Consider the following 72,089-nt stretch of genomic DNA (forward strand, 5'->3'; position numbering starts at 1 on the left):
TCTTCTCCTCCTCATCTACCTTCTTCCTCCAATCGTCTATTTCGTGCAGTGCACGATCCAGATGTTATTCAAACGATTGTGGGACTACATTGGGGTATCCATATTGCGGAGGTGGGTCGCGGTAACCCAGGGTCAATTCATAAACTTTAATTTACTCAAAGGTGAGACGGTTGAAGAAATGACAACGAGATTCAATCACTTGATTGCCGAGATTGACAAGATTGATACTATTAAGAGTGCACTACCAAGTTCGTACTCTACTTTTCTAATGGTATTAAAAGAAAACAGTTATTTCAATGAAGACTTGACTGCAAGTGAGTTTTTACAAAAGATTGAAGCTCGTGAATATGATCTCAAGTGTCAAAAATCTTCCAAGGAAAGTCAAGATCCTGCTTTCTATGGTGGTAGCATGCCTTTAAGTTCAACCATTTCACCGATTACTGCTTTTCTGACACAGAATGCTAAAGAAAATGAAACAACTATCTATAGTGATCCTAGAGCATGTTTTTATACTACTAGTAACTCTGGATCACCAAATGTTTCTGCTGGTTCAGGAAGTTCATTCACTGCAAATCAGTATGCTTCACCTCCAAGTGTCAACATGAAAGAAGCTGAACAAAATTTGCCTTTTTATCAGCTTTCTTGACATCTTAAGAAAATCTGGTGAGTAGCAAAATTGCCACTAGTGATCTAACTGATGAAGACTATGATCAGATTGATCCAGATGACTTAGAAATCATGGATTTGAAGTGGAACATGGCAATGATTGTTCGTAAAGTGAAAAGATTTATGCAAAGAACTAGAAAAGATCTTCCTGCCTTGAACAAGAAATTGGGTTTTGACAAGTTAAAGGTGAAATGCTACAATTGTCAAGAATTCGGACATTTTGCAAAATAATGTGACAAACTGAAAAAGGAGTATACCGGTCCTCGTGGTCAAAATCAAAATTCTTCAACACCACGAGGTAATGATGCTGAAAAGAAACCATCAAGTTCTGGGTCACAAGCAATGTTAGCTAATGGAGATGATTGGTCACAACGACTACTGTGTAATGTTACTCAAGCTAATTTGGCTTTGTTTGGGCTGACTCAAGAGTTTCCTGATGCAAGTGAAAGTGAGTTGTCTTCTGATAATAATTCTGGATCTGATTCTGATGACTCCTGTGACAAGCCTACAACTGTCTTTGCGTGCATGGCTGAGATCAATGAGGTTAGTCATTCTATTTCTGCTACATCTTCTCCGTTAAAGTAAATTGTGTTGATTGTGAATCTAACAAACCTAAGTTAGAATCTTTAAAGAATCACAATGATAATTTAGTCAGAGAAATTGCTTCGTTGAAAGATACTTATCGACAATCTCTCGAATCTCAAATGAGATCTCGTGAAAAGATTGAAGCATTGTCGACAAGTAACCATGATCTCAAAGCTGAGTTATATGTGAAAATGATTATTAATGACCAAAAGTTTCAAGAAATCTTTAAACATCGTTCGAAAATAACCGAACTTGAGAATGAGGTTCTTGAGTTGAAGAACAAATTGGGTAAATTTCGAAATTCTTCATTTTTGTTGAATGAAATTATTGAAGTTTCTGGAAAACAAAAAGATTCAAAGAAAGGTATAGGTTTTGTTGAAATTCCTCCACCGTTTCACAATGATTATAAAATTAACCCTTTTGCTCCAACTGAGGAAGATGTTATTCTCAAAGAACCTGTGATTTCAGAAAAAGCAAAACCGGTTACTACTAAAGCTGTTAAAACCCAATCTTCAATTCAGAAACCTCATGTTCAAAGCAACAAAGTTTTTGTTGAAAATGTTGACAAAGTTATCATTGAGGATGTGTTCGAACCTGAAATTATACACAAAAATAAGAACATTCCAAGTTCTAATCACATACTTTGTGAACCTCATGAATTTGAGGAGGTTGTGTATGGTTCACACACAACCAAGGTGAAACAAGATGCTCATGTGAATGTCAAACCCGTGAGGGCTAAGAAACTAGAAAAACCCAAAATTTCCGATGAAGATTTCTTGCGTTTCATAAATCCTAATGTCTCTAAGCCATCATCTTCTCGTGTGTTTAAGTTAAAGGGGATGGACACGATGTTCACTGAGAATGACATTCCAATAAGTATCATTAAACCCGAACTTATTGAGAGTGTGTTTCACAATGAAACCTCCAAGATTCGTGAAATTGAACGTTTGTATGCCCAAGCGAAAACATCAACTTCATCTGATCCATTGACTAAAGCAAAGCAAGTTTTAAAACACGCTAAGCAAATTCAATTTGTGAAGTCAACTGGGACAGATACGTTGAAAAGTTTTTCAAACTGTTCTAATTTAGATTTCTACTTGAAAAAGAAATCTGAGTTATCTGATGATTTTGCTAAAAGCATGACCAAAAATGTGAGTCATCATTCATCATCTGTGTCACATATTCCAAATAACTCTCAACATCATCATGTTGACATGCGAAGTTGTTTCCTTTGCGGCCAACAAGGTCATGTAGTGAGAAATTGTAGCCAAAAGACCAATCAGAATCTTCAACCTTTTATCAAGGATCATTTTAAACCGGTTCCTTTGGTAAAGGAGATTCTGAAACGACATGTGTTGTACGCTGATGGTACTCATATTATGTTCTCTAATGTACATCCTCGAAAAGTTGTTCATGTGAATGAAACTCATGGTTCTATTAAACCTAAGTTTATTCCGACCGAACCGTTATGCAAAAATGTTAATTCAAATGTATTTCAAGCTGTGTATTTAAGACGGAAGTTTAAGAAACCTGTAACTTATTCTCAAGTTGTTGAACAACAATTGAATGGAACTAAGTTTAACTTTTGTCAAGAAAACCAAAAGGTGCCCAAGACTAAGGCCTGGGCTGCCTTTTTGAACTAATCATTTTCATTTGTGTGTAGGGTACATCCAAGACCATTTCTGGTGAAAACTGGATCATGGATAGTGGATGTTCTCGTCATATTACTGGGAATCTCGTCCTCTTAACAAATGTAAGAAATATTCAAGGGGGTTATGTGGCATTTGCTGGGAATTCTGGGGGTATGATTACACAAGAAGGTGATGTTTCGAATGGGCATATTACTTTTGAGAAGGTTAATTATTGTGATAAAGTGGACCATAATTTATTGAGTGTGTCGCAAATCTGTGATAAGCAATACACTACAGTATTTACAGATAAAGAGTGTCTGATTTTAAAACCGGGTTATGTAATTCCCGAGGACATGGTTGTCATGCGATCCCCTCGATCAAATGATATTTATGTCTTGAATATTTGTTCTAAAGTATCAACTTCAATTGAAACATGTTTTGTCTCGAAAGCACCGAGAAAGACTCTGTTCTATGGCATCGTAGAATGGGTCACATACATGTTCGAAAGATGAACTATCTCATGGCTAATGAACTGGTAGAGGGTGTGTCATTAAAGAATTTTAAATTATCCAATCACTGTGTTGCTTGCAAGAAGGGCAAACAGAAGAAGAAACCGCACCCATCTAAGTTATTAAATTCCATTGATACTTCTCTTGAATGACTTCATATGGATTTATTCGGTCCAGTGAATCGTGCGAGTATTTATGGAGACTGGTATTATCTAGTAGTTACAGATGATTATTCACGATATTCATGGGTCTTGTTTATGAGCTAAAAATATCAAACACCGGGTCTCATTCAAAACTAAATCACTAAGATCGAATCATTATACAAACAGAAAGTGAGGAGAATTCGAAGTGACAATGGTACTGAATTTAAAAATACTGTATTGGATTTCTTTTGTGTACAAAAAGGAATTCATCGAGAATACAGTGCCCATATGTACCACAACAGAACTGTGTAGCTAAAAGAAAGAATAGAATGTTGATTGAAGTTGCTAGAACGATGCTTGCTGATTCAAAGCTTCCTGTCCAGTTTTGGAATGAGGCGGTGAATACTGCTTGTTATACACTCAATCGAGTTCTAACTGTTAAGAGACTCAAGAAGACCAGTTATGAATTATTGAATAATCGTAAACCTAATTTAAAGTACTTGGAACCATTTGGGTGTCCTTGTACTATGTTAAAGAAGGATGTGGGAAAGTTTGATGAAAAAGCCATTGAAGGTTATTTCTTGGGGTATGCGTCACCTAAGAAATGGGTATTTAATTTTACATCTGGTTGTGTTGAAGAATGGTACCATGTGTACTGTCAAAAGTACACTACTCCTTCTCAAGGAAAAGGTCACGACTGGATGTTTGACTATGATGGCTTATTTAATTCATATACTCCGACAACCGATCATCCAGATGAAGATTTAGTTCGTGCTTATTTTGAAGAACATTTGGAATTTCCAAGGTTTGCAAGTTCAAATGATGTTGAAGCTCCAATTTTTTCTCCAACTGAAGAAACTGATAATGAGTCTCATGTTCATTATGATAATGCTTCTACTTCATCTGATGATAATGCAGTTGTGGATCAAGTTATTGAACTCGATTGTGATGTTTCATCTCCTGAATTGGGAGAACATTACACTGATTTATTTGAAAATGTTACTGTTTCTGAGAATCTTACTCTTAGGATTCATAATTACCTTCCACAAGAAAACATTATTAGAGACCTTGATGTGGGAGTTCAAACACGACATCAAGTTTCTTCATCAAGTGAGAATAATGTATTATGTGCTTATGCTAACTTACACTCATATGAGATTGTAAATCTTGCTAAATTCACTTGCTTTCTATCTCAAGTTGAGCCAACGACTCCTCGTGTGGCACTTCAAGATCCTTCTTGGGTAGAAGCCATGCATGAAGAATTACAGCAATTTGCACGATTAGGTGTTTGGGATCTTATCGATAAACCTGCTAGAGTCAAGAAGGCGATTCCGACTAAGTGGGTATATAAGTGTAAGAAAGACGATCATGGGGTAATTGTGAGAAACAAGGCACGATTAGTTGTGCAAGGTTTTCATCAGCAAGAGGGTATTGACTACACTGAAGTATATGCTCCAGTTGCAAGATCAGAGTCAATTCGATTCTTTCTGGCATATGCTACTTACAAGAATATTAAAGTTTATCAAATGGATGTCAAGAGTGCTTTTTGTTGGAATTACGTATGCCCGAGACACATACTTATACTAATGTGGCTAACTGTGTTTGATCCAAGTCGGGTCATACCCAATAACAAGCTAGACAACACCAAATGTATTCTTTAATGATTTGATCATTTAAACGAATACCGAACACTACGCGTTTAGAAAATTGGTTTTCTAAACAAACACACTTGAGGATTTAAATAAATTATCTGGATAATTTGTTTATATAAATTAATTATTTAATTGGTTAAATAATTATGTAAATGCATGTACATTTTATAAAATGGTTTTATAAAATGAAAGGAGATAGTTTTAATTGTTAAAACAAAACAACAAAAAAATAATAATAATAACAATAACAAAACCGGCCACCCCATGTGGGTGGTGGTTTTTGGTCCAATCAAAACTTCCTTGGTTGGTTGACCACTTTATTATTTACTCCATCCTCCAAGACATGCATTCATGCTTTGATTTTGAATTTCCAAGTGCAAAAATATCAAACTCTCTCTCTCTTTTCCCTCTCCAAACTCACGGCCAAATAGGGGCTGTTTTGGGAGTGAATTTTGAGCTTGACCAAGTGTTCATAAATCCTAGCAATCACTTGGTGTTGTTGCAAAAGCTTGGGGTATCAAAAGCTTGAGGTTTTCTTCTTTGGAGGCTAGCCATTCAAAGACATCATCATCTTCATCCACTTACTTGTTCTTCTAAAGGTAGAAGAAGGTATATTTTATATTTGTGAGCATTTTAGTTCTTGTAATATTGATCCTTGGCTTTGGGTTTTAGTTTTAACATAATGGTATGTTCATTAACAAGTTTTAAGATATAAGCTTCCGTTGCGTTTTTCATGTTAAATGGTTAACTTGAACTTTGATAAACTTGTATAAAACCCAACAATGGCATCAAGAGCCGGTTACAAGGACTTATGCTCCTTGCATGTTCATAAATTTCGGGTTTTTTCATGGGTGAAAAAGGGGTCCGAAATTTTGGTGGATTTAACCCCCATGGTTTTGTAAGATCTTGACATGCATGGAAAGATCTTAGGAAACCATTATTAACATTTGCATGTTGAAAATTGTAAAATTTTGGGGGGGGGGTTTGGGCCGTAGCCTCTTGGGGGGGGGGGGGGGGGCCGATTCCTTTGATGTTTTTGGGCAATGGTTGCTTAGGTTGCATGCTTAGAACATTTGGTATGTTTGGATGTGTCATAACCGAAACCGAGACCTTGGATGTGTTGATTGTTGTTATGTGTATGTTGGTTATATTTATTATTCAATATGGTTGTAATAATTCATATTTTAGGCTTGTGTAATTTATTTATTCATAAGTTGGTATGTAATAAATAGATTAGTTGCATTTTCTTTGTTTTAGAAAAATATGTATTAGGATACATTTTGTAAAAATTGAAGATGCAAGAATTGGTGGATTTGGGACTTGGACCAAATTTTGGGCTTGTTGGGCCTCACCGGCCCATCATGGGATTCAAGCCCATTAGGCCCATAAATTTCACTCTTGGGCCCAAGAAGACTTTTGGAAGTTTGGAGCCCATTTACAAGCCCAACAAGAACACAACAACTTGGAAAGGATACTTGAAGCATTTGGATGCAAGATCAAGTGGGAGTCAACATTCCATCCTTGTGTCATGTTTTGTCCCTTAGGTGAGACTTATGACCTATACTTGTTTCGGCTAACAAGTATGGTCAAACTTAGCGGTTCTCGGTTATGACTATATTTTGCATGTATGCTTGGTTGTTTGTTTTACTTTATGTAATGTGTGGTTGATAGATATTAGGATATCCAAACCGTCACATAGGAACGACAACTAGCATAAAACGGGTTCTATATATATTTGGTAATATCGCGTCAATTAGTTAATAAAATGGGTTTATTAAAACTAAGCGATTACTCACATATAATAAAATTGGTTTTATTATAACTTGAACCTTGAAAATTGGTTTTCAAAATCGCCATATTACTAAATGCATGTTAGGATATGGCATAATGTTTTTCAAACTAGAATATTGGAAAACTTAAAATCCCTTTTTCATAATAACCAAGGAAACAAGTCTAACACCATCCTTTTGTATAAACACTTAACGTATTAGGAAACTTTTAATGGGATATAGGTCACCTAACCATTTTAAGCAACTAATATACTTAGGGTAATATTAACATATTTGTGGGATAAAGGTCACCTAACCACTTATATGTTAATCTTACATGTTTTTACAAGTAGGACGACTTGAATTGGAAACCATGTGATAAAGATCACCTAAGCATGGGGTCCAATGGTGTTGATGGGATAAACATGCCAACACGAAATAAGGATTTCGAATGGTCCCATACCTCTAGAAGTTGCAAAAGGTTGCAATCGTCAAGGTTGACTACCTTGTTAAATCAAATAACGGGATAAAGGTCACCTAACCGAAATTTGATTTATCGTTGGATTCTAGAATTTAATTATTATTTTAAAATTTGTAATAAAAGGGTATTAATAATTAAATTGTTTATAATACTAAAATAGAACTTTGTTAAATTTTGTAGATGGCCGCTAACAATGCAAACACCTCTACCCATAACACCCGTAACCTATCCTTAAGAACCATCCTTGAAAAGGATCGTCTAAACCATAATAACTTTATGGATTGGTATCGCAACTTGAGAATAGTTCTCAAGCAAGAAGAGATATCATATGTCTTAGACGATCCCATTCCCGACGAGCCTAACGTGGAAGATGAGGAGGCTTATAATGATTGGGTTAACTACACCAAAGATTCGGTACAAGCCTCTTGCCTCATGTTAGCAACTATGATTCCCGAAATCCAAAAGGATTTCGAGCATCATGGGGCATACGACATGATAACTCAATTGAAGGAAATGTTCCTTCAACAAGCTAGAGCGGAACGTTTCGAAACGGTTCGAGCGTTTCATGCATGTCGTATGGAGGAAACCCAAAGCGTCTCATCTTATGTCCTAAAGATGAAAAGCTACATTGAAAAGCTTAATAGGTTGAATTGTCCCGTGTCTAATGAGTTGGCTACGGATTTGATCCTCAACTCATTGACCAAAAGGTTTGAAACTTTTGTCATGAATTATAACATGAATGGATGGGACAAAAGCATTGGTGAGCTTCACGCAATGCTAAGAACGGCCGAAGCAGGAATGGGTAAAAAAGTTTTACCCGTTCTAACTATCAATGAAGGCAAAAGGGGACATAACTCCAACCCCAAAGCAAATGTTGCTAAGGGCAAGGGCCACGTTCAAGGAAAGGGAAAGAGGAAAGCCATCACGCCCTACAAACCGAAGGAAAAGAAGCAAAAGGTTGCGACGCAAGATCCATGCTTTGAGTGTGGAGAGATAGGTCATTGGAAAAGAAATTGTCCGACCTATCTCAAAGCGTTAAAAGATAAGAGGGATGCGGAGCATACCTCAGGTATTATCTTTACTATATATGTTGAACTAAATGTTATTTCTTCAAATACATGGGTACTTGATACCGGATGTGGAACTCACATTTGCAATTTGTTGCAGGGGTTCAAAAGAAGTAAGCAACTCAACAAAGGGGACATTAGTCTCTTTATGGGCAATGGAGCAAGAGTTGAAGTCCAAGCTCAAGGAGACTACATGTTAAAGCTTCCAAGTGGTTTGGAAGTAATTTTGAAAAATGTTTTGTATGCTCCTAAGTTAAGGAGAAACATTATTTCCGTGTCCCTTTTAAAACAATGTGGCTTTGATTTTAAATTTATGGATTATGATATTCATGTTTTGATGAATGGCATATTTTATTTTAAAGCTATACCCATGAATGGTATATATGAAATAGATCAAAGTGGTATGTCACATAGTAGTTCAATATATAATGTCAACACCAAGAAACTCAAGAAGGACTTGGGTGATCCCTATCTTTGGCATTGTCGCCTTGGACATATAAACAAGAATCGCATGCAAACTCTTCGCAAGAGTGGTATTCTAGAAACCAATGAGTTTGATTCATTTGATGTATGTGAATCTTGTTTACAAGGCAAAATGACAAAGCAACCCTTTAATAAAACTTTTGAAAGGTCAAAAGAATTATTGGGTATCATACATTCGGATGTATGTGGTCCTTTTAGACCAATGACTAGGAATGGTGAAAGATACTTCATTACCTTTATTGACGATTATAGTCGATATGGTTATGTGTACTTAATGAAACACAAAGATGAAGCTTTTGAAATGTTCAAAGACTTCAAAGCTGAAGTAGAAAGACAACTCAAAACCACAATCAAAGTACTTCGTAGTGATAGAGGAGGTGAATACCTAAGTGGTATTTTTCAAGATCATCTTAAGAGTTGTGGAATTATTTCACAACTTACTCCACCTGGAACACCACAACATAATGGTGTGTCTGAAAGGAGAAATCGTACCCTATTAGATATGGTTCGATCAATGATGGCTAGAAGCACTTTACCTCTATCATTTTGGGGCTATGCTTTACTTTCCGCTGTTCGCATATTGAATATGGCTCCAACCAAGAAAGTGGAGAAGACACCTTTCGAAATATGGCATGGAAAGGCTCCATCGCTATCTTTCTTAAAAGTTTGGGGTTGTGAAACTTATGTAAAGCAATACACCCCAAACAAGTTAGAAGTCCGATCCACTAAGTGTATCTTTATTGGTTACCCTAAAGATGATATAGGATATTACTTTTACGATCCTAGTGAGCAAAATGTTATTATTGCACGAAAGGGTAAGTTCTTGGAAACTAAGTTCCTTAAGGAAGGAACTAATAGTAGAACAGTGAAATTTGATGAGGATCAAGAATCACAAGATGATACACAATTGGTTGATACTAGCACTCAACAAGAGGTTGTTGAAAGTGATCAAGTGGTTGATCAAAACACACAAAACGTTCGCAGATTTGGTAGAGTTAGCAATCCACCCGAAAGATATGGATTTTTTGTAGAAGGTTGCTACGTGGTAGATTCGGATGAACCAACCACATACCGTGATGCAATGTCCAAGAATGATTGTGACAAATGGCTTGAAGCCATGAACGTTGAGATGCAATCCATGTATGACAACCAAGTTTGGGAATTGGTTGAACCACCACTCAACTCCAAAGCTGTTGGAAGTAAGTGGGTTTTCAAAAGAAAAACGGATATGCATGGAAACTTGGATACTTATAAAGCAAGACTTGTAGCTAAAGGTTTCACTCAAACTCAAGGGGTTGATTATGATGAAACTTTTTCGCCTGTGGCAATGCTAAAGTCTATTAGGATATTATTTGCCATAGCCGCACATTATGATTATGAAATTTGGCAAATGGATGTCAAGACCGCTTTCCTAAATGGATATCTTGAGGAAGATGTCTATATGGTTCAGCCTGAGGGTTTTGTCGATCCGAAACATCCTAAAAAGGTATGCAAGTTAAAGAAATCAATCTATGGATTGAAACAAGCATCTAGAACTTGGAATCATCGTTTTGATGAAGAAATCAAAAATTTTGGATTCATCAAGAACGCTGATGAGGCTTGTGTGTATAAGAAAGCTAGTGGGAGTGTAATTACCTTCTTAGTATTGTATGTCGATGACATTCTACTATTTGGAAATGACATTCCAACCATGGAAAGCGTTAAAGCTTGGCTTGGAAGTAAATTTTCCATCAAGGATCTTGGTGAAGCAGCCTATATTTTGGGAATAAAGGTCTATAGGGATAGGTCAAGGCGCTTGATAGGTTTGAACCAAAGTACATACATTGATAAAATCTTGAAAAGGTTCAAGATGGAAAACTCCAAGAAAGGTTTTGTACCTATTCAAAGAGGGACCATATTGAGTTCAGCTCAATGTCCAAGCTCAAAGGATGAGCAAGACATGATGAAACAAATCCCATATGCTTCTGCTATAGGATCCATCATGTATGCGATGATATGTACTAGACCGGATGTGTCATGCGCTTTGAGCATAACAAGCAGATACCAACAGAATCCAGGAGACAGTCATTGGATGGCTGTTAAGAACATATTGAAATACCTTAGGAGGACTAAGGATATGTTTCTGATATATGGATCTGGTGAGGAGGAACTCGCTATAAAAGGTTACACGGATGCGAGCTTCCAAACTGATCGAGATGATTCTCGATCACAATCTGGGTATGTGTTCACTCTTAATGGAGGAGCTGTCTCTTGGAAGAGCTCAAAACAGGAAGTGGTAGCATTGTCCACTACAGAATCAGAATACATCGCCGCTTCATTGGCAGCTCAAGAAGCTGCATGGTTGAAGAAATTCATTACCGATCTAGGGGTGGTCTCTACCATTCAAGACCCCCTAGAAATCTTTTGTGACAACGAGGGTGCGATTGCTCAAATCAAGGAACCTCGTTCGCACCAAAAGACAAGGCACATAGAGCGGAGATTCAACTACATAAGGGATGAAGTTGAAAAGGGAAAGATATGTATTCGCAAAGTTGGAACTGATCAAAATCTTGCGGACCCATTCACGAAGCTCCTAGAAAGACCGAAACATGAGCGTCATGCGAGTGGCTTAGGACTTCGATATTCTAGTAATTGGATTTGATCTATTTTGTATTAAAGTTTAAAAGACTTTTGTAATTTAACTCTTTTATATGATTATGGAATCTTGAGTTAAATTCTAATTTTGCATGTTTAATCCATGAATAAGTTATCTTATTCTAAAAGTCCGTAGTCGATCACATTTGTGGGAACAAATATGAAGCAAGACTATTATGAACTAGGATTGGTGGATATTCATAAAGGGTGAATATGGAGCATAGGTTTGCTGCCAAAGTTCATAGATATTTGTGGGATACAAATATTGGACTGACCCGCTCTCAATATTACTACATGGAGTCGATTGACCTGATCATTAGTAATTTTGAGTAAAGGAGAATTTCATATTATCCTTAGACCTGAGATGTATATTGGGTCTTGATTTTCACCGAGTATTACACTTTGACTCTCCCCTTCGCTATTCGTAAAAGATGGTACATAAGGATGAGCTCAGGTGGAGTATAAAGTGATAGTGAGAGGCGTATACAGTCAAGATGGAATTTGTTCCTCTTATGTGTTGAGAGTTTAGATGTCTAAGGCCTGATAAAGTTGAATTGAAAAGAGAATGATCACCTATGTCTCTTAGATTCAACATGACATCTAGTAACAAAGGGATATAATGATAGATTCACCTAAATCATATCAAGTAAGGGACTTGAAGGCATGATGTTATTGAATGGCACTTCGTCAAACACATTAGGGGTGGTGAACTGTTGTTAGGCGGTATTCACCACTTGCATTAATTTTCTATGTATCTCGTGCAAGTGGGAGATTGTTGGAATTACGTATGCCCGAGACACATACTTATACTAATGTGGCTAACTGTGTTTGATCCAAGTCGGGTCATACCCAATAACAAGCTAGACAACACCAAATGTATTCTTTAATGATTTGATCATTTAAACGAATACCGAACACTACGCGTTTAGAAAATTGGTTTTCTAAACAAACACACTTGAGGATTTAAATAAATTATCTGGATAATTTGTTTATATAAATTAATTATTTAATTGGTTAAATAATTATGTAAATGCATGTACATTTTATAAAATGGTTTTATAAAATGAAAGGAGATAGTTTTAATTGTTAAAACAAAACAACAAAAAAATAATAATAATAACAATAACAAAACCGGCCACCCCATGTGGGTGGTGGTTTTTGGTCCAATCAAAACTTCCTTGGTTGGTTGACCACTTTATTATTTACTCCATCCTCCAAGACATGCATTCATGCTTTGATTTTGAATTTCCAAGTGCAAAAATATCAAACTCTCTCTCTCTTTTCCCTCTCCAAACTCACGGCCAAATAGGGGCTGTTTTGGGAGTGAATTTTGAGCTTGACCAAGTGTTCATAAATCCTAGCAATCACTTGGTGTTGTTGCAAAAGCTTGGGGTATCAAAAGCTTGAGGTTTTCTTCTTTGGAGGCTAGCCATTCAAAGACATCATCATCTTCATCCACTTACTTGTTCTTCTAAAGGTAGAAGAAGGTATATTTTATATTTGTGAGCATTTTAGTTCTTGTAATATTGATCCTTGGCTTTGGGTTTTAGTTTTAACATAATGGTATGTTCATTAACAAGTTTTAAGATATAAGCTTCCGTTGCGTTTTTCATGTTAAATGGTTAACTTGAACTTTGATAAACTTGTATAAAACCCAACACTTTTCTCAATGGTGAACTTCATGAGGAAGTGTTTGTTTTACAGCCTCCAGGTTTTGAATATCCTGATTATCCTGACCGTGTTTACCGATTAAGCAAGGCATTGTATGGTCTACATCAAGCCCCGAGATCTTGGTATGGCACGCTCTCCGACCATCTGACGGATAATGGTTTCAAACGTGGAACTGTCGACTGCACTTTGTTTTATAAGAATATTGGTGATGATCTTCTCCTCGTTCAGATTTATGTTGATGACATAATCTTTGGGTCAACAAATGACAAGTTGTGTAAGGAATTCGAGAAATCTATGCAAACCAAGTTCGAGATGAGTTTGATGGGAGAGATGAATTTTTTTTAGGGTTGCAGGTTCATCAGTCTGACAAAGGAATTTTCATTCATCAGACAAAATATGTGAACGACGTCTTGAGCCGATTCAAGATTTCTGTCGGAAAAATCCCTTCTACTCCTCTTCCGGTGGGTCACAATTTATCATCGGATGAATTGGAGGATACCGTTGATCCGACCCTCTATCGTGCTATGATTGGTTCTTTAATGTATCTAACTGCTTCTCGACCCGACATAATGTTTGATGTTTGTTTATGTGCTAGGTACCAAGCTAGTCCCCTAGTGACTCACCTGGAAGCGGTTAAGCGCATTCTGCAATATCTAAGGGGAAATCCTGACATCAGGTTATGGTACCCCAAAGACGATAATTTCGATCTTACCGCTTACTCAGATTCAGACTATGGAGGATGCAAGATTAATTTCAAGTCTACCACAGCGGGTTGTCAGTTCTTAGGAAACCGGCTTGTTTCCTGGAAGTGTAAGAAGCAGACAACGGTCTCCACTTCAACCGCCGAAGCTGAGTATGTTGCAACCTCGAGTTGCTGTTCATAGGTTTTGTGGATACAATAACATCTTCGCGACTACGGTTTGAAGTTTCTTACTACTCCCATTTTGATTGATAATTTTGCTGCTATTACTATCACTAAGAATCCCGTACAACATTCTAAAACGAAACATATTGAAATTCGATATCATTTCATACGGGATTGTTATGAAAAGAAATTAATTGACCTTGAGAAAGTACATACTAATTTTCAGAAGGCCGATCTATTTACCAAAGCCTTTGATAAGACACGTTTACAATTTTTGATTGGTTTAAATGATTGAAGACCCTCGCTGATATCCTGAAACAAGGATGCTTATCTGTCTTTTCTGTTAATTTTGGTTTATTACTTTATTTTGTTTTTAGGTTTTAGGGGGTGAAAATACATTATAAAATACCAAAATATTGTGCTTTTTGTTTGTATAGATAAAACCCAAAAAAATTATAAAATTCTGAAAAATCAAAAACATCTTAAAAATTTGAAAAATCAAAAAGATTGTGTTTTCAGTTTGTACAGAAAAATTTGAAAAGACAAAAAGATTGTATTTTCTGTTTGTACAGAAAACTTTGAAAAAGTCAAAAAGAATGTGAATTTCCTGTTTATGAAGAAAAATCCGAAAAGACAAAAATATTGTGTTTTTAGTTTGTAAAGAGAAAAACCAAAAAGAATTTTTTTTCTTACGTTCACTGAAAATTATGTCATTTACTTCTATTTGAAAGACATATACTTGTATATGTTTGGTCCTGATAATTTCTTGAAAATCTTCGGGATAGCAATTTACCTGATAATGGAAAGTACTTGGGGTGTTCGTTAAGTTTTCAATTTTATTTTTAGCTGAAAATTATGTCAGTTATTTAAGTTTGTGAAGCATGCTTGCATGTATTGGTCCTATTATCTACTTGTAGATGGATAGGATAGCCATTAACTTATGAACTTAAATTAACTGGGCTATTAAATTGTTTTTTATTATGCTCCTCAAAATTTTGAGTTTTTGAAGCAACAAGAGAAAATGATAATACATTGATTATTTGACCCCAAATCCAGTAAGAAATAAGCTTAAAAGACTGAGTGCTTAATCATTGGTGCATTGATAGGTCTTAAACAAGCTGTTAGAGTAAAGTAAGTGATATAAACCTAAAGAAAAGCCAAATTGAAAGAGGTGTTAGTCTCTAGCATAAGTCTCGGTGAGGATGGCAGAAATGTAATAAACGGTCATACTGAAGCCTTATAGTTGTTGATCTCCCAAAAATATAATAAAGAAAATAACAAGCGTTAGGATCCTGGACATTGTGAGTCTTTATACGGCTTAATCATCTGGGTATTCATATGCATGAATATTTCATTTGCTTTTAGAGCAATCCCAAAGTCATTAAACTTGATCACTGCTGTACTTCGTACAATCCAAATTACTGACTTGATCAAAATCCGCTGCTAGTCATACAACTGTTCCTCCCTTGCGTGCGTCTCAATACCAATAAGAAACGGACCCCAGGGGATACAATGTATGTAAGCCGACAGATGGACTCGTGCATACTCACTCACAATAAAGGAAATTTAATGCATTGCTCAAAATTTCACAATTGGTATTCAAAAATTTTGATCAACACTATAATGGTTTAAGTCAAGTTGGGGTGATTTGGTAAAAATCAAATTAAGCTTGAACCAAGATTAGGGGCTGATAATTTCTGATATTCTGTGCGCTAATTGAACATTAAAATCATTTCACAAAAATGCTCGAAGTTTGTTATAAGATTTAAGTGGAAAACAATATCAATGACCGACTTAACGCTAGTCATAATATCGCTGAAATATAAAACTGTGATGGAAGGGCATTTTGGTCAATATGATTCTCTCCTCAAACTCAACAAAAATACAAAAATATGTATTGCTTTTGAAAAACATAAAAAAACACAAAAAGATTGTCTATTTTTAGTTCGGACATTTTCGTAAATACATTCTTTATTTTTTACAAAATACCAAAAATATTTTAGTTTTTCTTTTTATATATTATTTAAGTTGAATGTACGTAACACGTTTTTAAGTTATTTGGTTATCGAGATAACGGGCCTCGGTAATTTTAATAAGTTATTCTTATTTAATTCATTTATTTATTTAATTATTTAAGTTAAAATTAAATAAATTATGATTCGTTAATTTTGAATAACGAATTAAGTGTTGTTTTAACGAACTACAATCTAGTTCGTTCACCAAATTCGCTTCCGCATTCTGTAACAAAACGCATCTTGTTAGTTATACATTCTTAACGAATCAAAACAAGATTCATGTCTTGTTCGCTACTCTGGAATAAAGAATTGCAATAACGAATTGCCTGATTCATTAGTTTAAAATTCAAACGAATCACTTAATTCGTACATAGAGTACATTGGGTAGCATGTAACAGTATAAAAGACATGTTACACGAACCGTCATTCACTATTCACCATCTTCCTTATACCTAAAGCAACCCTGTTCAAATTTTTCTCTGATTTTTTGACCTTCAAAATTCAACCTTTTGAGTATATCATTGTGTTGCTAAGGTATAGATGATCACTTCTATGTGATTTTCGTCAAAAATGACGTTGTGTTGATAGACTAATTATGTAATTTTTGTACTAAGGGTTTTACGAGCTTTAAACTCTGTGTAATCGATGCTATACTGTATTAATCTAGCTTATTTTGTTATTATTTTGATTGGAATGTGATTCCGAGACTCTTGGTGGACTTTAATCAAGATTTGATAATTGTTTGCCAGGCCGATTAAGTGTTAATGTTTTCGGGGGTTTAGGCTCTGTTAAAACTCCGATTATAGCTAATTTATTTCATGGTATTGAACATCAATTTCAACTCCGTGTGCTTCGTATTGGGTTTCCGAGATCGCTACGCCTGTCGATTTGGTTATCCAACGATGATTATGGATTAATTGTGACTGGATTCATATTGTTGACTTTCAGTGTTCTTAATTTAATTTTGACTTTGACTATGAGAGTCAAAGATCAAGTCTTTATTGACCATTTGTTATTCTTAGCGAATTGGAACTGCTTCGTGTCCAATTCGTTAAGGAAGCACACGAATTAGCTCAGCGAATCACTTTCTCAACGAATCAAGTGTGGATTCGTCAAATTCGGAACGAACTGGAATTTAGTTAGTTAATATTTATACTTAATTCGTTGCGTCTATTTCGTTAATATATTTACCTGATAGCGAATCAATTGATTCGTTACATGTTTGTAACGAATCAGATTGATAATCAGACGAATGACATTTCATTTTAAATTATTTATTTAAATTTACAATTTACTGTAATTAGTAAATTATTTCTAACATCTAAACGCATCGATTTATCAATTACACACGATATATAAAATTAAATACACCATCTATTAAATACACACGACATAAGTGCTAAATATATATTACACGTACACATTACCTACACTCGTTTAAATTTTCATTCAGTTTAAATGGCCGATCAAATGGATCAAGATCCACCCGTTGCTCCTCAAGATCAAGAACAACCTCAGGAATAAGAAGAGGTTCAATTGCTATCATATGATAAGAAGCATAACATATGTGCTTATGTTGATTCGGATGTTGCTGACGTAGCTACGTTTGGGGATATGTTGGCATTTTTACGACGTTCAGTAATACATTATGCCATCACTACCAGACCTACGGTTTATCTGAGTATTATCAGGCAGTTCTGGAATACTGCTGAGTTCATTGATACCGAGAACCACATTTAAGCAACAATCAATCGAACTCCCATTACAGTGGATGTGGATGTGATTAGGAAAGTGCTTCGGTTTGGGGACAACGATAATAACCCGAGTGAGTTTGAAAAGAGATTGATCAAGGGTTTATTTACGCGTGTTCGTTATGCTAGAGATGTCGAAGAGTCCATGCTTAACAAGAATGGCCTGTGCCCGCCTTACAAGTATCTTTTACACATACTGATTCATTGCATGGGTGGTCGTAAAGGAGGATTTGATGAATGCCACATTAGTCTACAATCGGCATTTGTTGCACTCATTCTCAACAAACCATTCAATTTCTCGGAAATGGTGTTTGATCATTTGAAAGAGCAAGTCCAGCAAACGACTCAGACGAAGAAGTTTTTAATGTATCCTCGATTCTTGCAGTTGATAATTCAAGATTTGATACCAAACTTGGTTATTGATCAAACTTCGGTGGATAATGTGCTTCCTTTGGAACACATGACGGCTGACACTGTACGTCGAATGAATATTTGCCCTATGCATATGCCACGGGATAAACGTATGATTGGTCATATCATTAACCCTAATTATGTATGTCCTCCCAATATGCTGGATCTTCGATGACTCGGATTCCAAGCGTGAGGGGGGGGGGGGGGGAGGTGGGAACAATGATAATGATGATGGTAATGATAGTGGTGATGGTGGACATGGTGTTGCTAGTGATGCTGCTTTTCAAGAGCAACAAGATGCAGTAAATGCTGCGTTAGCTGCTACCATTGCAGCTCAACGTGAACGAAAACGGAAGGGTAAAGCACCAGCTTCTGAAGTTCCAGCTAAAATACGAGTATTAGCTAGAGCTGGTGTGATTATTGGTGTGCCACCACCTCGTCAAACAATGCCTCAACGCTCGGTAGTGCCGTCTACTACTAGCACTCCGGCGCTTACATTAACAACAACGATGGTCCATCATGAGCAGCCGGGTTTGATTCCACAAATGGCACTAGCTGAAATACCATTACCCTTTGCTACATCTTCCACTGTTCCTCCAACACCGTTAATGAGGCCTCCTCCACCTAGTGATGTCTCATTCATGAGAATTACAAGGCCTCAGGGACCAATTCAACCTGTCCATCCATCCTTGTACAACATGCCACAACATCGTCAGACAGACATGTTATTGAACTTGCTACACTTATATGAGAATCAGATGTCTGCTGACCGACTGAATCAGGAACGTCTCATGGAAAACCAATAGAGACTAATGGGATATGTCTCCTTCTGCCAAAAACAAACAAAGGCCCTACGTGAGATTGTTACGTCTCAGGGGGTGAAATTAAAAGAACAGGAGGAACTTGTTCTACAACTGACTTGTAAGGATGATGCACTGAGAAGACTTAAGAATGACGATGAGGATCCAGATGAGTCTGGTGCTGGTGGTGAGACAAAACAAGCTCATGATTCATCTACAGGTGCAAGTGCAAGTACTAGTGGTAGTGGTGACTCAGATAAGCAGATTGTTGTTCATAAAGACTATATAGCTGCCAACGCTATTGAGATGATTAAAGTTGATACAGTCATATTTATTGATGGATCGGGAATGGTTAGGAGTGTGGTAAATAGGGATGAAATCGAGGTTGGTGAGTTTGTTGAAAGGTCTCTAACACGAGAGCCGATTTCCATACTGCTTGGGTTGAATGATGAACAGTTAACCGTGTTAGAGAAAAGCCTGACGTTGAGGTGGTGAATGAGGAAGGTATAACAGATGATCCGTCTATTCAAATGAATACGTATTATATTTATGAAGACGAAGAGGTTGAGATGGAAGACGTCACTGCTGAGGAGTATCCTGACCTGTTTCAACACAAAAATGTTGATCAAGATGCTCCAGTATTCGATGATCAAACGTTTAAAGCTGCTGAGGATGATTTGGTAAAGGCGTCCAAGGGTAAACAGGTAGCTGATGCAGTATGTAAATCACTTGAAGTCATAACTGATGCCGATATTGCTAAGTGGTTTAGCTATAAAAAGGTGTGGAAGATTATCAAGGTCTATCGGTATGTTGTTCAAGATCAAAAAGACGTAGTTGTAGCTTGGGTCAAACCAAACCAAGTGACTTCCTTCAAGACTGTATCCAAGGTTCATGGTGATATTGTCTCTTGGCTATATGATTCCGAGCTTAAGGTATGTATAGTTAAATGGGAGAAAGGAGTCCAGTACTACGAAACGATAATGGACGTTCTTACACTACCGCGGTGGGATGTCCGTACCCTCGCGTGTCGTCCATTTATCAATCGTGGTGGTGATCAGACAGCTGAGTGGTTTCATCAACACTTGCTGTTCGAGGTCAATCATGGGTTCAAGTTCTTCAAGCCCCAGGTCCCGAGACGTAAACGTATTGACGAAATTGATCCAAGGACTGGCTGGAGGAAACTTGTTCTTAAGGTAAAGCCGCCGAAGACGATGAAGCGGGTGCCAGTGAAGACGATGCACCAACACATGCATCTTTTGTTTGACCGCTGGTACTACGACAATCGTACTGGCGAGGCTGTCATAGCCAGATTATCGACCCGATGTGGTTGGTTAATTTATCTGAGACAGATAATGACGTGCTTCACAAGAACAAGATTCTGATCGAGCGCAATGAAGACTACGATCTGGCTATGCAATTCCAACGCGTCATGCGTGTTTGTTATGAAAACGGAATTCATAGTTGCAGAGACTGGCAGTCCAAGCGTTTCAAGTAAAGGCCAAAGACAAAGAGCTCAAGACGAGGGGGTGTCTGTTAGTGCACGATTTTGCGTCTTGAGTCTTTGTATTTATCGTTAACGTATTTGTCGTTTTGTCTAATGTAATAAACAATTAATTTATCTTGTTAGTTCGTTAATGTAATGTCTAGTTCGCTAAGGATGTTTAGCGAACTAAGACTTAAGTTATTATCCCTCCTGGTTTGTTAAGGATGTTTAATGAATCAGGGGGTGATTCGTTAAGTTTGTTACTTCGTAATTTATGTAACGAAGTGGGCTTTAGTTCGTTAGGGGATGTTAACGAACTAAGCCCATCTTCTATTTATAGGTGAACACTGTTCACGTTTAATTTAAGTTTTTTGAGTTAATTAACGAGGTGCTGCTCAAACTCTCTCTCAATTCTTCATACTGATAATATTAATATACAATCAATACATAGAAATATATATAACGTATTAATGATAGATCTATAGCAATCATGAACTAGATCCTAATATAGGTTAACTTATATACGATTCAGATCTACGATCTGTATTAAGTTAGGATAATCAACGAGTTTAAACATCATTGAATCCACTCGTGTTAGATTTCGCCTAACAACGAGTTAAGGTGATATCACATTAAAATATCTGTTCACAAGACTTACAATTGGTATAAGAGCCTATTGACCTATTCTAGGCTCGGTTGTGATATCATAGATTCAAGGATTGTGGTCTGTTGATCATCGTGGTGTTTGTGTTTCCGGTGAGCTATTCATCAGAGAAGGAAAATAACTTTTGGGTTAAAGATTGGCTTATTTTTGTTTCAAATTCAAATCCCTTTGATTTCGGGATTTAGTTTGTTACCAAAGTTTTTTGGTCAAAGCTTCCTTGGTCCCGTTGGACGTTTTCGGGCAACATAGATTGATTTCAGCCATAACTTAATCGTTCTCGGGATCATCTAAGAGTATTCGGTCATATTTTTGGGTTTTTGGTGTATTTTGCTAGTTCTCAGTCAGATTCTAAGTGGTTTTCTATTGACTTTCAAGGTTCTCGGTCAACTAAAGGAGTTCTCTGTTGACTTTCTGAGTTCTCGATCAACTTTGATCATTCTCGATTGACTTTCTGGGTTCTCGGTCAAAGCTTACTGTTCTCGGCTGTGACTGTGCATCTGGGCCTGTTCTGTTGGGCCTTAGGATAACTGAATTTAATTGGACTTTTAAGTTGGACCGGTACATTAGCTTTTCATTTAAAATGTACCAAGTAACAAATAATTCATCAAATGTTGCCCTACATCAAGAATTGGACTATATCATAGCCGACAGACCTCCTAAGACAAAAATTCAATATGTTCAATCATGTTCTGGGAGAGTCTTTGGAAAGACAACTGCAGAGATTTATATCTCTGGTGACTGAAATGCGATATGCAAAAATGAACCTGACCGCTCCTAAGACAAATAATAAACTGGTCAATTCTCTGCCACAGAACTGGGATATGAATGTTGCTGTGATTAAGAAGACAAAGGATCTCTCCAGGCTAACTTTGTCAGAAGTGATGGAAATCATTAAAGCTCGTGACATGGATGACAAGCAGCGTGCCATAAATCATGCAAATTTCTACAATGCGGTCGGCTACAGTGTAGCTTCTAACAATGCTCTCATCTCGCAAAACAATTTTTCAATGTTTAAATCTTCTCAGGGGCAGTACACTCTGCCTCAAAAGTCTCATAATAATATCTCCTTGTTTAAGTCTGATCAAGGTCAATTCACTCAGGCACCACCACAACTAACTTCCGTGTTCTTTCCTCAACCTCTTCAACAATCTGCTTATGCTACTAAGCCCCAACAATCTGCTGCATCTTCCAGTCAGTCTCCCAAACAGATTCCTTATATCTCAAAGGAAACTCAAGAAAACATCGCCTTGATGGCAGGGTTCATGAATTGCTACAATGCCTTTCTTGCTGGAGATCTGGTTCAACCAGTTGTAGCTGCTGAGTCAGACCAAATCCATCCTGATGATGTGGAGGAAATGGATATATCTTGGCAAAAAGCCATGGTAGTTTTTCGTGCGAAGAAATTTACAAAGAGAACAGGCAGAAACAACAAGAATGTGCCAGCTATCCAGAAGGTGGGATTTAACAAAGACACTCTGAGGTTCTACAACTGTCATGAGCCGGGTCATTTCGCTCGTAAAAGCACTAATCTAACTAAGGAAGGAAACAGAGAAACGACACTAGTTCCAGTGGGCAATGCAAGAGGATAAAATGCAGTTAGTTTAGGTGAAGGTGAGCGGGGTTTGGTAGTTCAACAGTTCTCTTGGAATAATCAAATGGCAGCTCTCAACATCAGCAATCAGACTGCCAACTTTGCCAGGATTGATGCTGCCGAAGAAGAGAATGATGCTGAGGAACAAGTCAAAGATCTTCAATTTGCCTTCATGGCTTTCACTTCTTCCAGCTCATCCGAGGTAAGTTCCGAATTATGTTCTCAATCTTGTTTTAATAAGGTAGATTTATATAAATCTCACAATAGTAACTTGATTAGAGAAATGGAAGGAATAAAACATGAGAACCTTACATTTTAAAAAATTGGAAAAAGCTTTAAAAGAAAAACTAGAGGCACAACAAAAGGATTTTTCTAAACTTCAATCCGATTTTAGCATAAAATGTTGTCACCACTTAGATGCTAAACAGAAAATTGTTGATTTGACAGCTGAATTAGAAGCTTCTAAGTTGGAGATTGCCAAGTTGACTAATAAATTTGAAAATGCTGAATTTAATTTTAAGAAATTCGATGTCTCTAGTGCCGTTATCGAATCTATGATCGAAAAACAATTAAAATGTAAAGAAACCAAGGGTGAGGGCATTGGGTGCAATGTGGTTCCTCCTACCTATAATGATAACTATACTGGTCTTCCTCTAACAAAAGAAGAGGAAGAAATGGAAAAGTTTATGCAGTATGGTAAGCCAACTGAAAATGGCAAATGTGCAACTGACTCAGTAAAGTTACTGAATCAACCCTAGGGGTGAATGATACTAATGTGTTTACTTCACGTGAAGATGAAGTAAATGTTAAGGATTAGACTGATGAGGATAATGATTTACCTGTTTTAAATAATAAAGATATTAATTTTAATGCTCCTTTAAATTTGTCTGTTTTGAATTCTACGACTTCAAATGTTTGTGTGGGCTCTGTTTTTAAAAGCAAATACAATTGCCTGGTTGATTCTTCTAAAACTTTGAAATCTGGTGGTGTGTTTTTGAAGAAGTTTGATAAAATAAGAGTTCTCATAAATATTCATCACCTAAGTTTCTTAAAGAAGGAAGTTCAAATGTTCAAGATTGTGATAAATCAAGTAATAAGTCAGGTAGGAAATACCTAGCAAAGCATACTAGCTCACACAACAGAAAAAGACCAGGAATAGACCCCAATGAATTTTACGTTAAACATCAAACATATTTTAGATGTGGTATTCCTGGTCATGTTGCTAGAAATTGTCCTCACCGTCCATATGTTCCTTATTATGGATATCATCAGAGGAATGTGCCTCGAAATACCTTCTAAGTACACTTTGAATAAATCAAGGTATTATGAGGCAAATCTCTCTGATGGTGATTGGAAAAGAAACAAGGCTGATAGGTCAAACTCTCATCAGACCAAGCTTAATACGTTTCAGAAGCATAATGGAAACATGGTTTCGGTCTCGAGAACCAAATCGGCTTCAGGTCCTAAACAAATTTGCAAGTCAAAGTCAAACATGGTTTCCACTCGCAAACCGGAGAAAAAATCAACCACTCATACAAATAACAAAATTTTAAAATCAAGATATGAAAGGCTGCCTAAATCTCCAGTGATCAAGCAATCCCGTTTGATCCTAGATAATCGGGAAGACATGTCATGGCAACCTATGACACGCTTTTTTAAGTCAGGGATACCCAGAACTACTATGGACTGGGTACCAAAAACTAACTAATCTCGCACATTGTTGAGGAACAGCTATGAAGGAATATCAACAGACCTTGGTATGTTGATAGTGTTGTTACAGGCACATGACATGAGACATCTCCCAACTGCATGACATTCAAATCTTTATCGGTGGATATGTTCTTTTGTGGGAGGAGAGAAGGGGAAGATTACTTAGAAGGGTACTGTATGTAATGGTGTTTTAAAATTTGAAAATGTCAATTTTGTTCCTGAATTAAAACACAGTATGCTCAGCGTCTCGTAGATGTGTGATAAAGGCTTTTCAACTCATTTTACTAATAAATAGTGTTTGATTTTAAAACCTGGTATCATTATACCAGAAGACTGGGTTCTTGTTTGACTACAAATAAAAGATAATGCTTACGTGATCGACATGAACAAAAATGTTCCTGATGAAATCACCTGTCTATTTTCAAAAGTGTCGGAACATAATGCCATGCTTTGGCATCGTCGTCTTGGTCATGCGAATATTAAAAATCTAAACCGTCTTGCTAAAATGACTTGGTATGTGGTTTACCTGTCAAGGATTTTGTAACAATTGAGAAATGTGTGGCTTGTGCTTTGGGCAAACATAATCGTAAATCTCACAAACCAAAACTGGTTAATACCATTTCATCAGATTTACAATTACTGCATATGGACCTGTTGGGTCCAGTTCATGTTTTGAGTCTTTCTCGCAGCTCTTATTGTCTAGTTATTACTGATGACTACTCACGTTTCACTTGGGTGTTTTTCTTGTCAAATAAGAGTGAGACTGCAGAATTGATAAAACGCTTTGTGTTGCTATGGAGAATAAACTCAATCTAAGGCTGAAGGGTATTTGCTGTGACAACGACACGGAATCCAAGAACTCAACACTGGATTAATTTTGTGCCGAAAATAGGATGCTTCGACAATACAGCTCAGCTCGCGCACCGCAACAAAATAGAGTTGCTGAGAGAAGGAACATAACTCTTATCGAGGCGGCAAGAACTATATTGTGTGATTCAAATCTACCTTTGTTCTTCTGGGCTGAAGCTGTTAACACGGCCTGTTATGTTCAAAATCGAGTGCTGATCAACAATTCTCAGATGAAGACTCCTTATGAGATCGTTTATGGTCACAAGCCCATACTTGCGCACTTTTGAGCTTTCGGATGTCCGTGTACTCTACTAAATCTCAAAACGACTCCAAATTTTGGAGCCAAAGCCGATGATTTTACTAATAAGTCAGGTGGGAAATACCTAGCAAAGCATACTAGCTCACACAACGAAACAAGACCAGGAGTAGACCCCAATGAATTTTACGTTAAACGTCAAACATATTTTAGATGTGGTATTCCTGGTCATGTTGCTAGAAATTGTCCACACCGTCCATATGTTCCTTATTATGGATATCATCAGAGGAATGTGCCTCGAAATACCTTCTAAGTACACTTTGAATAAATCAAGGTATTATGAGGCAAATCTCTCTGATGGTGATTGGAAAAGAAACAAGGCTGATAGGTCAAACTCTCATCAGACCAAGCTTAATACGTTTCAGAAGCATAATGGAAACCTGGTTTCGGTCCCGAGAACCAAATCGGCTTCAGGTCCTAAACAAATTTGCAAGTCAAAGTCAAACATGGTTTCCACTCGCAAACCGGAGAAAAAATCAACCACTCATACAAATAACAAAATTTTAAAATCAAGATATGAAAGGCTGCCTAAATCTCCAGTGATCAAGCAATCCCGTTCGATCCTAGATAATCGGGAAGACATGTCATGGCAACCTATGACACGCTTTTTTAAGTCAGGGATACCCAGAACTACTATGGACTGGGTACCAAAAACTAACTAATCTCGCACATTGTTGAGGAACAGCTATGAAGGAATATCAACAGACCTTGGTATGTTGATAGTGTTGTTACAGGCACATGACATGAGACATCTCCCAACTGCATGACATTCAAATCTTTATCGGTGGATATGTTCTTTTGTGGGAGGAGAGAAGGGGAAGATTACTTAGAAGGGTACTGTATGTAATGGTGTTTTAAAATTTGAAAATGTCAATTTTGTTCCTGAATTAAAACACAGTATGCTCAGCGTCTCGTAGATGTGTGATAAAGGCTTTTCAACTCATTTTACTAATAAATAGTGTTTGATTTTAAAACCTGGTATCATTATACCAGAAGACTGGGTTCTTGTTTGACTACAAATAAAAGATAATGCTTACGTGATCGACATGAACAAAAATGTTCCTGATGAAATCACCTTTCTATTTTCAAAAGTGTCGGAACATAATGCCATGCTTTGGCATCGTCGTCTTGGTCATGCGAATATTAAAAATCTAAACCGTCTTGCTAAAATGACTTGGTATGTGGTTTACCTGTCAAGGATTTTGTAACAATTGAGAAATGTGTGGCTTGTGCTTTGGGCAAACATAATCGTAAATCTCACAAACCAAAACTGGTTAATACCATTTCATCAGATTTACAATTACTGCATATGGACCTGTTGGGTCCAGTTCATGTTTTGAGTCTTTCTCGCAGCTCTTATTGTCTAGTTATTACTGATGACTACTCACGTTTCACTTGGGTGTTTTTCTTGTCAAATAAGAGTGAGACTGCAGAATTGATAAAACGCTTTGTGTTGCTATGGAGAATAAACTCAATCTAAGGCTGAAGGGTATTTGCTGTGACAACGACACGGAATCCAAGAACTCAACACTGGATTAATTTTGTGCCGAAAATAGGATGCTTCGACAATACAGCTCAGCTCGCGCACCGCAACAAAATAGAGTTGCTGAGAGAAGGAACATAACTCTTATCGAGGCGGCAAGAACTATATTGTGTGATTCAAATCTACCTTTGTTCTTCTGGGCTGAAGCTGTTAACACGGCCTGTTATGTTCAAAATCGAGTGCTGATCAACAATTCTCAGATGAAGACTCCTTATGAGATCGTTTATGGTCACAAGCCCATACTTGCGCACTTTTGAGCTTTCGGATGTCCGTGTACTCTACTAAATCTCAAAACGACTCCAAATTTTGGAGCCAAAGCCGATGATTTTACTAATAAGTCAGGTGGGAAATACCTAGCAAAGCATACTAGCTCACACAACGAAACAAGACCAGGAGTAGACCCCAATGAATTTTACGTTAAACGTCAAACATATTTTAGATGTGGTATTCCTGGTCATGTTGCTAGAAATTGTCCACACCGTCCATATGTTCCTTATTATGGATATCATCAGAGGAATGTGCCTCGAAATACCTTCTAAGTACACTTTGAATAAATCAAGGTATTATGAGGCAAATCTCTCTGATGGTGATTGGAAAAGAAACAAGGCTGATAGGTCAAACTCTCATCAGACCAAGCTTAATACGTTTCAGAAGCATAATGGAAACCTGGTTTCGGTCCCGAGAACCAAATCGGCTTCAGGTCCTAAACAAATTTGCAAGTCAAAGTCAAACATGGTTTCCACTCGCAAACCGGAGAAAAAATCAACCACTCATACAAATAACAAAATTTTAAAATCAAGATATGAAAGGCTGCCTCAATCTCCAGTGATCAAGCAATCCCGTTCGATCCTAGATAATCGGGAAGACATGTCATGGCAACCTATGACACGCTTTTTTAAGTCAGGGATACCCAGAACTACTATGGACTGGGTACCAAAAACTAACTAATCTCGCACATTGTTGAGGAACAGCTATGAAGGAATATCAACAGACCTTGGTATGTTGATAGTGTTGTTACAGGCACATGACATGAGATATCTCCCAACTGCATGACATTCAAATCTTTATCGGTGGATATGTTCTTTTGTGGGAGGAGAGAAGGGGAAGATTACTTAGAAGGGTACTGTATGTAATGGTGTTTTAAAATTTGAAAATGTCAATTTTGTTCCTGAATTAAAACACAGTATGCTCAGCGTCTCGTAGATGTGTGATAAAGGCTTTTCAACTCATTTTACTAATAAATAGTGTTTGATTTTAAAACCTGGTATCATTATACCAGAAGACTGGGTTCTTGTTTGACTACAAATAAAAGATAATGCTTACGTGATCGACATGAACAAAAATGTTCCTGATGAAATCACCTGTCTATTTTCAAAAGTGTCGGAACATAATGCCATGCTTTGGCATCGTCGTCTTGGTCATGCGAATATTAAAAATCTAAACCGTCTTGCTAAAATGACTTGGTATGTGGTTTACCTGTCAAGGATTTTGTAACAATTGAGAAATGTGTGGCTTGTGCTTTGGGCAAACATAATCGTAAATCTCACAAACCAAAACTGGTTAATACCATTTCATCAGATTTACAATTACTGCATATGGACCTGTTGGGTCCAGTTCATGTTTTGAGTCTTTCTCGCAGCTCTTATTGTCTAGTTATTACTGATGACTACTCACGTTTCACTTGGGTGTTTTTCTTGTCAAATAAGAGTGAGACTGCAGAATTGATAAAACGCTTTGTGTTGCTATGGAGAATAAACTCAATCTAAGGCTGAAGGGTATTTGCTGTGACAACGACACGGAATCCAAGAACTCAACACTGGATTAATTTTGTGCCGAAAATAGGATGCTTCGACAATACAGCTCAGCTCGCGCACCGCAACAAAATAGAGTTGCTGAGAGAAGGAACATAACTCTTATCGAGGCGGCAAGAACTATATTGTGTGATTCAAATCTACCTTTGTTCTTCTGGGCTGAAGCTGTTAACACGGCCTGTTATGTTCAAAATCGAGTGCTGATCAACAATTCTCAGATGAAGACTCCTTATGAGATCGTTTATGGTCACAAGCCCATACTTGCGCACTTTTGAGCTTTCGGATGTCCGTGTACTCTACTAAATCTCAAAACGACTCCAAATTTTGGAGCCAAAGCCGATGATTTTACTAATAAGTCAGGTGGGAAATACCTAGCAAAGCATACTAGCTCACACAACGAAACAAGACCAGGAGTAGACCCCAATGAATTTTACGTTAAACGTCAAACATATTTTAGATGTGGTATTCCTGGTCATGTTGCTAGAAATTGTCCACACCGTCCATATGTTCCTTATTATGGATATCATCAGAGGAATGTGCCTCGAAATACCTTCTAAGTACACTTTGAATAAATCAAGGTATTATGAGGCAAATCTCTCTGATGGTGATTGGAAAAGAAACAAGGCTGATAGGTCAAACTCTCATCAGACCAAGCTTAATACGTTTCAGAAGCATAATGGAAACCTGGTTTCGGTCCCGAGAACCAAATCGGCTTCAGGTCCTAAACAAATTTGCAAGTCAAAGTCAAACATGGTTTCCACTCGCAAACCGGAGAAAAAATCAACCACTCATACAAATAACAAAATTTTAAAATCAAGATATGAAAGGCTGCCTCAATCTCCAGTGATCAAGCAATCCCGTTCGATCCTAGATAATCGGGAAGACATGTCATGGCAACCTATGACACGCTTTTTTAAGTCAGGGATACCCAGAACTACTATGGACTGGGTACCAAAAACTAACTAATCTCGCACATTGTTGAGGAACAGCTATGAAGGAATATCAACAGACCTTGGTATGTTGATAGTGTTGTTACAGGCACATGACATGAGACATCTCCCAACTGCACGACATTCAAATCTTTATCGGTGGATATGTTCCTTTGTGGGAGGAGAGAAGGGGAAGATTACTTAGAAGGGTACTGTATGTAATGGTGTTTTAAAATTTGAAAATGTCAATTTTGTTCCTGAATTAAAACACAGTATGCTCAGCGTCTCGTAGATGTGTGATAAAGGCTTTGCAACTCATTTTACTAATAAATAGTGTTTGATTTTAAAACCTGTTATCATTATACCAGAAGACTGGTTCTTGTTTGACTACAAATAAAAGATAATGCTTACGTGATCGACATGAACAAAAATGTTCCTGATGAAATCACCTGTCTATTTTCAAAAGTGTCGGAACATAATGCCATGCTTTGGCATCGTCGTCTTGGTCATGCGAATATTAAAAATCTAAACCGTCTTGCTAAAATGACTTGGTATGTGGTTTACCTGTCAAGGATTTTGTAACAATTGAGAAATGTGTGGCTTGTGCTTTGGGCAAACATAATCGTAAATCTCACAAACCAAAACTGGTTAATACCATTTCATCAGATTTACAATTACTGCATATGGACCTGTTGGGTCCAGTTCATGTTTTGAGTCTTTCTCGCAGCTCTTATTGTCTAGTTATTACTGATGACTACTCACGTTTCACTTGGGTGTTTTTCTTGTCAAATAAGAGTGAGACTGCAGAATTGATAAAACGCTTTGTGTTGCTATGGAGAATAAACTCAATCTAAGGCTGAAGGGTATTTGCTGTGACAACGACACGGAATCCAAGAACTCAACACTGGATTAATTTTGTGCCGAAAATAGGATGCTTCGACAATACAGCTCAGCTCGCGCACCGCAACAAAATAGAGTTGCTGAGAGAAGGAACATAACTCTTATCGAGGCGGCAAGAACTATATTGTGTGATTCAAATCTACCTTTGTTCTTCTGGGCTGAAGCTGTTAACACGGCCTGTTATGTTCAAAATCGAGTGCTGATCAACAATTCTCAGATGAAGATTCCTTATGAGATCGTTTATGGTTACAAGCCCATACTTGCGCACTTTTGAGCTTTCGGATGTCCGTGTACTCTACTAAATCTCAAAACGACTCCAAATTTTGGAGCCAAAGCCGATGATTGTTACTTTGTTGGATATGTTGGTCGTACTACCTACAGGGTTTACAACAAGTCAACAAAGCAGATAGTGGAATTTTATGACGTGCGCTGGCAAGAAGAAATTGAGACTGATGCCCGTGTCGGTCCTGACTGGTTATTTGACTATAATGAACTGTTTAAGCCATTTAATATGTTTCCATATGTGGATACAGAAAGTTTGGGTGCCGGTGCTGCAAATTCCTATGATGAAGAAGAAGACATTCCTACTGATTCTCACATGTCTCAAGTGTTGAGTATTGATCCGTCGGAATCATTGGACACTACTCAGCTATTGTCAGCTAGCCAACAAGAAAGTGTTACTGAGACTGTGTCTTCACCAGAGCCTACATCCGATGCCTCATCAGTTGAGGTGGAGAGTGCTATTTGTCAAATATTTGGAAGCACTCTATTCCCAGATGCCATATGAAATGAATACATTGCCGGTACTTCATACTCACATAGTACGACGACATCTGGATGGAAGAACCCTCTTTCTGAAATCATTGAAGATCCAACAAATTTACCTTCTACCAGCCCTGTTCCCGGTCATTCAGTTCCAACAAGAATTCAACGAGATCATCCTATCGAGAATTTCATAGGTCCTCTTGAAACAGGCGTGTCAACTAGAAGTCAGACTGGACACATCAACAATTGTTTATTCTCATGTTTCATCTCTCATATTGAAACTAAGTCAGTTGAAATGACCTTACAAGAGGCAAGTTGGGTCAACGCCATGCTTGAGGAATTGAATCAGTTTGAAAAACTCAAGGTTTGGAGACTGGTTGAGTTGCCCGTTGGAAAGAAAGCTTTAGATACAAGATGGGTCTTTCGTAACAAGCACGATGATACTGGAGTTATTGTTTGAAACAAAGCACGGCTCGTGGTTTGTGGTTTTCGTCAGGTTAGAAGGTTTAGATTACACTGAAGTGTATGCTTCTGTGGCTCGTCTTGAGGCCATTCAGATTTTCTTAACATATTGTTTGAACACCAGATCTAATACATTTACTATAAACAGATCTCAGATCTGTATGAATACTATTAATCCTATATCACGGATCTAGCACATAATTACGTTTGATTTTATATGTTATATCTATTGTATGTAAGTATGAATAATATTAAGATGAAGATCGAGAGCAATTTGAACAGAGTTTCGTTAATTATCTCTCAAAGCTTAAATTAAGCGTGAACAGTGTTCACGTATAAATAGAAGACGGACCTAGTTCGTTAACATCCCCTAACGAACTAGAGTCCGCTTCGTTACATACATTATAAACGAAATAGATTAACGAATCACCCCCTGATTCGTTAAACATCCTTAACGAATCAGAGGAGACTTAACTTAAGATCTAGTTCGCTAAACATCCTTAGCGAACTAGATACATACATATCGAACTAACTAAATACTTGTTTATTACATTAAACAAAAACGACAAATACATTACTGATAATTACAAAGACTCAAGACGCAAAACCGTGCACTAACAGACACCCCCTCGTCTTGAGCTCTTTGTCTTTGTCTTCACTTGAAACGCTTGGACTGCCAGTCTCTGCAACTATGAATTCCATTTTCATAACAAACACGCACAACGCGTTGGAATTGCATAGCCAGGTCGTAGTCTTCATTGCGCTCGATCAGAATCTGGTTCTTGTGTAGCACGTCATTGTCTATTTCAGATAAATTAACCAACCACATAAGGTCGATTATCTTGATAAGCTCAGTCTTGAGTCCTTTACCAAGCACAATGACGGCCTCGCCAGTACGATTGTCGTAGTACCAGCGGTCAAACGAGAGATGCATGTGTTGGGGCATCGTCTTCACAGGTACCCGCTTCATCATCTTTGGCGGCTTTACTTTATGAACAAGTTTCCTCCAGCCAGTCCTTGGATCAATTTCGTCAATACGTTTACGTCTCGGGACCTAGGGCTTGAAGAACTTGAAGCCATGATTGACCTCGAACAGTAAGTGTTGATGAAACCACTCAGCTGTCCGGTAGCCACCACGATTGATAATGGACGACGCGCGAGGGTACGAACATCCCAACGCGGTAATGTCAGAACGTCCATTGTCGTTTCGTAATAATGGATCCCCTTCTCCCATTTAATTATACATACCTTTAAGCTCGGAATCATATAGCCACGAGACGATATCACCATGTACCTTGGATACAGTCTTGAAGGAGGTCACTTGGTTTGCTTTGACCCAAGTTTCAGCTATGTCTTTCCGTTCTTGATCAACATACCGATACGCCTTTATAATCTTACCCGCCGCTTTGTAGCTGAACCACTTAGCAATATCGGCATCGGTTGGATTTTCAATCGAGTTAACCCGAGTGTCCACAACCTTCTTACCCTTTGACATCTTTTTCAACTCATCTTCAGCTGCTTTAACCATTTGTTCATCAAACACTGGAGCACCTTGATCAACATTTGTGTGTTGAAACAAGTCCGGATACTCCTCAGCAGTGATGTCTTCCATCTCAACATCCTCGTCTTCATAAATAAAATCCGTATTCATTTGAATAGACGGATCCTCTGATATACCTTCCTCATTCACCACCTCAATGTCTGGCTCAGTCACGGTCAATTGTTCATCATTCAACCCAAGCAGTATAGAAATCTGCTCTCGTGTCAGAGACCTATCAACGAACTCACCAACCTCTATCTCATCCTTGTTCACCACACTTCTAACCACCCCCGATCCATCCACAAATATCACAGTGTTTGCATCAATCATTTTAATTGGCTTAGCAGAAGTTGGATCCTGATACACAACAACCTGTTTACCCGAGTCCTCACCGCCACTTGTACCAACATCGGAAGATGAGCCGTGCGTTTGTTTAGGCTCACCTCCTGCACCAGACTCGTCAGGATCTTAATCATCATTTTTGAGTTTCTTTAAGGCATCCTCTTTGCAAGTCAGCTGCAAGATTAAATCCTCTTGTTCCTTCATTTTCACTCCCTGAGACTCAACAATCGCACATAGTGCTTTAGTCTCCTTTTGACAAAAAGAAATATAACTCATCATCCGTCTTTGATTCTCCATAAGTCGTTCTTGATTCTGAAGGTCAGCAGACATTTGGTTTTCATAAAGATGAAGAAGATTCAACAACATATCAGTCTGACGGTTCGGTGACAAGCTGTACAGGGATGGATGAACAGGTTGGATCGGTCCTTGAGGCCGAGTGATTCTCATAAAAGAGACATCACTGAGAGGAGGAGTAAGGGGAGGCCTCATGGATGGTGTTGGAGGGGTAGTAGACGATGTAGCAGGAGGCCTTGGAATTTCAGATAAAGCCATCTATGGAATCAAACCAAGCCTCTCATGAGACACCATCGTCGTTGTTAATGTGAGCATCGGAGTGCAAGTAGTGGACGGAACTACCGGGCATTGAGGCGTTGTTTGACGAGGTGGTGGCACACCGATAATTACCCCAGCCCCAGCTAACACACGTCTTTTCTTTGATGGCTCTCTAGTTGCCACTTCTTTCCCTTTTCTCTTTCTTTCTTGTTGAGTTGCAATGGTGGCAGCTAACGCAGCATTTACTGCATCTTGTTGTTCTTGAAAAGCAACATCACCAGCTCCATCATTACCACCATCTCCATCATCATTATCATCATCATCGTTCCCACCTTCTCCCCATTCACGCTCAGAATCCGAGTCGTCATGGATCCAGCGTTCATTAGGAGGACATACACAATTCAGATTAATTATATGACCAATCATTCGTTTATCCTTTGGCCTCTCCCTTCTATAAATCAACATTCGATGCACGGTATCAGCCTTCATGTGTTCCATAGGAAGCACATCATTCACTAGAGTTTGATCAATAACCAAATTAGGAATTAAGTCTTGAATGATTAGTTGTTGAAATCGAGGATACATTAAAAATTTCTTCTTTTGAAGTGTTTGCTGAACTTGTTCTTTCAAATGATCATAAACAAGCTCGGAGTAGTTAAATGGCTTGTTGAGGATAAGTGCAACAAAAGCTGATTGTATACTGCTTCTGCATTGGTCAAATCCACCACGACGACCACTCATACAATGAATCAAGACATGGAAAAGATACTTGTATGGTGGACATAACCCATTCTTGTTCAACATAGATTCATCAATACCACCACCGTAACGTAGACGAGTAAATAAGCCCTTGATCAACTGCTTGTCAAATTCACTTGGGTTGTCATCATTGTCATTAAAACGAAGTACACGGCGAACCACTTCCACATTAATTGTAATAATAGTTTGATTGATCGTGGCTCGAGTGTGATTCTCCACCTCAACAACCTCCGTAGTATCCCAAAACTGCCTAATAATACTCAGATAAACTTTAGGTCGAGCAGTGATTGCATAATGTATCACTGAGCGTCTTAAGAATGTTAACATGTCTCCAAACACAGCAACATCAGCAATATCTTGATCAACATAAGCACAGATGTTGTGTTTTGTGTCATAAGGTAATAAAATAACTTCTTCTTGCTGTGCTTGAGGTGGTTGTTCTTGTGGTGGTTGTTCTTGATGTCCTTGATCAGCAATCGGTGGATCTTGATTCAATTGAGTAGCCATGCTACTGAATAAATTAAAACGAGTGTAAGTAATGTTAAGATATAATACAATTAACATTTATATATCTATTTATCTATATATGGTGTATTTAATTTTATACGTCATGTGTAATTAGTATATTTACGCGTTTAGACGATTGGAAGAAATTATTAATTACAAAGATTAATTAATTTCCATATTTAAAAGAAAAATGTCATTCGTTAGATTATCACTCTGATTCGTTACAAACTTGTAACGAATCAATTGATTCGCTATCAGGTAAATAAGTTAACGAATTAAAATTAGCGAAATACTATAAAAGGAACGAACTAGAACCTCGTTCGTTATGACTTGACGAATCCACATCTGATTCGTTAGAGAATTTATTCGCTAATCTAATTCGTTTGAATCTTTAACGAATTGGACACGAAAAAGTTCCAATTCGCTAAAGTTAACGAATGGCCATAAAAGCTTAATCTTTGACTGTCCTGGTAAAAGTCAAAATTGAATAAGAACACCGACGGTCAACATGATAAACCTAGGTTCGATTATCCCATACTTATCGTTGAATAACCTAATTGTCATATGAAACAATCTCGTAAACACACTGTGACTCAAATGGTGTTGATTCGAGGTTCACCCATATGGAATAAGTTAAGTATACTCGAAGTTTGAATAGAGCCTAAAACCCCGAACATATGAACATTTAATCGACCTGGAAAACCAAAATCAAACATTGATTAAAGTCTACCAAAGGTTTCGGAATCACATTCCGACCAACATGGAACCAAAATAAACTACACTAACACAGTATGACGATGATTAATCAGGGTTCATCAAACCGCAAAACCCTTAGAACAAAATCGCATAAATAGACTATCAAGCCAGTGTCATTTTTGACGTAAAGCATAAAGATGTGATAATCTATACCTTAGCAACACAATGGAATACTCGAAAGTTCGAAATTCGAAGATAAAAAATTCGCAGAAAAATTTTGAAAAGGGTTACTTTGGGTATAAGGAAGAAATAGGAACAGTGAAAGGACGATTCGCATTGCTCTTGTCCTTTATACATAGTCCTTGCACAATTTTCAAGACACGAATAAGACCGATTCGCTATGAATTTGAACTGAACGAATTAGCTAATTCGATCCTTAACTTATCCACGAAGTGTAGCGAATCAGTTTTGATTCGTTGTCTGATTCGTTAAATATGTATAACGAATTATGAGTGGTTCGTTACAGAGTGCGGAAGCGAATTAGGTGAGCGAACTAGAAAGTAGTTCGGTAGAGAGCCACCTAATTCGTTATCCATACTTAACGAATTAAAGTTTATTTAATTTCAACTTAAGATAATTAATTAAATAAAAATTATCCAATTAAAAAATAAGTTAATCTAAATTAAAAGAATTACCGAGGACCTTTATCCCGATAATCAAATACATTAAAAACATTTCACTTTTTCGAAACATAACTTAAAAACATTAAATAATATGTAAAGTAAAAAAGATAAAATATTTTTGGTATTTTGTAAAAAATTAAAGAATGTATTTACAGAAATATCCGAACATTAAATGAAATAGACAATCTTTTTGTGTTTTTCTATGATTTTTCAAAAGCAGTACATATTTTTGTGTTTTTGTTGAGTTTGAGCAGAGAATCATATTGAATAAAATGCTCTTCCATCACAGTTTTATATTTCAGCGATATTATGACTGGCGTTAAGTCGGTCATTGATATGTGATAAGATTTATGGTTCAATTAGCGCACATAATATCAGAAACTATCAGCCCCTAATCTCGGTTCAAGCTTAATTTGCTTTTTGCCAAATCACCCCAACTTGACTTAAACCATTATAGTGTTGGTCAAAATTTTAATACCAGTTGAGAAATTTTGAGCAATGCATCAACTTTCCTTTACCGTGAGTGAGTATGCACGAGTCCATCTGTTGGCTTACATACATTGTATCCCCTGGGGTCCGTTTCTTATTGGTATTGAGATGCACTCAAGGGAGGAACAGTTGTATGACTAACAACGGATTTTGATCAAGTCAGTAATTTGGATTGTACGAAGTACAGCAGTGATCAAGTTTAATGACTTTGGGTTTGCTCTAAAAGCGAGTGAAATATTCATGCATATGAATACCCATATGATTAAGCCGCATAAAGACTCACAGTGTCCAGAATCCTAACACTTTTTATTTGCTATATTATATTTTTGGGAGATCAACAACTATAAGGCTTGAGTATGACCGGTTATTACATTTCTGCCATCTTCACCGAGACTTTTACTAGAGACTAACAGCTCTTTCAATTTGGCTTTTCTTTAGGTTTATATCACTTACTTTACTCTAACAGCTTGTTTAAGACCTATCAATGCACCAATGATTAAGCACACAGTCTTTTAAGCTTATTTCTTACTAGATTTGGGGTCAAATAATCAATGTACTATCATTTTCTCTTTTTGCTTCAAAAACTCAAAATTTTGGGAGCATAATAAAAAAATAATTTAATCGCCCCAGTTACTTTGAGTCTATGGATAAATGGCTATCCTATCCATCTACATGTCGATAACAGGTCCAAAACATGCAAGCACGCTCCACAAACTTAAATAACTGATAAAATTTTCAGCGAGAAAATAAAGTTGAAAGCTTAACGAACGCCCCAAGTACTACCATTTGTCAAGTAAATGGCTAACCCGAAGATTTACAAGAAATTATCAGGACCAAACATATACAAGTATATGTCCTTCAAAATAGAAGCAAAAGACATAATTTTCAGCGAACATAAGCAAAAATCTTTTTGGTTTTTCTCTTTACAAACTTAAAAACACAATCTTTTTGTCTTTTCGAAATTTTCTTTATAAACAGGAAAAACACATTCTTTTTGATATTTTAAAATGTTTTTGGTTTTTCAAAAATTTAAAATAAAACAAGAAAGAACACAATATTTTTTATTTTTCAAAATTTTCTAGTGTTTTTGGGTTTTATCTATACAAACTAAAAGCACAATATTTTTGTATTTTCTAAGATTCAACCCCCAAAACCTAGAAACAAAATAAAATTTAAACTAGAACAAACTAGAATAAAGATAATTATCCTAATTTTAGGATCTCAGCAAGGGCCTTCAATCCATTTAAACCAAGCATAAAGTTAAAACGTGTTTTATTTTGGGCTTTGGTAAATAGATCGGCTTTCTAAAAATTAGTATCTACTTTCTCAAGATCAATTAATTTCTTTTCATAACAATCCTGTATAAAATGATATCGAATTTCGATATGTTTCGTTTTAGAATGTTGTACGGGATTTTTGGTGATACTAATAGCAGCAGAATTATCAATCAAGATGGGAGTAGTAAGAAACTTCAAACCGTAGTCGCGAATATGTTGTATCCATAAAACCTGGGAACAGCAACTCGAGGTTGCAACATACTCAGCTTCGGCGGTTGAAGTGGAGACCGTTGTCTGCTTCTTACACTGCCAGGAAACAAGCCGGCTTCCTAAGAATTGACATCCCGCTGTAGTAGACTTGAAATTGATCTTGCATCCTCCATAATCTGAGTCTGAGTAAGTGGTAAGATCGAAAGTATCATCTTTGGGGTACCATAAACCGTTTGTCAGGATTTCCCCTTAGATATTGCAGAATACGCTTGACCGCTGCCAGGTGAGTTACTCGGGGACTAGCTTGGTACCTAGCACATAAACAAACAGCAAACATTATGTTGGGTCGAGAAGCAGTTAAATACATTAAAGAACCAATCATAGCACGATAAAGGGTCGGATCAACGATATCCTCCAATTCATCCGGTGATAAATTGTGACCCACGGGAAGAGGAGTAGAAGGGATTTTTCCGGCAGTAATCTTGAATCGGCTCAAGACATCGTTCACATATTTTGTCTGATGAATGAAGATTCCCTTCGCAGACTGATGAACCTGCAACCCTAAAAAGAAATTCATCTCTCCCATCGAACTCATCTCGAACTTTGTTTGCATAGACTTCTCGAACTCTTTACACAACATGTCGTTTGTAGACCCAATGATAATGTCATCAACATAAATCTGAACGAGAAGAAGATCATCACCAATATTCTTATAAAATAACGTGCAGTCGACAGTTCCACGTTTGAAACCATTATCCGTCAGATGGTCGGCGAGCGTGCCATACCAAGCTCTCGGGGCTTGATGTAGACCATATAATGCCTTGTTTAATCGGTAAACACGGTCAGGATAATTAGGATCTTTAAAACCTGGAGGCTTTAAAACAAACACTTCCTCATGAAGTTCACCATTGAGAAAAGCACTCTTGACATCCATTTGATAAACTTTAATATTCTTATAAGCAGCATATGCCAGAAAGATTCGAATCGACTCTAATCGTGCAACTGGAGCATATACTTCAGTATAATCAATACCCTCTTGCTGATGAAAACCTTGCACCACTAAACGTGCTTTGTTTCTCACAATTACCCCACGATCATCTTTCTTACACTTGTATACCCAATTTGTCGGAATCGCTTTCTTGACTCTAGTAGGTTTATCGATAAGATCCCAAACACCTAAACGTGCAAATTGCTGTAATTCTTCTTGCATGGCTTCTACCCAAGAAGGATCTTGAAGTGCCACACGAGGAGTCGTTGGCTCAACTTGAGATAGAAAAAAAGTGAATTTAGCAAGATTTACAATCCCAGACGAGTGTAAGTCAGCATAAGCACATAAGACATTATTTTCACTTGAAGAAGTAACTTGATGTCGTGTTTGAACACCCACATCAAGGTCTCAAATAATGTTTTCTTGTGGATGGTAATTATGAATCCTGAGAGTAGGATTCTCAGAAACAGCAACATTTTCAAATAAATCCATATGAAGTCGTTCAAGCGGAGTATCAATGGAATTTAATAACTTAGATGGATGCGATTTCTTCTTCTGTTTGCCCTTCTTACAAGCAACACAGTGATCAGATAACTTAAAATTCTTTAATGACACACCTTCGACCAAATCATTTGCCATCAAGTAGTTCATCTTTCGAACATGTATATGACCCATTCTTCGATGCCAAAGAACTGAATCTTTCTCGGTTGATTTCGAGACAAAACACGTTTCGATCGATGTAGATACTTTAGAATTCATATTCAAGACATAAATATCATTTGATCGAGGTGATCGCATGACAACCATGTCCTCAGGAATCACATAACCCGGTTTCAAGATCAGACACTCTTTATCTGTAAATACTGTAGTGTATTGCTTATCACAGATTTGCGATACACTCAATAAATTATGATCCACTTTATCACAATAGTTAACCTTCTCAAAAGTAATCTTCCCATTTAAACATCACCTTCTTGTGTAATCATACCCCTAGAATTTCCAGCAAACGCCACATAACCCCCTTGAATATTTCTCACATTTGTTAAGAGGTTGAGATTCCTAGTAATATGACGAGAACATCCACTATCATGATCCAGTTTTCACCAGAAATGGTCTTGGATGTACCCTACACATAAATGAAAATGATTAGTTCAAAAAGGCAGCCCAGGCCTTAGTCTTGGGCGTCTTTTGGTTTTCTTGAGAAAATTAACCTTAGTTGCATTCAATTGTTGTTCAGCAACTTGAAAATAAGTTACAGGTTTCTTAGACTTTCGTCTTAGATACGCAGATTGAACTACATTTGAATTAACATTTTTGCATAATGGTTCAGTAGGAATAAACTTAGGTTTAACGGAACCATGAGTTTCATTTACAGGAAAACCTTTTCGAGGATGTACATTTGAAAACATAATATGAGTATCATCAGCATATGACACAGGTCGTTTCAGAATCTCCTTTACCAAAGGAACCGGTTTGGAGTGGTCCTTGATAAACGGATGAAGATTCTGATAGTTCCGTTGGCCACAGTTTCGTACTACATGACCATGTTCACCACAAAGGAAACATCTTCGCATGTCAACATGATGATGTTGAGAATTAGTTGGAACTTGTGACACAGATGATGAATGATGACTCACATTTTTGGTCATGCTCTTAGCAAAATCATCAGATAATTCAGATTTCTTTTTCAAGTAAAAATCTAAATTAGAACAATTTGAAAAACTTTTCAACGTATCTATCCCAGTTGACTTCACAAATTAAACCTTTTTAGCTTGTTTAAAACTTGCTTTGCTTTAGTCAATGGATCAGATGGAGCTGATGTTTTCGCTTGAGCATACAAACGTTCAAGTTCATGAATCTTGGAGGTTTCATTGTGAAACACACTCTCAATCAGTTCAGGTTTAATGATACTTATTGGAATGTCTTTCTCAGTGAACATAGTGTCCATCCCCTTTAACTTAAACACATGAGCAGATGACGGCTTCGATGCATTAGGATTTATGAAACGTAACAAATCCTCATCAGAAATTTTGGGTTTTTCTGGTGTCTTAGCCTTCACTGGTTTAACATGAACATCTTGTTTCATCTTAGTTGTGTGCGAACCATACACAGCCTCCTCAAATTCATGAGGTTCACACAGTATGTGATTAGAACTTGGAATGTTCTTGTTCTTGTGTATAATATCAGGTTCAAACACATCCTCAATGGTAACTTTGTCAACATTTTCAACGAAAACTTTGTTGCTTTGAACATGAGGTTTTTGAGTTGAGGATTGGATTTTAAGACCTTTAGTAGTAACAGGTTTTGATTTTTCTGAAATCACAGGTTCTTTAAGAATAACATCTTCCTCAGTTAGAGCAAAAGGATTAATTTTATAATCATTGTGAAATGGTGGAGGAATTTCAACAAAACCTATACCTTTCTTTGAATCCTTTTGTTTTCCAGAAACTTCGATAATTTCATTCAACAGAAAAGAAGAATTTCAAAATTTACCCAATTTGTTCTTTAACTCAAGGACCTCATTCTCAAGTTCGGTTATCTTCTAACGATGTTTCAAAATTTCTTGAAACTTGTGATCATTAATTGTCATTTTCACAGATAACTCAGCTTTGAGATCATGGTTACTTGTCGACAATGCTTCAATCTTTTCACGAGATCTCATTTGAGATTCGAGAGATTGTTGATAAGTATCCTTTAGAGAAGAAATTTCTCTCACTAAATTGTCATTGTGATTCTTTAAAGATTCTAACTTAGGTTTGTTAGATTCACATTCAGCACAATTTACTTTAACCGATGATGTAGCAGAAATAGAATGACTAACCTCATTGATCTTAGCCATGCAAGCAAAGACAGTTGTAGGCTTGTCACAGGAATCATTAGAATCCGATCCAGAATCATTATCAGAAGATACCTCACTTCCACTAGCATCATGAAAATCTTGAGTCAACCCAAACAAAGCCAGATTAGCTTGAGTATCGTTGCACAGTAGTCGTTGTGACCAATCATCTCCATTATCTAACATTGCTTGTGACCCAGAACTTGATGGTTTCTTCTCAACATCATTACCTCGTGGTGTTGAAGAGTTTGAATTTTGACCACGAGGACTAGTATACTCCTTTTTCGGTTTGTCACATTCTTTTGCAAAATGCCCGAATTCTTGACAGTTATAACATTTCACCTTTAACTTGTCAAATCCCAACTTCTTGTTCAGGGCAGGAAGATCTTTTCCTGTTCTTTGCATAAATCTTTTCACCTTACGAACAATCATTGCCATGTTCCACTTTAAATCCATGATTTCTAAGTCGTCTGGATCAATCTGATCATAGTCTTCATCAGTCAGATCACTAGTAGCAATTTTGCTACTCACCAGATTTTCATAAGAAGTCATGAAAGCTAATAAAAAGGCAAAATTTTGTTCAGCTTCATTCATGTTGACGTTTGGAAGTGATGAGTATTGATTTGTAGTGGATGAACTTCCTGAACCAGCAGAAACATTTGGTGATCCAGAGTTACCAGCAGTATAGAAACATGCTCTAGGATCACTATAAATTGTTGTTTCATTTTCTCTTGCGTTCTGTGTCAGAAAAGCAGTGATCGGTGAAATTGTTGAACTTAGAGGCATGCTACCACCATAGAAAGCAGGATCTTGACTTTCCTTGGATGATTTTTGACACTTGAGATCATACTCACGGGCTTCAATCTTTTGTAAGAACTCACTTGCAGTCAAGTCTTCATTGAAATAACTGTTTTCTTTTAATACCATTAGAAAAGTAGAGTACGAACTTGGTAGTACACTCTTAATAGTATCAATCTTGTCAATCTCAGAAATTTCCAACTTAATTTTATCCATTTCTGCAATCAAGTGATTGAATCTCGTTGTTATTTCTTCAACCGTTTCACCTTTGAGTAAATTAAAGTTTCTGAATTAAACTTAAGCATCACCTTTTTGCTTTCAGCCATGTTTCCCATACTTCTCATTTGGATATGTTAAAACAAAGAGACACAGATTTTTATACTACCCACTTAGTGAAAGATATTCTTAGGTAAAGCCATGGTTAGAGTAGAGTAGGCTTTTGTTTCTATCTCTAATGCTTTCTTCTCTTCTTGTGAGTATTGAGATATAGCTTTAGGTCTGAATCCGATAGTCTCATCCCCAATCATAGGAACAGTATAAACTTCATCTAAACAATATGAGCAGTCAGGATGAACTGATCCTAGATGAGCATGAAACCTAGGTTCCCATTTGGCGAAATCACTGAACTTCATCAATCTTGGACATTTCGAATGTGACCCTATCTCGGTATCAATTTGCAACATTTGTTGCATTAACATATTTTGTGAGGCTAGTGCATACATACCAGCCATTTTTGACAAATATCAAAATTTTAAGGTTTAAATGTAAAGAATTAGCAAACTGTGAACAGTTGTAGCGAACTGTGAACAGTGAATTAATGAATCAAATCTTAACGAATCTAAGATTGATCAGATAACGAATCACAATTGATCTTAGCGAATCAATCTAAACGAATCAGAAAGTCAACGAATTGACTAACGAATCGGCTAGCGAATTGCTAAGTGTAATCTTGACGAATTAGAAGATTTTTAGTAGCGAATCGCTAAGGTAGACTTAGCGAAATAGATGAAGAACCAACTTCAGTTGATAGCGAATCAACTAAAAGCAAATCAGGTTGTTACACCGGTTTGTAACAAACTCTGACACCAAGGGCCACGTGGCAAAGGTTGTTAAGACACAAATTCCAAGGTAGACACGTGTCACACGAATCCGTTAACACGAATCAGATGATTTAGCGAACTGATTTCATGAATCAACTAAAATTTCTAGCGAATGAATAACGAATCAATTAAAACTCATAGCGAATGGGTGAAACATATTAACGAATCAATATGAATATGATAGCGAATCAACTGCATATGCAGATCTTCAAATCTTCAACAAAGATTTTCAGATTTCTGGAAATGATGAACATCAAACCCAGTATCTCAAATCCGTAATACTATCTCGATTCTCAACCGAATCGCACAAATAACCGATCAAAACATTCGGAAACACCACGCGAATCCAATTCAACAATACTCGTAACTCAATTAATCGTCAATCACAACCAATTTGACCAAAACAATCCTCTGTTTTCAGCCAAACACAGATCCAATATCAATTCAATCCATAACCAAGTCAATATATCTAATTCCAACTCACAATTCCTTCCAATACCTTAATCAACCTTAAATTCAATCCAAACACTCCATAATTCAATCAATTATACTCAAATTGATTCAAAATTAATCAAACAGAACCTTAATAATACGTAATACTAATTATCAGTCTAATAATAAAATAAACACCCAAATCAAGCGTAATTGAGCCCCGAAAGCTCTAATACCACTTGTGAGAACCTAGCCGCTAATACGTTACATCGATTATGCATGAGATCTAAACGTTAAATTATTACTTTATTGATAAATATGGAGAGAATACATTATGGTGTGGAATAATAACTTATGGAGAACCTCACATCTCTCATGTGAGTGAACTCACTTAATTATAAGCATGGAACCACCTATTTATAGGCCACATGCTCCATTCGTTAAGTTAAGCGTAATTCGTTATGCCTCCATAACGAATTAGACTCCATTCGTCAACATTCCATGACGAATGGTGTTAACTTAACGAACCAGCCCTCATTCTTTATGCTTTCATAACGAATGGACTGATAACGAACTAGCCTAGATTACTAACGAATGAACCTCATTCGCAATACAAACCATAGTGAATGGGCCATTTACAATAAATAAACAATCTAGACTATGTATAACTTATTCGAATGCTACGGACAACAATTTCGTGCACTAACAGACACCCCCTTTTCCGTAGCTATCGAATACTTTAATCTTGAATACTTTAACTGTAAATCACCAGTCACAAATCGTGCACTAACAGACACCCCCTTGACTGATGATTTTCGGGCTTGTGCAAACAGACAATCTTTAAATCTTTTCAGCAAACCAACAACTTGTAGCCTCTCATATCAGATCACCCCCTCAAAGTGAGCAACTCTTGGAGATCATCCCGATCATCCATTGGTGTATGATATGGTTCAATATTTCAACAATTAGCAGCAAGTCATCTGCTATCCGTCAGCACCGGTAAAAGAAAAACATATCTTTACGTTTAACCTCGTCACACATCTTCATGTAAAACCCGATCATTCAACATATTTTACTTCGGTATACAAAGTTCCAACCTCCGTTAATAAACCCCAATTGATCAATTTCTTCAAAACCAATGACAAGACTCGTATATTCTTCAATAAGATCAACCCGTTCGAGAATCTTCCCCCTCAACAGAAGTAATCCACCATTTACTCGTAGCCAACATAGTCAGGATCAAAGTCCCTCAGAAATAAGTAAACGTACAGACACTCGTATCCCACATAGTCAGGTTTCAATCTTGAACAAATCATTCACCAATCGAAAAACAACTGCAGTCTTGAACTCAGTTAAACGCCGCTTTTCAAACACGAATTACCACCCGAATTAAAGTAATTTTTCAAGAAACCTTGCAAACGTAGGAAGCCAAATAATCTTAAATGAAAGTTTTATCTCCCCCTTTTCTTGACAAATTCAGCAAGGTCTTAAATAATCCTCAAGGTTCATAAACAAACACACTCCTCCTTAAATTACACGAGATCTCCCCCTCGGCCAGTCGAAACGCATAAACAGTCAGCCGGAAAATATATTACCAAAATTTGAGAGAAGAGTACCCAATACATTAGGAACATCCCAGAAAAATTTCAATTAAGAAAATTTTTCCTGATTTTCCCGCCAAAAATTTACCAAAATTTTCAAAAAATAAATTTTAACGCCAAAATTTTCAATAATGAAAGCTCACTTACGAGGAGTATTCTGGAAAAAAAATTCGCGCAAAAAAATTTTTCCTGCCATTTTTTTTAACGAATTGCCTCTCTAATTCGTTATAGATATACACCCCATTCGTTAACTTAATTCGTGCTCTCCATTCGTTAAAAAATTAAACTCCAATTCGTTATAAATATCCACCATTCGTCAACCATTCACCGATTCGTTACATACTTAACGAATCTGCTCAATTCGTTATAACTTACCATTTCAATTCGTTATAACAGTTGCACGAATGGCCTCCCATTCATTATGATTTCCACTTCGTTACCAATACCTTAACGAATTAACTTAACAAAATACTTTAATACGTTAAATTCCCATAACGAATTAGCTACAGTAGATTCGTGAAACTTACATAACGAATTAGCTACAGTAAGATAACGAATTTCTACAGTAACTTAAAGAATTGCTACAGTAACTTAACGAATCAGGTTGTTGGATACTGCTTCGCCGGAAAAACGAAATTCGCTGGAAAAATCAGTTATCTCGCCAGAAAACTCAGATCTGGCCGGATTCTGCAAAAACCAAGCATCATCCATGGCAGAATCATCAAACCACCATAATTATCCATGAAAATCACCACGAAAACTCGGTTTTTCACCACGATTCCAAATCTAACATCCAAATAACTTAACAACCACTGAATCATCATAAACAGAATCAAACCATAGCATACTCTTCTATGGTGAATCACTCAATTCACCATAAATTAACACCAAATTACACCAGTGGATTCGTATTCCCTTAACTAACACGAATCTACCATCAATTTGACTTAACTATCATTGAATTGATCCAAATCTGATCAATCCGTTCCATAGCATATCTTTCAATACACCATAACTTAACCTCAAATTACACAGGAAGTTACATCTTCCATCAATAAACACGAATTCACCCTCAAATCCACCAATAACACACTAATTTACTCCAGATCTGACCAAAAACCCGAAGAACATGAAAAACTCAGATTCATACCTTAATCGAAGTATCGAGAGCATCTCCTGCTCTGATACCACTTGTTTGAACACGGATCTAATACATTTACTATAAACAGATCTCAGATCAGTATGAATACTATTAATCCTATATCATGGATCTAGCACATAATTACGTTTGATTATATATCTTATATCTATTATCAGTATTAGTGTATGTAAGTATGAATAATATTAAGATGAAGATCGAGAGCAATTTGGACAGAGTTTCGTTAATTATCTCTCAAAGCTTAAATTAAGCGTGAACAGTGTTTACGTATAAATAGAAGACGGACCTAGTTCGTTAACATCCCCTAACGAACTAGAGTCCGCTTTGTTACATACATTATAAACGAAATAGATTAACGATTCACCCCCTGATTCGTTAAACATCCTTAACGAATCATAGGAGACTTAACTTAAGATCTAGTTCGCTAAACATCCTTAGCGACCTAGATACATACATAGCGAACTAACTAAATACTTGTTTATTACATTAAACAAAAATGAAAAATACATTACTGATAATTACAAAGACTCAAGACGCAAAACCGTGCACTAACACATATGCTTCCTATATGTGGTTCACGTTTTATCAAATGGATGTCAAGACAACATTCTTGTATGGAGAAGTCAAGGAGGAGATTTATGCGGATCAGCCACCAGGTTTTGTTGACTCAATGCATCCTACTCACATTTACAAGCTTGAAAAAGCTCTCTATGGTGTTCACCAAGTGCCTCGTGCATGGTATGCAATGTTGACGGCTCACTTATTGGGGGCATGGGTACAAGAGATGAACCATTGATCAAACTCTGTTCCTTAAAATTGTTGGGAAAAACCTGATCCTGGTTCAGATTAATGTAGATGATATCATTTTTGGTTCTACCAGTATCGCTCTCTATTCTGAATTTGAAGAAATTATGAAGAAGAGATTTGAAATGAGTTCGTTGGGGGAGATGACGAGTTTTTTGGGATTACAGGTTCGTCGGAGTTTGACGGGAATACTGTTGCATCAAGGAAAATACGTCGAAGACATGCTTGCAAAGTTCTAATTTCAAGATTCTAAGAGTGCGACAACCCCTATGGCGGAAAGACCTATTCTTTCATCTGATCCTAAAGGGAATCCAGTAGATCATATGTACTATCGATCAATGATCGGTTCCCTGATGTATCTCACCGCAAGTCGTTCTGACATCTTGTTTGTTGTTTGTCAATGCGCACGTTTCCAGGCTAATCCTAAACTCTCTCATTTAATTACTGTTAAACGCATTTTTAGATATCTGAAAGGGCAACCAAAGTTGGGCCTTTGGTATCCCAAAAACTCAGATTTTGACTTATATGCTTTCGCTGATAGAAATAACGGTGGGGATGATATTGACAGGAAATCTACGTGTGATGGATGTCAATTCTTGGGTGATCGACTCCTTTCATGGCAGTGCAAGAAACAACAAACGGTGTCCACATCCACTGCTGAAGCCGAGTATATTGCCACTTCTGCCTGCTGTTCACAGGTTATCTGGATGCAACATCAATTGCTGGACTACGGTTTATAATTTCTTGACACTCCAATCTTTTGTGATAATGATGCTGCTATTGCTATTGTTAAAAATCCTGTTCAACATACTAAAACCAAGCACATTGACATCAAAATTCATTTTATTCATGACTGTTACTACCGAAAATTAATTCATCTTGAGCAAGTTCACACTGATAAAATGTGGCGGACTTATTTACAAAACCGGTCGGAACAACCAGATTTAATGTGCTTGTAGGGTTTCTTAAAATGCTTGAGGTTAAATTTGTACATAAAAGTTTTTTTTTTGATAAATTTTTTGCACAAATTTAGGGTGAGAAAATTTAAAAAAAAATCAAAAAGAGTGTGCATGTTTTCTTACAAAAAATAAATAAATAAAAAAATAAAATTTTTTACACTTTCGCTTAAAATTATGTCGGTTACTTAAGTTTGAAGGACATATACTTGTATATTTGTGGGCCTGTTATCTACTTGTATACATATGTGATAGCCATTCACCTGAAGTCTAAAATTGACTGGCGATTGTGGTGTGTTTTGTTTAATTCTTTCGCTTAAAATTATGTAGATTACTTAAAGTTCGAGGGACATGTATTTTTATATGTGTTTGGTCCTGCTATCTACCTGTAGACATACCGGATAGCCATTTATCTGATAACTGAAAGTGACTGGGGCGACTGAGTTTAAAACTGTCTTCTATAACATTTTGTGGGAAGGGATATGATTATTCAGTTAAGAGATTTTTAGAAGATTAACATATTTTCAAATGAGATTTTATCCAACCTTTGGAAAATGTTAGTAAAATTGCTTATGTGTGCCTAACGTGTGAAGTTACTAGGCTTTAAAGGCTTTTGAACAGTCATTGATTTGTATGGTAGCTTTCCATGATGCGTCAAAGTTAAAGTACTAAATCTGCTAAACTTAATAAGGAGAGTCATTTTGAAGACATGTGCATGTCTCTAGATACATCTCTCCAAATGATAGGCAGAAAAGTAATTACACAGTCATATACGATTCTGTTAGTGTCTTGATCATCAAAAACATTGTGTTTCTAAGTTTAAAAAAATAAAAAAATCATATATATATATATATATATATATATACATATATATATATATTTATATATATATATATTATATTGGGTTTTTAATATTCATTTTTTAAAAGCTTAAAGGGTCAAACTAGAACTACAAGGGTGGGGCATTCAAATAAGTCCTAAACACTCTGAATGTAATACATGTAAGTCCGGATGGCTTGTAAGTCCAACGTTCAACCTTGAAGCTTAAAATTTTTGTTTGTAAAAAGAAAAAAAAACTTTTGATCAAGCATTAGGGGGTTGGAGTCAAATTGGGGTGATCTGGGAAAAGCCAAATACACTTTGAGAAGAGATAGGAGGCATCACAGGTCCATAAGTGATATCTATCTAAGCTTTATGCCTAATTGAATCATTATCGTATCACTGATACAATGAAAATCATGCTAAGTATCTTAATACCTGCTATCAACATGTTTCTCTATGTCATAATAATGCTGAAATTGAATCATTCCATTTTCGGATAGTTTCTTAAAAAGGTTGCTTGGTTATAGAAAATGAAATCTGATCCCAAAACTTGCTAGTTTACATGAGGACCCGATGGTTAATTTTTTTTTTATGTATTTTTTTTTACCTTTGTTTTATTTTTATTTCTTATTAGATTTATTCTTTACCTCTTGCTTACTCTTATCAAAACGAATGCTATAAGAGATCGTTTTTTTTAAAAAACACGGATCAAGCCCATGTTTAAGTTTGTGAAAATCTGTTCTCGGCCCAAATCAGAGTGGCCCATAAAAGGTTTTCTGATGAAATAATTTGGTACTGATGGTCTAGCCCAAGTATAACTCGTGTTTTAGGCCCATCAGGGTTTTTGACCTTGTCATATTGTTTTGAAGTTTAAAAGGCATAAGCATGCATTATTGGTATCATTGTTTTAAATCTGAAACTATCTAGACCTCTCAAACCCGAAAACTCTATGATTTTGATTCATACATCTTTGCCTTCATCAAAATTCGTACTTAGTCGACCAAATCGTTACTTACTAAAGGTATATATATGAAACTTTGAAGAAATTGTTCCCGGGTCACTGTGGAAACCTCCTTAGCCGGAATGAACGTTTGGGTTAATTGATTGAAATGTGATATTTGATTAGGATGAATGTTTGTGATGATTGATTGTTATGAGCTTTCTTGAAATTGTAGGTTTCACCAACAATGGTGTTTTTCGTGGTTTAGGGAAGACGACACGAATTTCAAGATGGAACCCAAGGGTTTTTAAGGGTCTTAAGGCCGAGATCTTCAAATATCTCGGGATCTAGGGTTCTCAGGGATGGTTGACCAAAAACCATTGGCCAAACAAAGAACCCCTAAGATCAACTGAAATATCAAGGGTTCTCGACCGGTCATTGACCGAGAACAAATATTGATTAACCCGGTAGTACAAGTTTTCTTATGGACAGTATTGGATAGAATACTCTAACTTGGACCGAAAAATTATTTAATTGACAGAGTACTCAGTTTCTAAACCGAAAACTGCCTTTAATCACTTAAAATTGACATTACTTTACAAATAAGGACTCACATTATCTAAATATGTACTTTTGGTCCCTGTTCTTTAACCAAGATGTCAATTATCCATATATTCTAAATAACGTGTGATTATCCAGCTAAGTAAATATATTATTAACTTGACTGGTTTGTTGCAGCCATGGCTGATCAGGCACCTTTGAAGTTTGTTAATACTCACAACATTGCTGGATGTTTATATGATCCACCTCTTGTCCATAAGGAGTTCATGTCAATGATCATGGGGCTTAACACGTGCAGGATTTTTCTTGCTTTACGAGAAACTCCTGTCATTTGCAAGAAGTTGGTGACCTAGTTTTGGAATCATGCTTCCATTAACCAGAGAGGTGCTGGGGAGCTGTGGTGATTGAATCCAATATCCAGAAGAAGCCTATTATTATTTTAGAGGCTATTATTCATCAGGTTTTGATGTTCGGTGATCAACCCGATTATCCAACGGAATACTCTACTGATGCCGTTGCTGAAATGGCACTGAAGATAGGATATGAAGGATCTTACCCTCCAGCCATCAAGAAGATATTCCATCCGTATTGGAGGTTCGTGATTCACACATTCTTCTCATGTGTCTCAGGACGAAATGGTGGTTCTGATGAGATAAGCCACATTCAAATGTTGGCTGTGGTTGCTTTGACCATGGACTGGAACTACAATTATTCCAAGTTTGTGTTCGATGAAATGATAAAAAACCTCAAGGGCAAGAAAAAGGAAATGTTCTTGATGTACATGAGGTTTCTACAGATGATATTCGACTCTCACTATCCTAATCTCATCAATTATGTAACGCTCGATCTGAAGGCCATGGGTCCTAATACGTTTGGATTGATGAAGCAGTCCCAAAAGGGGGCTAAAGTGGTATACAAAGGACTTCATACATTGGTCAAATTTGGTAAATTTGCTGAAACTGAGGCTGTCATTGCTAGTGCTAGTGCCTCAATTGTTGATGAGCATGTGACACCTACTCCAAGGTTCACAACTGCTTATGAGACGATTTCTGATGATGACGAGCCTAGTAATTCTCCATCACAACACATGGAGACTGAGCACTAGGAAGAACGATCAGTACCTACTGCTGATCAATTAAAAGGTTTGAGACATTTAAAGAAAAGCTCCAGTCGACTGCATTGAGGCCTCCTAAATCAGTCACTGCGACACAAGATGATGATATTGAAGAAGAACCAGCCACCGATCTCATTCCATGGAAAAGGCGAAAGAAAGATCCGAGACTGGGGGTGCTGGTTACTGAAACTACACCAAGAAGCCAACCTAAAGATATTGAGCAAGAAACAATTGAAGCTCAAGTTGATAAAGCTCCATCCACTATTGATCAACGAACTCAATAACAGATCTTTTAGACATTACTCATGAGTTCGAGTTTGAAGCGCACATTCAATCCACAGATGAACCATCGGGATCGTCTGATTCGATTGGATAACAAAGTTCAAGTGCTGCTGACAAGATCGCACACATTCTGGCAATGCAACAAAGTTCAAGCAAGTAACTCCGATAAAGATTCAAAGATCAAAGAACTTCAATCAAACATGGGTGGCCTCACTACAATGTACATAGATCTCAAACAAAAGCTTAATCAGAAATTCGGAGACGAACTTAAAAGTGGTGATGATCGTGGTGAGAGATCAAACAGTGAAAATCCAGGTAGCGGTTCCAGTGTGCTTCCGACTTCCAATATTGATTCCTTTGAGCCACTGGAACAATATCATGCTGCTCCTCCAAATACTGTCGAGCAAGTTGAAAGGACCCAAAAGAAGATTCTGATAATGAAAAAATAAAATCAGAATGTGGAATCTTCTGATCACCCTGATAAATTCATTGTTGAATTCACAAAGGGATTCTCTGACAAGTATGGTGATCGATCAGGCCTCATGTCATGGGAATTTGATATAGATAAAGCTATGTGGTGGGTGAGAAGGAGGTCTGGCAATACTGAGTACTACAGGAAGATGAATGACTTTGGGTCATGGACGAAAGTTGACCTAGGTGACTTGATCAACGCTCCTTTTCAAAACCCCAACAACGAAAAGGAAGGCTACCGATTTCTGGAACTTTCTAAGGAGTTAAGTTAATCGAGGTTTCCCAAAATGACCAGAGTGGAATCACTTTTGAAGAAATCCAAAGGGGTCCAAGATCCAAAGACTGGGAAAACTATGGTTAATGTGATGTGGCCGACAACTAATAAGGCGACACACATTCCACTCACCACTAGAATTCCTGATGGGGCACTAGATGAGATGAAATTCTAGATATACGACAGTGAGACGGCTACAGTCATTATTCGTCTACGAAAGGGATAGTTCAGGATTGTTGATCAACGTGACCTGCTAAAATTTGGCGAAAAGGATATCAAAACTCTTAGAAATTTTCAAATCATGGTTGAACCGTTAGACAAGCCAGCTGCTAAAGTGTAACATCCCGAAAATTCTAGAATAATAATTAATAATATAATAATAATGCTTTAGGGGTAGCGGGCTTGGTTTATAGAATTAAAGATGGGCCAAAAAGGAAAGATGGGCCTTAGGTCCATGGGCTTAAGGGAGTATAAATACCCCTTAAACCCTAATCCTTTCCATTTTTATCCATCTCTACACCATAGCCTCCACCATCAAAAAACACACACGAACACCACCCCAAAACCTGAGCCGAGATCCGAAGGTGAAAACCCAATGTTGTTGGTGCTAGATCGTTTTGACGAACCAAAACAACATCAACACTACACCGTGTCCGTAAACCGACTAGTTTAAGGTACGTTTATATCGAGAACTTGTTTGTTTAAGTTCGGATTTAGCCTGGAAATCATAGATCTGCTGTAATATGGTAAAAACGAATCCAATGAAGCTAAACTTAATGAAATTGATTACAGTTTGATAGGCTAATTGTTAGTATGAAAACCAGTAATATATGTACATTAATCGCACCATGTAAACCCGATGTTTTGAACGATTGAGTGGTTAGGGTTTGTAGGCGCTGCATAGACGATTCCAATGATACCTAAATCATGAAATTTGGTTATGAAATGAAGGTTTATTGTAGATCTGGTATGAGTTGACTGTTATGTGTTCTTATCGATTTTGACCTTGACCTCAGAGTCAAAGTCTGGATAAGAATGATATGATTCATTAAGGTAAAGTAACGAATTAACTAGCCAATTCGTTATGGCAAGATAACGAATTAGTTCACCCATTTGTTATGTCCAGATAATGAATCAGCTCATCCAATTCGTTATGTTTAGATAACGAATCAAGTCAGGACTGGATAAGGAATCAGGAGGACGAACCAGATGATGAACCAAATAACGAATTAGCCTGTGTTTTGATAACGAATTAGACAGCGAAGCAGATAACGAATTAGCCTGTGTTTTGATAACGAATTAGGCTTAATTCGTTATAGTAAAATAAGTGGGCGAATTAAATAATAATTTAAAATCGTAATGGAAAATGTGATAAGGCAGCTCGACCCCAGCCAGGGGCTCTGCCCCCTGGACCCTGCTAGGGGTTGCCGCCCCTAGAACCCCGCTGGCAGGGGCGCTGCCCCCGGACCCCCGTTCGTTGTGGGTAATAATTAAAGTAGAAAGACGATATGAGTAGTGATAGTTAATTGATACGTATAATTGTTATACAGTTAGTCGCGCACAGCTAAAGAGAAGGACAACCATTAACAGTGAACGTAACCGCAATCAGGTGAGTTTCTAGCCCCATTTCCATGTTATATTTTCGGGGCTGTGTGCATACTCTATATGAAGTGTGAATACACTTACCTTAAGTGGTAAGTGTATGCTATAGAGGTTATACAAGTTAGCTATTATATAATGCTTGACGGTGCGTGAATGATCTTCGGATATTGCACGTATCGTCAAGGAGGATGATTGCCAAGTGGTTATTAGTGTGTGTGAATGTTATAATGTGACTTGTTTATTATTTAAATGATGAATTGATAGGAAGTGTGTTGTAGGCAAGTAGAGGTAGAGTGTGTTAGAAGTGGCAAGAGTCTAGTAAGGGTGTTAGTGGCATGACAATGGTACGTGGTAGGGTAAGCCTATACGCGCCTTCGTTATATAAAGTGGCATGACGTGAGTGCGTGGTAGGGTAAGCCTATACGTGCCTCCGTTATTAAGTGGCATAACGTAAGTGCATGAGATGGTAAGCCTTTATATGCCTCCGTAAATAAGTGGCCAAGACGTAAGTGACGAGTAAGTGGTTAAGCGGTAAGCTGAGCAGTATAGATAGCGGATTACGTGTCTTCGGATACGTATATAAATGCATGTAGTGGTTGTATGGTAAGTTGCTTGATTAACTAGAACTCACTCAGCGTAGCTGACTTTTAGTATGCACGCAGGTGAGCTGATTAAAGAGCTAGCATGAGGATGGCACATGGCATGGATTGAATGACTGGCATCTGAATATGGAAGAAACGATGTTTTAAATATGATATTTTATATTATGGTTTTAAGGAAAAGATTAAATGTTTTGTAATAAACGGTTAAAGTTTTATATTCCGCGAAAGTTTTAATTAACTCTGATTTGTAAGAACTGTGTTTATGAGTAAATCCGACACTAAAGTAGGGCTACCGGGAACGGGGCCTTACATAAGGAGTATATAGGCATGGTTGGATCGATCATTCGTACAGGCTTGTGGGCTGGTGCATACAAGGAAGCAGACGCAAATGTACTTGAGCACGATTGATGTTGAAGATACAAACCAAGGGGGAGATTGTTGGGATATTTCTTAAATGGTTTTTACTTTGGTTTTGGGCTTTCATTGTAACATGGGATCTCATGGATCTCGGTAGGCTTTTGGGTATTGTTGGGCTTGTGTGTAGTCTATATACAAACATTGTAACTAGGTTAACAAGGGGACAAATGAGAGAGAGTAACATTGGTTTCTTTTGTAACCTATTGTGCTTAAGCACTAGACGTGAATATACGTGTGTTTTGAAGCAGTTTCATTGTGTTCTTATTGTGTTTGCTTGTGTTTCATTGAATCCACTCGTGTTAGATTCCGGCTAACAATGAGTTAAGGTGATATCACATGGAAAGATCCGTTGATAGGACTTACACTCTCGCATCCTCCCGTTGTTGGAAAACTGCTTAATCGCGTTCTAAATTACCAACAATTCTTAAAAATAGATGGCGACTCATCCGAAAATGGCTCTAAAATCTTTTCGAATAAAAATTGGGTACGGTGAAAGTAAACTCTTATCAACCAGTCATGAGCACCTGCACGACCCCGCTAAAGATGAGGTCGTCTTGTTCGTGGTTGTGAGATTCGCAATGCTCGACTAAGAGCTGGCAGACTCTCGAATCGCACTAAATATCGCTTCATACTATGAATCCGAATATGAAATAACGTCGGTATCGGGGTAATAGTCGGTTGTTAAAGATGAGTCGGAATCCATACTTTTGGAGAAAATTTATAAGTTTAACGAGGTGAATGAGATGTTTAAAGAATTGGAGTGAATGAGTGAGATATATGTATATATATATATATAAAGAAAAATTATTATTATTATTATTATTATTATTATTATTATTATTATTATTATTATTATAAAAACGGTCATATGACCGTTAAATTTGAAGAGGGCCCACCCATTCACCCCTTTACCATCGGCTGTTCCAACACTGCCCCCTACCGAATGTCGTTTATCGCCCCTCAACGGTGTCACCCTTCCGCCAACGATGCCCCTTAAGCAGTTTTTTTATTTTAAGTAATTTATAAGAATTTTATAAATATGTAACTCAAATAATTTTGATCAAAAGTATGATGTTCTATTAATCAACAATGTTAATAATTATTTATACCTATATTCATTATTTTCCGCCAATTTATTTTTCAGCATAAAATTTTCAAGCTCAAATAAAACTGAAAAAAACCGAAACTAAGCCTAGACCAAGACAAAATTCGAAAAACTGAAACCGAAAAAAATCAAAACCAAACGGTTTAAACTAATAACTTTTTTCGGTTTTTGGCTTAGTGTTAACCAAAAAATTGTGCCAAACCGCACCAGACACTCCCCTTGTTTTGATATTACTTAATAACTTTTTTAATATGTTTATGAAATTGTGGCTGTGTGTATTGGGTAAAAGCTAAAAACCCTAGGTTGTTCGGATTAGGGAATAGTAAATTCGGTATGGGTACCTAGATCAGTATCGATTCCCTACCGTTAATACCGAATCGATACCAAAGTTTTGAGTTTCGATATTGGTACGGTACTGGTATTTCACTAATTAGCTTAAATACGAGTACCGAACCGATACCAAACAGAAAATTTCGGTACCGGTACAAAGAATTTGCGATTTTCGGGATCGGGATTTTCGGTACCGTTACAGGTCGGCCGGTACCGATCTCATACCTAGTTCGAATCGGATTGTGATATATTCAAATGTGTAATTTGTTTTGAAATCCAAACTGGATTAGAAGATAGTACTTGCTACAGCTACCATACAAGAATGTCATTTTCTCACCATTAATTTGCAATATTTCTCTCCCAATACACGTTATCCAATTTTTCCTGATTTTAGTTAGTACTAGTTTTGTAACCTGCCGCTTTGCGGTGATGTTGATCAATGCAAGTAGATGTTAAATTTTCGAATATCATTTGAGTGTCAAATGTTACGTGGAGTGGAGGTTGAATAGCAGATAACATTTATCATATCTAAAAACATTTGACCAAAAAATTAAAGAGATCATCATAGTTCTGAGCCTATACTTCGTTTTATTTAGGTTGATATTTTTTACGAAAGAGCCCAACGTTTATGGGTTTACATAGAAAACTACTGCATATGACAAAGTCCTAGTACCCAACTTTATATTTGGGTTTTTTTTACTACATGTCCTTTACAAAAGGCCCAACTTATGTGGGCTGACATTATAAACTACTGGATGGTTTTAACCAAAAATAGTTGGCCTTGGGTTGCCAAGATCGTGTCCGTGTTTTCTTCAATGCATTTTTTGCTTCTTTTCGCCCGGTGTTGTAATCAAAATACAGTTGATATTATAAGGTTGATAGTAATCCAAGATACTTACTACCTATTATAGTAGTGACATGTATCATAGTAACTATTAAGAAACTATTATTTCCAAAGTCATGTCCTCACTAACAACAATAATATCATACGGTTGATAGTAATCCAGTACGCTTGTTGATTATACTATAACTTAAACTAAGATTATCATTTAGAAACAATTAACAAACAACTATTTCAAACTATATATGTAATTATGGAATGCTTGTTAGTATCTGTTGTTTGTTGTGATGGTCTTTTGTATTTGGGGCCAGGTGTTCGTGGTGGTAGTTTGTTGCAATCGATGAAGTTGATTGACCTGCGTTTATCTTTGTTTTTGAAATGCTGGTAATGATAACCGACTTGTCCCCCCTCACTGTGAGGGTAAAGTTCATGGTCATTCCTATCATTGTGAAGATCGGTGGTGGTAGTGCTTGTAACATCTCGAAAAATACCATTTTTATTTTGGGTTAAAATGCTAATTTTGAAAGTAGAGGGACCCAAAAATATTTTAATAATAAATATGGTGAAGATATATATATATATATATATATATATATATATATATATATATATATATATATATAAAGATGGAAGCATACCATTTTAAGGAAATGAGAATCCATCCCACATGGAAAGAAGGAAGAAAATGCAAGTCTTTCACACGGGTATAAATAGAAAAGATAAATCCATCCCACATGGAAAGTAGCAAAAATTTGGAAGCTCTTTATAAAGAGTTGAGTTTCCATAGTAATATTCTTATCTGCCATGCATGCACCAGCGGTCCAAGTAGAGGGTGCGAAGCACCCAACGCTCATGCGCACGGGCTCGGGCGATGGACACAATATGACGCTTTGATGGCGCACTATGCATGCTCGTATTGCCGCGAGCCGCCTTAGTATATTTGGAAAATTGAAGCAAGACCAAGACGTGACAAGTTATCAGAAGTCAAGGAACTAAAATGGAAAATTTGAGAGTTGGACCGTTCGCGTTATGCGAAAAAGCAACAGGTGAGTCCTTCGCACGACGCGAAGGAACCCAAGTCTTATCATAACAATTTTTGACACGTGCCACTTACGTGTCAACTCAGCGACCCTATAGGTCTACTTCGCGCAACGCAAACAAGTGCTTCACGCGACGTGTAGGACAAATTTTATTAATAGTGGATGAAAGGTCCTTCGCGCGACGGGAACGGACAGATAAAAGCCCTTCGCGCGACACAATGTGACACTTTTTCTGCCTATAAATAGGCAGCCATGTCTGATGCTCAAGGCATTCGTTTCACACCTCAAATCATACACACACTTAACCTCGAAGTGCATGCCGCAACTCCGACGTTCTGACGTTCGTGTCCCAAAGTACGTGCAAGGTGTAGAAGTGTTGTTAGTTCATTCCCTAGATACCGACGACAAGTAGGAGTGGTTCCCACGTCAAGCTTAGGCATTTCTAGAAATACAAGCCATACAAGGTAGGGGTTCCACCCGATTTTTTTATTATATATGGCTTAGACCCAAGTCGAGAGTATATTCTATACCTTGAATATAAAATAAGTGAAATATAGTTTTCATAATACGAGGGTTTAGATAAAAATTATTTCTTTATAATTATAAAGATTTTATAATGTTTCTTAAGAAAGAAGAAACTTAGTATATACGTTTGTTCATGAAGAAGAAACGTAGTGTTTAAATAATGAAATATCTTGGACTAAAGGTCCAAGTATTTTTTAAAAGTGAGATGATTATCAAGGTAATGATTATGCAAATAGACTAAAGGTCTAAAACTAGATCGTTGATCTAGTATTTATAAAATATTATTCTTGTACTATAGGTTCGACGTAACAAGAAGAATATATCAGTGAACTGCACTGATCTTAACAAAGGTGAATGCGTCCAAACTATTTACAACTTTATAAATAGTGTCTTTAAATATTTACATGGGATTATGTATCCCTAAAACGTTATAAACTAAGGTAACTACTGGCCCTTAGGATATAGTATACGTTTGTCTAGATCCACCGCACCACGCTTGATAATGCCTCCGCCAAATTGGGCCGGACCTAAGTAACGTTCGAGTAGGGATCGTCTTGTGTATATTGGTAGTAGCTATGTAATCTCAAATGCTGCGGTGTTTGGTGAGTGATTTTGAGTTAAGCTAGAGTTTGTAATTGTTATTCAGATTTCAGAACTTGATTATTTCCTAAGCCACGTAGGCCGAGACATAAGTTATGTCTTGAGGGGATAATTAAGTAATAAAATATTTTGTGTCAACGTGTTCACCATCATGCGTTGCTGGCGTATTTTATAATTGTTTTACAGGTTATCATGAGTAAGTATTTGGAGATGGCGTATTATGTATCCCTAAAACGTTATAAACTAAGGTAACTACTGGCCCTTAGGATATAGTATACGTTTGTCTGGATCCACCGCACCACGCTTGATAATGCCTCCGCCAAATTGGGCTGGACCTAAGTAACGTTCGAGTAGGGATTGTCTTGTGTATATTGGTAGTAGCTATGTAATCTCGAATGATGCGGTGTTCGGTGAGTGATTTTGAGTTAAGCTATAGTTTGTAATTGTTATTCAGATTTCAGAACTTGATTATTTCCTAAGCCACGTAGGCCGAGACATAAGTTATGTCTTGAGGGGATAATTAAGTAATAAAATATTTTGTGTCAACGTGTTCACCATCATGCGTTGCTGGCGTATTTTATAACTGTTTTACAGGTTATCATGAGTAAGTGTTTGGAGATGGAAGATAGCCATTAGATGATCTGATGGCTCAGATGAAGCTTTTGATATTAAAATAATGTAAATTATGGATTTCATGTTCAAACTAACGGGTGTTTAATTCCTGTCTTTTGGAATATATTAATCACAACTTCCGCTTTACAACCTTAAACTCTGATATATTTACAAAATAGGTACCAACTATTGGTCGCACGCCTAGGCCCTAAGTTCAGGTGTGACAAGTTGGTATCTGAGCCATCGATCTTAACGAATTAGGTATTTAATCGTACCTAAGCTTTGATCAAGGGATAAGTATCAATATGTTATTATATTCTATTATATTATAGGGATAAGATAGGTTGGTACTCTTTCCCATCCCTCGTTATTCTAAATCCTAATAGATGTTGTTCAAAAAGTACTTGTATAATTTTTGCAAGGAACGAAGGATGGAAAATTATCCCGAGCCAGCTATTCCCAATGGAGACGAAAGTGACAACTACTATGTTGACTACTTTAGCCAAGATCGTCCGATCGTACACGTTGTACCCTATAAATGCCAACCATTTTATTTTCCCATCACGGAGCAAATGCGAATCCATATCCCGAGTGATCACCAACTCCCGAGTATCACCTGTCTGATATTCCGGATTATCATCCTTCCAATGAAATGCCATTTGACGAGCCAATTAAATCCGAAACCGAGCAAGACACATCCCGTTGGATGCAATGTCATTCCGATCAACGAAGATGACATTTTGGAACTCCAACTTATAACCCAACAGATTGCAACCCGAATTCCGTAGCAGGTCCATCGAAGAGACCTAAGATGAGGGCGATGCAACCTCAAGAAAAGGTGAAGATACAAGTTGATCTAAACGAAGATGATGAAGAGAAGTGGATGGAGGAAGAATCCGAGGAAGATTTCGAAAAAAATTTTTTTGGAAGAAATAAGTACTGAGGAAGAAAGCCCTCATATTCGGGAAAATCCAAGATGTGACTGTCCAACAAATATCGATAAACAACATCCCAAGCTACCCATGCCTTATGGATTAATTCTCAAGATCCTTATGTTCAAGGATTTCTATCAAGTTTTCCACCAGACACCGGTGTTGTTTCTACCATATCGAATCAAGCCAATGAAATAAGGGAACAAGAAGCAACTGCTGAAGCATTTTACAATCTACCATTTGAAGCGAGTCCCCCACCGCCATATTCAAGAAATCACTATGATATCATTATGATGGGGTACCGTGATCCACCATGACAATATGGATACCCGATTATCATGCCACAATCACAAGAGGAACATCTTGATTGAGCCCTGCATGAAACCAATTATTTAAGGTAGAAGATTGCTACTGAGGGTGGCAAGAAAAAGAAAGACGAAAATAAATTACTACAGAAATGTAGTAAAATGAAGAAAATGATCAAGGATTACATGAAAAATTAGGAATCCCGTTCGTTTGTGTTTGTATCGTTTGTTTCTGTGTCAGTCTTTGTAATATACTCTATCGTTAGGACTGGTAGTTACAGCCGTTTATATGATATTCCAGTTATTGTAAGGTATTCCGGTTTGTAAGATATTCTATCTACCATTATATAAATAAAAATATTTGGTTCTAAATCTACTCTTTATAATTTCAGATGTTGAACCAAAATAATCTTTCACAAAACCAAGAAGCTTTTAACGCAAGAAGTAATCGAGCTAGGACTCAGCCTGCTCAAGAGATTCCTGAGAATCTAATATAGAAAATTTAAGAAATGATAATGCAAGCTATGAACCCAATGGTTCAAGCTATGAAAGATGGTTCAATCCATGAAAGTGAAACTCGACAATCCTACAAGTCCGTACAAACCAACACAACCATTAAAACCAAGACTCACCCTAACCCAACTCACCAAGATGAAGAAAGCGATCAAAACTCGGATACTGGTGACAACTTTAATCGAAATTAAAAAAAAAAACTTAGAATTGAAGGTTGTCTTTTCAAAGGTTTCAAAACCTATGGACCGAAGGAATTTTATGGCGACAAGGGCGCCATTGGTGCTTTAAGATGGTTAGTGTAACAACTCGGGTTTTCATATAATATATGAAATACCAATACCCGACCCGTTTTCGTTTTCGGGTAATTTTAATCAATAAAATATCTTATTTATTGAGTTATTATTATTTTATTATTATTATTTGTCATATATATTTGATTAAACATTATATCTTTGGTTTAAATACAATTTACACCCTTAAAGTTAAGTTTTAACCTATTTTGTATCCACTCATAAAGTTTAGGGGCCTTTGTGCAAAATCAGGTTAATAACTATAATATTATAAAACCCAAACCCATTTCCTTTACCCAAACCCGTAATCACTACCCGTTTGATTTACTTGTGCCTTAATCTTTTGTGTATAATCAAAATTGATCCTGGCAGATCGCCTATACGTATATTACGATCACATCGACACAATTAATTAGGAATATACGATCAGTTGGATACGATTTGACATAAAAACCAAACCGTCTTTAACAACATGGAAATATATCAGTTATAGTTTATAATAATTCAATTAACCGTGTCTGCACATTCTCTGTGACCTCGCGAACCAAAGCCCTAAAGCAAATTTCATTATCGTAGCCTGAAAGTACCATCCCCGGTTCACATTCCAGCCGTTCGTCATTCAATCAGTTAAACCCTTATTTCCGCATCGTTACAGGTAATTGATTTATGTGTCATGTTTGTTTTGGTCCATATAATGATAACCCTGTGATTAACAAACATAAAGTGGATTAAGCTGAAATCGCATGATCCAATTCATGCATGACATCATTTACGTGAAAACGTTATGATTCGGATCGATTAACTTGTTATTTGCTATACTAAACAATATCGTCGGAATAATACTGCAAAGGATTAACAACACATTCACTTGTAAGCTCTGATATATCGATGTAACATATTTTGGTACAAATCAAAACTATTGCCAAAAACTGTTACAAAATGATAAACATGAAAGTTATATAACTGCTACAGTGTTCATGCATAAGCCTTGGTCAGCATATAAGCTTATACGCCCTAAGGCTTATACGCAACACAAACAAACTTCTAAAATTGACACTTTCAGCCCTTTAGACAATACATAAGACACATTTAGCCCACTAGACCAAGCATTAGACATTAGACATAAGACATCCTGATTATGTTGTTGTCGAATAATCAGTGGAGAAAAGATGACATTGGTTTTGAAGAACTCTCTCTCCCCCTCTCTCTCTCTCTTTCTCTCTCAAGAATACAAGATATGACATGAAAGCTCCTATTTATACTAAGAACCTACTGGCCGTATAAGATGGGTGTAGCGTATAAGACTTATACGCCCGTGTAAGTCTTATACGTTGAACTTCAACTTATACGCTCCTTACAATATGTCTAACAATATTAGCTCGTTTAACCAAAACAAGACCTAGCGATAGACAAAATAACAGTCTCCCCCTTGGATATTACTTGGTCTTGGTGTCTAAGCAGTAGACGTTTATGCTCCAACAGACTCCCCCTCGGATATTGCTTAAACTAACAAACTCAATCTTAAAGTCATCTCCCCCTATCGTCTTGATAGTCTAACACACTCCTCCTTAAGCTTTCAGAATCGACATGTATAACTGTTGAATTTTCTGAACTTTTGGATTTGACTGACATGTCTTTTTCAACATCAACTTTATCAGATGAGTCCTTTTTCTTAACAACCCAATGATATAACTTTGAAGTAGATATTTTCACATAAAATTTCAACTTTTCAAACCTTTTGTCATCAAAATCTTTCCAATCAACAATCTCACCTTGGTATCCCCAAAACATTCTTAACGGTATCGTCTTTTCTTCTGAAGGTTTGTTTCGGAGGATCCTTTGGAATACTTGATTTGACGTATTTTTGGATTTTGAATTTTGAAATTTTTGTTTTTCTGTTTTTAGAACATCTTGGTTGCCCACATTTGATTTTGGAATGTAAACAAACTCAGAATTTTACTTGTACAAAGAAACTTTCTTAGTTCGTTTACATTTGTATATTTGAACAAAGAAATCCTTATTGAGTTGATTTTGGTATTGAATTTCTTTCTTTCTCTCATATGTCATACCATGAACGAATGCAACCTTATTAACTTTCTCACACTTAACAGTCAGTAATTCCTGTTTAAGTGCAGCATTTTCGTCAATGTATCTGTTTATTGTTTATTCATTTTGATCAATCTTCTCCAAAAGTGCCTTTTTGCCTTTTTTAAGTTGATCATAAGCTTCCTTAACTCGTTCAAGCTCTTTTAGTAACGAGTCAGTGTGAGTGTTTAACCTTTTGTACTCTTCACATGTAGCATCTTCGGCTTTATCTTCACCCTTGAAATCCAAAATGATTCCATAACCAAATCTACATCATATTCTGAATCACCATTATCATCGAAATATGGAGTGTTTTCAATTTCTGGTAATGGCGGTTCTTCGTTTTTACACTATTTGCAGACAATTCACGATCTTTTATCTTCTCGATGAATTGAGAGAGCTTGTATGTGTTGCTATAACAAATGTACCCCAAACTTCAGGTGACGTCTCAACGAGTGTATCGACCAACCTATTAATGTAATCCAACTTTCGTTTCTCAATCCCGACATGTTTCATTTCGTTAACAAGCTTGCAATATCTGTAAATTAAAGAATCAAATGATTCTCCATTCATTATATCAAACTCATCAAATTCCTTTTTTAAAGCTTTTCTTCTATTTCTTCTCAAATCCTCGACGATATGAAACAAACTTGATAATTCCATAATTGCACGCAACCCAAGAGAATCAGCTAATTCAGCGTATAGGTGTATAAGTCGCAACACCTTAAACGGTAGAAATACTTATGCGGACAAACCTATTTATATGGTGAATCAAGCTTCTACGTATCCCACTCCAACTTATGTGGACATCATAAGGATGACCGGTTTATACGGTGAAGAAAAACTTGTACATCCAAAGGACCTTATACAACAAGAGAATTAGCAAACAACTTATACGGATATGTACAAGTCAATAGTAACAATAGTCCCTATAACCCTACGTTGTCAATATACTTCCCAATAGTAGAAGCGCATATGACCACTAAGTTCAGCTCACAATGTAGCGTATAAGTTCATTAATAGTTCAATCAATATGCGGAGATCCGAAACCGATGTGCAATTCAATCAATCACTAAATGCATCCACTAATAATCGTCCACAGCCGTTATGTTTGACCAGAACAAAGATATGCAGAGACTGGAGTTAGTTAAAGCATCAATCCCGTATAAGTCTTTTTCAATTCAGCCATCATAGTTGACCAAACTTATACGTATAAACATCCAGCAATATCAATCAACTAATATGAGACAACAAGTCCATATTCATATATCAATCATTTATGCAACAACTTGTAACAGTCAACTAGTCAACTAATGCGGCTAACAAATCAAGAAAAACGTCGAATCACAAACTTATATGGAAGACAATCCAACTTATACGCCAAGTTTATGTAATAAAGAGTATAATCTGAAACGCTTGAATCTTGATTTAATTGATGATAAACTCTTGCAGAAATAATTCTTAGATGATCACAACCACAATTCCACAATTAACTGGAAATTGATCCATAAGAGAGTAAGTAATAGAAGAATTTAGAAACGAGTTTGACTTTGAATCTTGGAATCTTCAAACCGAAATGAATTGATGTGTTTAATCCAGTAGTATACACGAACCTATGCTCAGATACCAATTAAACGTGCGTGAGACGGATCGTATCACGTTATGTTTACTATACAGTGCTTAATGACGGAAATAAGAAGCAAAGGGATAAACACATGGCAACACACACAAACACTCACTAATATTCATATGACATGTAAGTACAAGTGATTTTCAAGAACTCTCTCTCTCAAGATTACAAGATATGACATGAAAGCTCTTATTTATACTAAGAACCTATAGGCCGTATAAGCTGGGTGTAGCGTATAAGAATTATATGCCCATATAAGTCTTATACGTTGAACTTCAACTTATACGCTCCTTATAATATATCTAACAATATTAGCTCGTTTAACCCATCCAAAACCTAGCGATAGACAAAATGCTCTAACATAAGCAATTGCAGATTCTAGGTTTCTTATGGAATTTGGGGTTTAATTAGTGTTTGTATTTAATAATCTGTTTTACGTATGATTTCCAACTAAAACCCCAGCTCAATTGGTTGGGGGTGTGTGTTTTCAAATCTATGAATCGGCCAGGGGCGCGGGTTCAAGCCCCCTTGGACGCGGTTTTTGTTATTTATTTTTTAAAGGGTTTTAATGGTTTAAAAGAGTAATAAATTCATTTATAATTAATTTTAATTATAATATAAACATTATTTTATTAAACCGACACCATTAAGTAATGTTTCTTGACAATTAATCTCGTGATAGGTTTTGTTAGATATATATATATATATATTATTTTTAAAACAAAAGTATGCTCAATGTGTTAAACGTATTAACTATATTTTTACCACTATTTTTTGTTAAAGACTCGAAATAAATATTTAGTTAAATATTATTATTAGCATACATATGATATTCAGTTTATTTAATATATATATACACACACACATTTGTATTATATTTATTCAATACTACATGTAAATCTCATATTATATTTATTTAAATTATTTAATTTATTTATTTAATTATATATTCATCTAAATATTATAAGTATATTTTATATTAAATCTATTTATTTTAAATCATTTCATCTATATATTTGATTTTATATTATATCAAGTATAGACAATAGTATTTTATAAATAATAAAAATAATCATTTTATAAATAAATGATAATCAATAATATTAATCTTTGCGATAGTAATCACTACATAAATCAATCGTTCGATCAATAATATTCTGAACATAAATATATTCAAATCTTATCGAAATTCTAAATTCATTATACGCGTTATATCATTTATAAATAACTCATAATATTATATTATTTAACTAGGGTTTAATATTTTCGCATCGTCACTTGTATTTCGTTCATCTAATCAGGTGAGTAGTCACTCCCCTATTTTACTAGTTTTTAAATGTTTTGGGACTTATGCGTACCAATTATCAAACTACTTTGCTATTTTTTATTTGTTTATATGTTTATTTATCGAATTCGGAGAGGTCCATCATTATAATCTATCACATCATGTCGTAGTGGCCGGCGTCCGATCGCATGTAAATGATTTTACTTACAACTCTATTATTATATTATGGTAAACAATGCCTGATTCGCATGGCAACAGTTTAGCTCACACATTATTATTTGGTTGCAATATTTACATGCCATGGTTTGATTGTTTATACTCACATATAACAGTTTTGCGGTTTTCTTATATATATTATTGGTGGTGTTATGGTGATTTTCTCACTCAACCTCGTGTTGACAAAAAATATATTTTGTACACATTTGCAGGTATTCAGGTTGGATTGTTTATCAAGATGAAGATCACTTAGAAATGAATTTTAGGATATAAAACTTATTCAATAATTATTTGATCTTGTTTTGTAGTTTCTTTATACTTGATGTACTTAAATGTAAATTTTATTTAAATAAATTAATTAGATATTGTCACTTTTCAATTGCATGATACTACATCGTGAGTTGTGAACAATCAGTTCGCCCCCTGACATTTTCGCATTAGGTTGGGGTGTGGTAGTTACAAGATATGGAATCGATTGTGACAATCAGCAAGTGTACTGAGTTGGAGAAAATTTAGTATACGTCTCAAATGTTTAAAGGTGAGGCATTGGAATGGCGGAACACTCTTATTATGGAAAGAGTTTAAAGAATTGGTGCTACAAAAACTTTGTCCGATGCATGAGACGGACATGATCCAAACCAAGTTCCTCAGCAACAAGGTGGTCGGAACTAATCTGAAAAACTTCAATACTAAGTTCCAAGAGTATTGTAGACTCGTACCTCAGTTGGTGACACCAGAATCGAACAAGGTAACCCGTTACATTTGGGATTTACCTAGGGAGATACGAGATATGGTGAGGTCTCACTTGCCACCAAGTGCCGATTCCACCATGAACTAGCTGGTTATATGATGAATGGTTTTATTCGAAACAAGGAAAAGGATAAGAAGTTTGATACAACAAGTGACAGGAAGGGAAAAGGAAATACTCGCTTCACGGGTAACAGAATTAATCAAAGGAAAAGCAGATTCAATTCTAACTATCCTCTATGTATGATTTGTAAGAGGCATCACAAAGGACAATGTCACTTTGTGGCATCTACTTCTGCAGTATGTGACTCGTGCAACAAGCCAAGGCATGTTGCTGTTGACTGTTGGAAGAAATCGTTGAATTTTTCAGTTGCAAGGAAATTGGACATCTTAGTTTTGAATGTCCAAAGAAAAAGACATTTGCTGGTGGAGGCGCTGGAGGAAGCGGCACCAAGAATGAGCCAAAGAAGGGCTCGGACATACCAGACACCATCACCGGTACATTCTTAGTTAAAAACGTATATGCTAGAGTTTTATTTAGTTTAGGTGCAAACAAAAGTTTATAAATTATAACTTTTGTAGTCAATTTAACGAACCTTTAACAAAATTAAATAAAACTTTAAACCTTGAGACGACTAATGGTGAGATAGTTAATATTTCCGAAACCTTAGAAAATGGAAAGATCTTGTTAGCAGGTTATGTCATACCCGTTCAATTACTACTAATGACATTAGCTGGTTTAGACCTAGTTCTAGGTATGGACTGGTTATCCGATTACCATGTCCTTATCATTTGCAATAAGAAAACCATAGAACTACAAGCTTCTGATAAACGAATAAGACAAATTGCTGGTGTCAAAGATGTTGGTCAAGTTAGCATAATTTCTTTGATTAAAGCTAACAAATGTTTAAACCAAGGTTGTTTAGCATTTATGGCCTATATTACCGAAGAGCCAAAATTAAAAGTGATAAAAGATGTACCTATAGTTGCTGAATTTTTGGACGTCTTTCCTAATGAGTTACCAGATATTCCACCTAATCGAGAAGTCGAGTTTAGAATAGACTTGATGCCTGGAACTGCACCCATATCCAAAGCCCCATACAGCTTAGCTCCGACAGAAATGAAAGAGTTGAAGAAACAATTGGATGAGCTACTTGAAAAAGGATTCATTCGTCCAATTCGTCTCCTTGGGGAGCTCCGATATTATTCGTCAAAAAGAAAGATGGATCAATGAGAATGTATATTGATTATAGAGCCTTGAACAAAGTAACTATTAAGAATTGATATCCGCTACCTAGAATAGACCATTAATTCGATCAATTGCAAGGAGCGAGCTATTTTACTAAAACAGACTTACGTTCGGGGTATTATCAATTGAAGGTTCAAGAAGAAGACATTTCGAAGACAACGTTTCGCACAGGGTATGGACATTATGAGTTCAACGCAACGTTGTGGACTCACTAATGCCTCAGACGCTTTCTTGGGCATGATGAACAAAATTTGCAAACCTTATTTAGATAAATTTGCAATCGTTTTCATCGTCGATATACTCATTTATTCTAAATCGGAAGGTCACAAAGTGCATCTTAGGATCTTACTTGAAATACTTAGGAACGAGAAGTTGTATGCTAAGTTTTCAAAGTGTGAATTCTGGCTTTATGAAGTACAATTTCTTGGTCATGTGGTTAATGCCAAAGGAATTCAAGTAGACCCTTCCAAGATTGAAGCGATAGCCAAGTGGGAAATCCCAAGATCACCAACCGAAGTTCGAAGTATCCTAGGTTTGGCTGGATACTATGGAAGATTTATAGAAAACTTTTCTCGCATAGTTGTTCCCTTAACTTCGTTAACTCGAAAGAATGTCAAGTATGAATGGGGAACCAAACAAAGAAGCATTTGACTTACTTTAACAAAAGCTTACTAACACACCTATACTTGCCTTGCCAGAGGGTATGGAAGATTTAGTTATGCTTAGTGACGCATCCCATTCAGTTTTGGGTTGTGTACTAATGCAAAGAAAGAAAGTAATAGCTTATGCTTCTCGTCAAATTAAAGTACATGAA

Source organism: Bidens hawaiensis, unplaced genomic scaffold (genome assembly GCF_021521415.1).
Source record: "Bidens hawaiensis isolate Kalapana, Puna unplaced genomic scaffold, B.hawaiensis_p1.1 tig00020334_1, whole genome shotgun sequence".
NCBI lineage: Eukaryota > Viridiplantae > Streptophyta > Magnoliopsida > Asterales > Asteraceae > Bidens > Bidens hawaiensis.